Source organism: Centruroides vittatus, unplaced genomic scaffold (genome assembly GCF_030686945.1).
Source record: "Centruroides vittatus isolate TY-2023 unplaced genomic scaffold, ASM3068694v2 contig_546, whole genome shotgun sequence".
Taxonomy (NCBI): domain Eukaryota; kingdom Metazoa; phylum Arthropoda; class Arachnida; order Scorpiones; family Buthidae; genus Centruroides; species Centruroides vittatus.
Window position 1 is genome coordinate 1,534,021 of NW_027122322.1, and position 72,089 is coordinate 1,606,109.

Genomic DNA, 72,089 nt, shown 5'->3' on the forward strand with positions numbered 1-72,089 from the left:
GCGGATATCTTGGTGTTACCCCAAGTCACACTGTGGTGTCACTCTTTTTAACTCTTTTATAAAACACTATTGAATCGTATTATCTTCGCACTTGAACAACTCGAACGGTACATCGAATATGCGATGTCGCGACGTATAAGTTTGGATTTACAAAATAAATAGCGAGTTTGGAAAGTCAGTGGAATCATGCTCAACATTCCAAACGCCATTGTCAAACTTCCAGGCTTACAGGAATGCAACGCTGAACGTTCGACGTACACGTTTCCCCGTTTAAAACTTCGGCCTCAACCTCGCTAATTACAAATAAATCATAACTATACATCAGCACTGCCTCCAATAAAAATTCGCAAAACTGTAGTGATTGCATAACTGCCCCTTGTAAACATTTTATTCTGAAGTAATTATGGGTGTACTATAGATTACTCCCTATGGAATTTCAGAACTTTGATTATATATTTGAACTCAGGGGACCGAGTCGAGTTCAACGGTATCCCATTTTTGGACCGGAGACGAAAAATAAAAAAGTTATCACACTTTTTAAGTTACCATACTTTTTTAATGCTCTCATGCAGACGGCACCGTAGTTGCAAGTATTGCCATCTTGCGGTAAAGTCTGCAAACCGTGACGTCGGACTACGGTCATCTCCCGGAGCGTTAAACACACGATACGAGAGCGGAGAGAGCGACGCGACTTCCGATCATCGCGAGATCGCCATTTCGGTTAATGTTACTTATGGCAGCGAACATGGCGGCCCGACTGACCTCTCGTATGGGCGCCACCACACGCCGCCATGTGCTAAACTAGTGATCGATTCATAGTAGTTCTTGAACAAAGTAAAAAAGGGGGGAAGCGTCTACTAAAGGCAATTTTAACGGCAAGCGACGGGACTCCCGATCGCGATAGCGAGGCCGACTTAACGGAGAGCGACACGACTCCCTATCATCGCGCAATCGCCGGAAAAAAGTATGATAACTTTTTTATTTTTCGTCTCCGGTCCAAAAGTAAAGTATCGTTGAACTCGTCTCGGTCCCCTGAGTTCGCGGCCGGATAACCGAGCGGTCAAGGTGGCAGCCTACCGCTCTGGGGGACCCGGGATCGAATTTGAACGGGTCGAAAAATCCCCAGGAATTTTTCGGGGGGTGGTCCGTTCGGATATGTCGGGCCCCGTCCCTCACCACCCGGTTGCCCCATTGTGGGCCTGGCCGAACCCATAATGGGCCTACTAAAAGAGGCATTCTTAGTGCCCACAGGGCCGAAAGAGTTAAAAAAAAGGTCCCCTGAGTTCAGATATATACCCAAACACACGAAATTCCATAGGGAGTAATCTATAGTATACCGGTAATTATTTATTTCGTAGCTTACGTGCCTTTATAAATTATCACAATTAATAAATTAAGTTATTTAATATAGATAACTTGGTTAAAATAGCTTCAAGAAGTGATTTATCGTTAAAAAACATTGTGATGGTTTGTTTAAGTTTTTTTTTCTTTTACGGTCGGGTGTCACTCCTACCGTTTTTTGTACGGTCGGCAGGGGCGGCCCGCACCGGGTGTCACCGGTGACACCCGGTGCGGGCCGCCCCTGCCGACCCCGCCTAGTTACGCCACTGTTTATTTGATTATAAGAATAATATTCTAATTAATTGTAATTTATTATAACACTTTAATTTTTTTTGTTATTAAAAGAGAAAAATATTTTCAATACAAACCTCCTTCAACTCTTTAGAATCCATGCTTTAAAATGTAATGTCCTTTTCGAAAAACCGTTAAATTTGAAAATAATCCAACTTAATGTGATTGGCTGAAAAATCGATTGCGTAATATGTCGTTTAATCTGTAAACATTTCAAAATAGTTTTTTATTAAATTTAATTAGAATTTTTCAAAAACGAGCGGAATGATATTTATTTTTAACCTATAATAATAATAATATTTGTTAGAAATTTTTTTAATATAAAAATTTTTTAAATAATGCATTTGTATCTGACACCATAACTACTTGGTCATACGCCCGTCGCTTTTTTTTTACTACCGGTAGACAAACTAGACGGCCGGATGCAAGGTCCTAAGCCGGATGGCTGAGCGATCAATGTGGCAGCCTACCCCTCTGGGGGACCTGGGTTCGAATACGACCGGCCGAAAAATCTCCAAGAATTTTTCGGGGGTGGTCCGTTCGTCTCTCACCACTCGGCGGCCCCATTGTGGGCCTGGCCGAATTCATTTTGGGTTTGCTAAAAGAGGCCCTTTTAGTGCCCACAAAGCAGAAAAATTAAGAAAAAGAAAAAAAAACTAAAGATTTTGTATATGGCAATAGTGATAAAATTGATTTTCAGTAATTGCTTGATGAATTCTTAACACACAAATTATTTAAAATAACATAATACTTTAGTTAAAATCAGTTTATATTCCATTTTTTTTAAAAATATTAATTACAATATATAAAATTTTCCCTAAAAGTAACTAAAACAGAAATAAAACAATAAAATCCACGCGGATATGACGCCATCGTTTTCTGACGTCATTTCCGGGCGAATTTTGTTTACACATTGATTAATCCAGGTGGCGTAATCGCCTCATTGCCCCCAGGCACATGTGATCTTGATCTGTGCCTCTTATTTTTACATTCGATTTATTTTTTTTTTTTTGATAAGTTGATTAACTTTTATTTAGTTCTGTAGAGCTCAAAGTGTCGGAAAAGCAAAGAACGAGCCCGATTAAAAACTTTTTATCTGGTGGTGTTGGTGACATGTGTTGTGTTGCTGCTGGCCATTTTTTACATACCATTAAGGTAATTTCATGTTTTTAACATATAATTTAATGATTAATTTAAATTACTGGGATATGTTCAAATGCTTACAATGTTAGCATTATGTAAGATTAGTATTTAAAAAAAACACAATAATTTCGAAATTGAAATGATTTAAAAGGAAAAGAGGCCGTACTATAGATTACTCCCTATGGAATTTCGAAATTGAGTGTATATCTGAACTCGGGACCGACAAGAGTTCAACGATATCCTACTTTTGGACCGAAGATGAAAAATAAGAAAGTTAACATATTTACAATTTCTTGTCTTTCACAATGCATTCTATGGCATTTTAGTTTTCCACTGGGTGGTGTGTTCGATGTTCGTGCTCCCGACGGACCTCCCGGACGTTAGTGATTCATTTTTTACTGTTCATGACCTAGGTCAGGGGTGGCAAATACACAACCCGCGGGCCGGATCCGGCCCGTCTAATGAGTTTATCTGGCCCGCGGTTAATCTTTCAACATTAGCTACTTAAGTTCCAATCATTGGTCGAATGTAATCGCGATACGTCTTTATATCCTCACAATGCGAAGTGAAAGTTAAGAAATGCTGACAGTCAACAGCTCTTTGTGTGTTAGAATTAACATTCCATTACGTATTTCTTAAGCACAGCATACGCTGTTGATAATGATGTATGATAATGTGAAAAATATATCTGTAATATCTATGTACGGTTTAGTCTCTACTTGGTGACGCCACAATGAGATCTCGCACCGCCTAAAAATCTTGTTAGCGCAGCCTCTGGTTCGGCCCGTCAAAACAGTTTTCTTTCCAATTCGGCCCGGGGGCAAAAACTATTGTCCATCCTTGACCTAGGTAATGTTTCTCATATATTCCGAGGCCGAGCGATAGCACGGCCGACGCAGCCGAAGCGGCAAGCGAAGCGAGCCGCGAGGCTGCAGTTCCCCATAGGCTTAAACTTATACTTACACTCCAAGCAAATCCTGTTCGAACCAGTGATGTATCCAATCTCGTAATTCACTGTGTCCAGTTATCGATGGTTCTCAGGTAGACGTGGTAATGAGGTAGACGATTTTAAACACGCGATAGGCTTAGAAGAGAGAGCTACGCGACTCCCGATCATCGCGCGATCGCCGAAAAAGCATGATAACTTTTTTATTTTTCGTCTCCGGTCCAAAAGTTGGGTATCGTTGAACTCGTCTTGGTCCCCTGAGTTCAGATATATACTCAAAGTCATATGTGATTATACTATTGATTAATAGGGTAACTTAAAATTTATTGAATAAGTTATACTGTGTTTTCAAGTGAAATTTCTTGCAAAATGAACATATTATCAGATAAGTTTTCAGTTACATTCTTTATGAAGAAAGTTAAGAATACTTTTTACATGAAGAATATAACTGAAAATTGTTTCATATCTCGTTGGGAAAGTATAAAAACCAAAACTGGAAACACTTCAACAACTCATGAATCAATGTTTTTACTTCCTGGCAATACTTTTCAATTAAATGGATGTTTCCTTTCCGCTTGCTTGAAAATCAATAAAACGTAAAAATGAAGATGTTTGTTTCTTTGTTCATTCCCTATACATCCCTAGGCTGTTTGACCAATTGCTACGAAACTCAGCAGGTATGTTAACATACTTCTAACATAGATAATGATATTGTGAGCAGCTGGAGGTCGGGTCGATTTCCTGACAAGTTACGTGGCACGGACTGGCTAAATCCGCTCTCAAAGTTTGGGATGGCTAAAACAGGGAGATCAAGATCGTATAATCTCAATCTACGTCAGGATTCTCAACACCAGTTAAACTATTATTTCTAATCGTGGTTTTACTCACGCTCTAAATTTAATATATCACTAAAAGTAAAGGAGGGCTTAAATTCTATGAGTGGAGAGACATGTGAGTAAGTCATAGGAGTCCGATAAATAATTTGAACCAAGTCAAATTAACAATTAAATAACAAATATAATGAATAAAAGCAAAGAGTACAAATGAACCAAATCTATATTAAACAAAGAAATAACAAGATTCCAGCTATTATTCGACTAACTAATATGTCTCTAATATGAGAGATCGAGAAAGAGTTTACAATATCTATTATATTACCTCTTAATAACTTGTCTTATAACAATTCTGTTTTTTGGGCGAAAGCTTCAATCCAAGGGAATACGGCAGAAAGTAAATCAAGAGAGGATACTGAATGATGTGCTCGGATTTTGGCGTGTATCCCTTATTTATACTCTCCTTCTCCCCCAAGGGAGATGAAGACTGGGCATTCATCTGACACTCATCATCATGACATACATCTGACTGGATGTCATGATGAGTCTTTTTGTTAGTCAGCTACTTAGCCAGCTACTTAATCATGGGATGTTAAAACTTTTGCAAATCTTCGTAAGGTTAGTGAGATATATTAGTCATGGGAGATAAAAATCTTTCTCGGGAACTGACTTTTAACACAGGGTACATTTCTTCTTTGTTTTCTTTGATTTTTAACTTTTAATATAATGTTTCGATAATTTTATAAACTTTTCAAATTAACTTTGTGAATATTTCAATATAAAATATTCAAAATCTCTCATAGCTTCCCACTTTTTAAAAATCACACTATCTTAAGAAGGCGTGATTTTTCTCTAAATAGAGATGGAGGTAATTCGTGTACATTTGATAGTTTTCTTGCTCTTTCTCGAAAAGTACATTAAGTAAAACAAAATTGTTCATTTTATACGATGAAAAACAATAGTTTTTAAATGAACAAAAATTCATATAATAGTATATCTAGGTGGGTTAATTAAAGTTATAAAAATGTGTTACTGATACCAAAATATTCAATATTATATTTGTGCATTACATTTCTTTAAAATGTCTTTTCTTATTTTCATGACAATAATATAAACTTCTATTATATTAGGAACTGGATACATTCTCCTCAGGAAGTGGTTCAATCAACCTGTTGATATTTTGGATTACATCCTGGAAATTAAACCGCGAGCGCTGTTGTTTTTTTTCGGAGATAGTTACCTTTGTTCCGCGACGTAATAAAAGTGGAGTTTCAAGAACAACCTCCGACATTAAATTTTGTCAGCGTTTAGGTAAAACACCTACGGAGACTTTAAAATCGCTAAGAAAGGTGTACGGTGATTCTACCATGGCGAAGTCGAAATGTTGGAGGTTGTTCTTGAAACTCCACTTTTATTATGTCAGCGAACAAAGGTAACTATCTCCGGAAAAAACAGCAGCGTTCGAGGTTTAATCACATGACATGGGTGAAATTAACCTGAACACGTAGAGGTGGTTTGGTAGAATCCATTTCACACGCTGTAACTACAATACATGCTTTTATTTCATAGATTACTGCAGTCCCCGAACTTTTGGATCGTACCACGTATAAGGTTTTCTTCTCTTCTAATTATCGTATGGTAGAAGAGATAGTTATAATTTTTGGTGAAAAATCTTTTCTGATGAAAGGCATCGTTGTGTAATTACACTTGTAGTCTTTCTTACGGTTAATTTGCTGGACATAGTTCTTAGAGTTGATGCGATGTTGCGAGTTGATGCGATGTTGAGGACACATCGAAAAGTCTAGACGTCATTGTAATTGTTGATGTAATCCAAAATATCAACAAAAATGTACTGATTCTTAGAGTTGATGCGAGTTGATGCGATCAGAAATGGTTTATACATCCATAAACACTTCTCTTAAGTGTATATGAGGTATTAAATATACAATTTTAATTAAAATACTCTCTCTCCTAAACTATTACTATTTAATACTACTACTGTCTCTACCTACTATCATATTGTAAATCGACCAGAAAATTGGCTTTAAATAACAAATATGTTATCTTTACTCGATCCATTCTATCTGATAAATGGATAGGAGTTGAGTCAAACTTCCTTGTTAGTTAGCTAAGGAGACAACTCTTAAACTAAAATCTTATATTAATTCTAATTGTTCATGACTCAGTACTATTTCAAATTGGGAGATTATCTAATTAACTAACAAAGCAGGTGGATAGAGGCCTAAACAAAGATGTTCGTCCCTTAGAAATTCTAAAACAACAACGCGCCGGTATGCGACTGCATTGTAACTTCGGAGTCGTCTCGGGAAGAGGCTGTTATGTGGCATTTCGACGTCTAGACTTTTCGATGTGTCCTTTTTCGTCTTCTTTATGAGAGGGTCGTCGTTTTGATCTTCTCCCCTTTAGTTTTTGTTCATTTTCGTCTTGACGACATGGGAGTGCTTGTTGGATTATCCACTCTCCGAACATCGTGAACTTAATATAGGAGTATGACCCATGACCTCAATTGCATTTAATGTTGGAATCTCTTCCACTTTATTGAGACTTTTTTTCTCCGTTTTGCTTCTGGCTAGTATTGTTGTGGTTTCTGATAAAATTGGACATTGTAGATTGTCGTGTATTTTGAATTCTATCTAATACTCGAGATTTGTTTTCTTCAATGAGATCAATCTCTTTTTTTTTACTTCTCTTCTCAAATGAGGTTTCACAGATGAGCAAAAATGTACTGTTTTCCCATTTGGCAACGTAACTTGGTCATTTTAAATTCTATCTCTATTCCCATATAATTTATAAAATCGTGACTGATCACACCTTCACAAGGGAATGTGTTCTCTGACCGTACTATTTGGCAAGGAAAAGAAAATTTGTATTTTTTTAATTTAAAACTTGGTTTTACTATACCAATAGTTTGATTATTCATATAACCAACGTCATCGAACGTCTTTTAGATGAAATATGCGTGTTATAGTTTAGATACGTAAACGTTGTATAAAGTGATTTATATACCGGTATCAAATAAGCGAATTTTATCAAATTACCTGCCCCAAAGAAAATATCGTGTACGTATTCTACACCAAGGAATCAAAATGTTACAGTTGTTTTTGTATAGAAATGGAGAAAAGTGATGGGCCTACTGCTCGAAATCTTCTTTTTAAAGTCAAAAAAGCCGGCAACGAGTTTTGGCAATTTTCTCGGTTGTTGTGAGATTTTATTTAGAAAATACTTTTCTGTTTTTAACTACCATATAATAAATAGAATCGTGTGTGGCGCCATCTGTTATGTGACTGTGTTATAAAAACAATTTCTGATCTTATTAATCTAAATACTGTATATAAAATTACTTGTCCTGACTGACTCACTGACTGATTGATTCATCATCGCCCAGAGCAAACCGCTGAACCTAAAGAGATGAAATTTGGTACACGGTTAGGGTACGTCATGGAAACGCATACTAAGAAGGGAGTTTTCGAAATTCTCCGCGAGGGGAGAGGGAGAGGATTAAGGCTTAACACTTCCATCAACAATGGAAGTGTCAACAATGGAAATATTACGTAACAATGGAAGTGTTACGAGAAAGCGACGTGCAAGACGCAGATGCAGTTGTTTTCGTTTTTGCGGGAAATCGAACATATTTTTAGACCCATCTAAAAATTCTTTAATTAGTCTGGAAACAGGGGATTTCAATTCTTGCATTCTGTGAAAACGGGTAAGGTTGACTATAACGTAATAATCTTAATCTTCGCTATCGTTACTTTTGCCCGAGCAACGCCGGGCTTATCCGCTAGTATTTTATAAAGTTCAGGAAATTTCTTAAGAGATAAATTCAATAAATATATACAATAAATAAGGGCTTTTTATTTATTTATTTTTTTCGCAGTTAATTAGATTTATGTTGTGGATTAATTTAATAAAACTTATAATTTTTAATTTTAATTATTCAGAAATTATGTAAATTATGTAACTGTTAATTAGAAAAAATAACTGACTAAAGGGTCAAATAGCAATAGCATATTTGCATAGTGAGTCGTATGCTGTTTTATTTCGTCAATGTGCTGTCCTGTCGGAGAATTTGTACAGAGTTGGTCAGGAAATTTAAAACAAAAATTTCAGTAGGAACCCTGTACATAGTGAATCCTGCCCCTTTAATTATCTTAATGTTAATGAATACAGCAATAATTAATAATTTACTTATTTAAGTAAAACTAATTTTTTTTATAAAATTTCGGAAAAAGCATAATTTTGACCAGATATTTAGTTAATGTTTAATAAACTCGTACTTATTGGAACTCTTTGCAGACATATAATTTGAAATTTTGTATGAAAATAGAAATACAGTAAGATCTGCTTAAGGTGATCACACTTGGAACCAAGGTAAATGGTATGATCAATTAATACTTTGTAGCCTGATGAAATTATTTTTCGTGTTTCAGTTTTTAGAACATTTATTTAATGTGGAATGAATCTAGTTTCTCGCGGTAGCTGTTGTTGAAGCAATTTCTGATAACGGAAAATACTACAATATGTGGGATCTGCAAGTAGAATTCTTTTTCTTTTCGATGCCACTAGGACATGTTTTGGACTGTTAGCCGCCTGCGTGCTACATATATTTGACCGCCCCTACCAATGCTGATCGCCAGTAAATTCGAAACCCACGAGAGCGTACTATCGATAGTTTCATGTAGTTGACCAGGGTTAAAAAATCCATTAAAATATTTGATATTTTATTCAAATCAAACCTCCCCGTTGATAATAGGCACCTTTCTGCTCCACCACGAAATACAAGCTGCAAATTAAAGTGAAATTTTTCTTATTTAGTATATGAATATGTGTATATATAAATTTATTTAAATTAACAACCCATCTCTTTGTTTATTTAAATTGGGATGCAATTTGAAAAAAAATTGTAAACCAATAAATTCCCACTGTCGTCCGTCCGAATGTCTGACCTTCCTTAATCTGGAGAACGATGTTCGATACATGAAACTCAAGACCAAATATAGAAATCTTAGGGACGGCATGTCCCGATTAACTGTACATCATTCAAAAAGTTCTCCTTCCAAAAATTCCTATGAAAAGGAGTTAGATAACGATCGGCAGGAGCCAGTTGATTATTATATTTAGAGTATGAAAAGTAAGCGGCCGGATGGCCGGATGGCCGAGTGGTCAAGATGGCAGCCTACCGGTCTGGGGGACCCGGCTTCAAATCTTGACGGGTCGAAAAATCCTCAGAAAATTTTCGGGAGGGTGGTCCGTCCGGATATGTCGGGCCCTGTGCCTCACCACCCGGTCGTCCCATTGTGGGCTTGGCCGAAACCATAATGGGCTTGCAAAAAAAAACCCTCTTAGTGCCCACAAGGTGGAAAGAGTAACCAAAAAAAAGTATGAAAAAGTATATTTTTAGTGCACTATCGGCCGCCAGCGTGCATGCACGCACTGCATACGTACCAAAACCGGCCCTCAGTCGTTCCAAGAGAGACTTTGTCGGCCTCCCATCCATCTTTCCTATGTGTTATATGTATAACCTTTGGCTCAAGTTTGGTTGAAATCCGGTCGTGTTAGAAATAATTGGCTATTAAGAAAAGTTCGCTACAAGAATACTTCTTGAAACATGACTCCAATCATACATTTAGTGATATAAAAATTATAAATTTGAGCTTTTAAATAATTGTTTATCAAGTACTAAAAACTAAAACATCGCATGATTTGTATAGAATAAGATTACAATACAAAGTCAGTAATATGTTTTATTGAAGAGTTTCTTAATAAATGAGTAATGTAAAGTGTAATGAATATAATTTGTTCATCAATTTTAATATATTTTAAAGATTCCATTTAAAAAATTTTTTAACATCTGTTATAAATATAGTGAAAATATTCAAATTTTGAATCCATCACCTCGAAAATTATACTTATCAATTTTAGTAAAAATACTAGCAGCACTCGCCACGCGTTGCTGTGGCTCAAAATGTATCTATTATACATGTATAACACTTCCTCCGCGGGGAGAAAAGTTCGAAAAATCCCTTCTAAGTGTACATTCTCTTGGCGTACCCTATTAAAACGCAATAAAAACGCAAAAAACTGCATCTAAAATAGTATAATAGAAGGAAGTTCTTTACGGTAAGCCTTAATCCTATCTCTCTCCCTTGCGGAGGGAATTTCGACATGTATATTATATAAAAACACGCCCGTATTCGAATGCAACGTTGTGTGAAAATTTCAAAGCAATCGGCGAAGAACTTTCAGAGATTAGCTGTTAGGAACAAACGAACATTACATTTTTATTTATATAAATTTACATAATAAATAAGTAATTGATGGTTTGTTTTCTTCCTATTTCATCTGCATTTACATTTTTCTTAAAACGCTTTGCATTCATTCCAATTGGACTTCTTTTTCTTCTATAATTTTTCCAGATTATTCAGTTTAGCTCTAGTTATTAAAATTATGCTTAAAAGAAAATTATAAAAATATTTTCTTTATTTAGCTCCTTTATCTGCTAAACGACCTGCACGATATGTCTTGTAATGAAGTTTGTGAGTCACTTTTCGCAAATCTTGCATATGAGTCCTACAATCAATATAATTAATTTTAGTAATAATTTTGAAGATATTTTAATACTTGCAACAGGAACTTACATTAACATCGATTTTAATTTGGAAAGATCGCAATGTTCGGGATTTTCAATATCCACTAAACTTGGATATTCTATACCTTCAATTATAGTGCCATTCTCTTCAATTGTTTGCAAAGCTGATGAAACAGCAAATGGTGTAGCTCTCTAAAAATGTAAAAAAAAATTACTTTAAACTTCAATTTTAAAGTACATAATTTAAAATTATACGCATACTAACTTTTAATTCGTTAACTAGCTGTTTATCTTCATCTTTGTCTGAGTCACAATCCGGGAACGTATATATTCGTATGCCATTTTCTATTATCTCTTTCATCACCTTGAATAAAGTATAACATTTGTCCACTTATCTTTATAACAAATATCATTTTATTATATAAGGCCCGGTAAAACGGCTTATTTTATTGGCTTACTTATCCAGCTGTATTAAAGCCGTTTTACCAGACAGCTATTTCGTAACTTACTGTATGTTTCATCTCAGTGAGTTCTTCCTTAGTTAGACCATCTGCTTTTGTAATCAGAGGTATTATATTCACTTTATCATGAAGTTGCTTCATAAAAAGAATATCGAGAAGTTTCAGTCCATGTACAAATGGTGATATGCAGTAAAAACAACAATGAACTCGTGTATCGCACAGATTTCGTTTACGTAGAGTAAACTTACGATCATTTTTCAAGAAGCATTCAAACTGTTCTTCAATGTATTCATTAATAGGAATAAAACTGTAAAATTGATATAATGAATTAATTTTTTACTGGCAAGAATAAATTTGCCTTAGAAATGGCCTACCATTCAGTGTTATCCATGGCATCACCATAACCCGGTGTATCAACGATTGTTATTCTTAATTTCACACCTTTTTCTTCGATTTCTACAGTGGATGTATTAATCGAGACAGTTTTTCCAATCTTTTCTAAAAACACAGACGTAACATAGAATTAATTTTATTTTTTTTTTTTAAATAATATTCTGATTTAATTTTTTGAAAGCACAAACAAACCTTTTGCTTCTGGATTGAGATCATCTAAGAATAAGCTGTTAATCAAGGTAGACTTGCCTGATCCAGATTCACCTTTAAGAAACAATCAAAAATTTAGAATTAATAAAAATATTATGTAGATTAATGAAATAATTATAGTTAACGAAATATTTCGGCTACTAACCGACCACCATTAATGTGAAATCGGAACTTTTCTTTACGTCTTTCGTACGTGCTTGATTGGGAAGACTAACAGTTTCCGAGTCCTCAGATAATTCTTCTTTAGTTTTCTAGAAATAAACATTTTGTTAAAACACTTTCAGAAATAATTTAATTATGCAAATTTATTAAGTATTTTATTTCGCGAAACAATGATTTGTCTCTCATTACTGTGAAAGTACTCAAGATATAATTGGGGAGAGTAAGATTCATACTTTCTTAGGTTGTATTTGATTTTGCAGTTTTTTGGGCTGCAATTTGACAAAATCGTAGATGTATAAATTTCCACTGCTGTCCGTCTGTGTGTCTTTCCTTAGTCTCGAGGAATCAGATAGGTAAAAATCGAGACAAAATGTGGAAAGCTTAGGAGCAGCATCTTTATATTAACGCAGTTATGTTATGAATAATGGAAAGTTTCACATAAAAATACGTACCTTTCCTACGAGCAAAATTAAATCATTACGAAAATATCACGATGAATAAACCCGCTTGTCAAATAATTATGAGCATCAAGTTATTTGTATGCCTTCATCTGATCCAGTGTGACAGCGTTAGTTGTTAAAACCAAATAAATTACTGCGTCTCCATGTTCTATAGTTGGCCATATGGTTAAATCGTTGGATAAAAAATCCGTTTGTTTCATTTCGTATGGATCCCATCCAATAAAATAAGTTTTCTCTTTATATTTTATCAAATCATTACTTTTCAAATCGGCTGCAAAGCCTGATAAAATTTATTTCTTTCACGTTGACATAATAGTGATCAAGCAAGGTAACGTGAAATCAGCAACCAATATGTCATGCGCTTCTTTGCGCAGTCTCTGTATATGCGAGCAGAGTCATGTGATGTCACATGCACCCGTTCTATATATAAAACATTGTGCTACAAATAAAAATGTTTTAAAATGTGTGTTTATTTGATTATCAAAATAATATTCTAATTAATTGTAATTTATTATAACACTGATTTTTTTAAAATGTTATTAAAAGAGAAAAACATTTTCAATACAAACCTGCTTAAACTTTTTATAATCCATGCTTTAAAATGTGAGATGTCCTTTTCGAAAAACCGTTAAATTTGAAAATAATCCAACTTAATGTGATTAGATGAAAAATCGATTGCGTAATATGTCGTTTAATCTGTAAATATTTTAAAATATTTTTTATTAAATTTCTTTAGAATTTTTCAAAAACGAGCGGAATGATATTTATTTTTAACTTATAATAATAATAATAATTGTTAAAAATTTTTTAATATAAAATTTTTAAAAATAATGTATTTCTATCTGACAATAATGCTTGGTCATCCGGCCGTCGCTATTTTTTACTACCTGTAGACAAACTAGACGGCCAGATACAAGGTCCTAGGCCGGATGGCCGAGTGGTCAAGGTGGCAGCCTACCCCTCTGGAGTACCCGGGTTCGAATACGACCGGCCGAAAGATTTTGTATATTGCAATGGTGATAAAATTGATTTTCAGTAAATAGCTTGATGAATTCTTATTAAAAAATTATTTAAAATAACATAATACTTTAGTTAAAATCAGTTTATATTTCATTTTTTAAAAATATTAATTAAAATATATAAAATTTTTTCTAAAAGTAACTAAAACAAAAATATAAATACGCGGATATGACGCCATCGTTTTCTGACGTCATTTCCGCGCGAATTTTGTTTACACATTGATTAATCCAGGTGGCGTAATCGGCTGATCGCCCCCAGGCACATGTGATTTTGATCTGTGCCTCTTATTTTTACATTCGATTTTTTTTTGATAAGTTGATTAACTTTTATTTAGTTCTGTAGAGCTCAAGGTGTTGGAAAAGCAAAGAACGAGCCCGATTAAAAACTTTTTATCTGGTGGTGTTGGTGACATGTGTTGTGTTGCTGCTGGCCATTTTTTACATACCATTAAGGTAATTTCATGTTTTTAACATATAATTTAATGATTAATTAAAATTACTGGGATATGTTCAAATGCTTACAATGTTAGCATTATGTAAGATTAGTATTTAAAAAAAACACAATAATTTCGAAATTGAAATGATTTATAAGGAAAAGAGGCCGTACTATAGATTACTTTCTATGAAATTTCGAGACGGAGTATATATCTGAACTCGGGACCGACAAGAGTTCAACGATACCCTACTTTTGGACCGGACACGAAAAATAAAAAAGTTATCATATTTACAATTTCTTGTCTTTCACAATGCATTCTATGGCATTTTAGTTTTCCACTGGGTGGTGTGTTCGACTGTTCGTGCTCCTGACGGACCTTCCTGAGGTTAGTGATTCATGTTTTACTGTTCATGACCTAGGTCAGGGGTGGCAAATATACAAACCGTGGGCCCACGGCTAATCTTTCAACATTAGCTACTTAAGTTCCAATCATTGGTCGAATGTAATCGCGATACGACTTTATATCCTCACAATGCGAAGTGAAAGTTAAGAAATTCTGATTGTCAACAGCTCTTTGCGTGTTAGAATTAACGCTCCATTACGTATTTCTTAAGCACAGCATACGCTGTTGATAATGATGTATGATAATGTGAAAAATATATCTGTAATCTCTATGTACGGTTTAGTCTCTACTTGGTGACGCCACAATGAGATCTCGCACCACCTGAAAATCTTGCTAGGGCAGCCTCTGGTTCGGTCCGTGAAAAAAGTTTTCTTTCCAATTCGGCCCGGGGGCAAAATATATTGGCTACCTATGACCTAGGTGATGTTTCTCGTGTATTCCGAGGCCGAGCGATAGCGCGGCCGACGCAGCCGAAGCGGTGAGCGAATCGAGCCGCGAAGCTGCAGTTCCTCGTAGGCTTAAACTTATACTTACACTTTAAGCAAATCCTGTTCGAACCAGTGATGTATCCAATCTCGTAATTCACTGCGTTCAGTTATCGATGGTTCTGAAGTAGACATGGTAATGAGATAGACGATTTGCAAACACGCGATAGGCTTAGAAGAGAGAGCTACGCGACTCCCGATCATCGCGCGATCGCCGAAAAAGTATGATAACTTTTCTATTTTTCATCTCCGGTCCAAAAGTTGGGTATCGTTGAACTCGTCTCGGTCCCATGAGTTCGGATATATATTTAAAATCTCGAAATTCCATAGAAAGTAATCTATAGTATATCCGTACTGCTATTTTTAGAATTATCTATTTACATTATAGGTGATTATACTATTGATAAATAGAGTAACCTAAAATTTATTGAATAAGTTATACTGTGTTTTCAAGTGAACTTTCTTGCAAAATGAACATATTATCAGATAAGTTTTCAGTTACATTCTTTATGAAAAAAAGTTAAGAATACTTTTTATGTGAAGAATATAACTGAAAATTGTTTCATATCTCGTTGGGAAAGTATAAAGACCAAAACTGGAAACACTTCAACAACTCATGAATCAATGTTTTTACTTCCTGGCAATACTTTTCAATTAAATGGATGTTTCCTTTCCGCTTGCTTGAAAATCAATAAAACGTAAAAATGAAGATGTTTGTTTCTTTGTTCATTCCCTATACATCCCTAGGCTGTTTGACCAATTGCTATGAAACTCAGCAGGTATGATAACATACTTCTAACATAGATAATGATATTGTGAGCAGCTGGAGGTCGGGTCGAATTCCTGACAAGTTACTTGGCACGGACTGGCTAAATCCGCTCTCAAAGTTTAGGATGGCTAAAACATGGAGATCAAGATCATATAATCTCAATCTACCTCAGGATTCTCAACACCAGTTAAACTGTTATTTGTAATCGTGGTTTTACTCACGATCTAAATTTAATATATCACTAAAAGTAAAGGAGGGCTTAAATTCTATGAATGGAGGGATCCGTGAGTAAGTTATAGGAGTCCGATGAATAATTTGAACCAAGTCAAATTAACAATTAAATAACAAATTTAATGAATAAAAGCAAAGATTACAAATGAACCAAATCTATATTAAACAAAAAGAAATAACAAGATTCCAGCTATTATTCGACTAACTAATATGTCCCTAATATGAGAGATCGAGAGAGAGTTTGCAATATCTATTATATTACCTCTTAATAACTTGTCTTATCACAATTCTGTTTTTTGGGCGAAAGCTTCAATCCCAGGGAATACGGCACAAAGTAAATCAAGAGAGGATACTGAATGATGTGCTCGGATTTTGGCGTGTATCCCTTATTTATACTCTCCTTCTCCCCCAAGGGAGATGAAGACTGGGCATTCATCTGACACTCATTATCATGACATACATCTGACTGGATGTCATGATGAGTCTTTTTGTTAGTCAGCTACTTAGCCAGCTACTTAATCATGGGATGTTAAAACTTTTGCAAATCTTCGTAAGGTTAGTGAGATATATTAGTCATGGGAGATAAAAATCTTTCTCGGGAACTGACTTTTAACACAGGGTACATTTCTTCTTTGTTTTCTTTGATTTTTAACTTTTAATATAATGTTTCGATAATTTTATAAACTTTTCAAATTAACTTTGTGAATATTTTAATATAAAATATTCAAAATCTCTCATAGCTTCCCACTTTTTAAAAATCACACTATCTTAAGAAGGCGTGATTTTTCTCTAAATAGAGATGGAGGTAATTCGTGTACATTTGATAGTTTTCTTGCTCTCTCTCGAAAAGTACATTAAGTAAAAATTTACATTACGTAAAATAAAATTGTTACATTTCTTATGATGAAAAACGTAATAGTTTTTAAATTGACAAAAATTCATATAATAGTACAGTAGTGAATCGAAAATCGGAATCAATTGGGGACTGGGGTTGTTCAGATTAGGGATTTGTTCCGATTACCCATTATGTACGAAAAAATACATTAATCTGTCCGATGTTCAAATTTTTCTCCGTTGCGTGTCGCTTTGTGTTGAATTTTTGTCGATTTTAAGCCTAACGAAAATTTTTATAATAATAATCGAAAATATCGTATCGTTAAAAATTATTTCTGCATTTTGTACAAACAAAATAAATATATTGAAGAATATAAAAACATGAAAATTATACTTTAGAAGTAAATCTAGTATCAAAAACGTTCGATTCAGCACGACACATTCCGACTGAAAATCGTGCCGATTACCGGCGATTCCAATTACCGGGATTCCGATTTACGAGTCTCTACTGTATATCTAGGTGCATTGATTAAAATTATACAAATGTGTTACTGATACCAAAATATTCATTATTATATTTGTGCGTTAAATTTATTTAAAATGCATTTTCTTATTCTCATGACAATAATAAAGTTCTATTATATTTGGAACTGGATACATTCTCCTCAGGAAGTGGTTCAATCAACCTGTTGATATTACCGATCACATCCTGGAAGTTAGGAAGTTGTTCTTCAATTGTATTTTCTTTGTTGAGACGAGTTATAGAAGGTCATATAAGGTTTTTTCTTTTCTAATTATCGTATGGTAGAAGAGATGGTTATGGATTTCTGATGAAAGGCATCGTTGTGTAATTAGACTTGTAGTCTTTCTTACGGTTAATTTGCTGGACATTCTTAGAGTTTACAAATCTTCGAGTTTATGCGATCAGAAATCGTTTATACATCCTTAAATACTTAAGTGTATATGAGGTATTTAATATACAATTTTAATTAAAATACTCTTTCTCCTAAACTATTACTATTTAAAACTACTACTGTCTCTACCTACTATCATATTGTAAATCAACCAGAAAATTGGCTTTAAATAACAAATATGTTATCTTTACTCGATCCATTCTATCTGATAAATGGATAGGAGTTGAGTCAAACTTCCTTGTTAGTTAGCTAAGGAGTCAACTCTTAAACTAAAATCTTATATTAATTCTAATTGTTCATGACTCAGTACTGTTTCAAATTGGGAGATTATCTATTTAACTAACGGAGCAAGAGGTGGATAGAGGCCTAAACAGAGATGTTCGTCCTTTAGAAATTCTAAAACAACAACGCGCCGGTATGCGACTGCATTGTAACTTCGGAGTCGTCTCGGAAGAGGCTGTTATGTGGCATTTTGACGTCTAGACTTTTCGATGTGTGCTTTTTCGTCTTCTTTATGAGAGGGTCGTCGTTTTGATCTTCTTTCCTTTAGTTTTTGTTCATTTTTGTCTTGACGACGTGGGAGTGCTTGTTGGATTATCCACTCTCCGAACATCGTGAACTTAATATAGTAGTATGACCCATGACCTCAATTGCATTTAATGTTGGAATCTCTTTCACCTTTTTTGATCAAAGAAAACACAGTCTGTTAAAAAATATTTTTGAATCCACCATTTATTTGATATCACGTGTTCTAGAACACCCGTTGACGACCGGACCTTTTCCTTTGAGGCTGCTAGTCGCCAGGTAAAAATCGGTCGTCAACGGGTGTTCTGGAACACGTGATATCAAATAAATGGTGGATTCAAAAATATCTTTGGACAGACTGTGTCTTCTTTGATCAAATAAAAATTGCCTAAAGACGAAATTCAATTACTCTTCCACCTTATTGAGATTTTTCTTTCTTCGTTTTTCTTTCTGGCTACTGTTGTTGTGATTTCTGATAAAATTGGACATCGTAGATTGTCATGTATTTTGAATTCTATCTAATTCTCGAAATTTGTTTTCTTCAATGAGATCAATCTCTTTTCTTTTCATTCCTCTTCTCAAATGAGGTTTCACAGATGAACAAAAATGTATTTTTTCTTATTTGGCAACGTCACTTGGTCGTTTTTAAATTCTATCTTTAATCCTATATAATTTATAAAATTGCGACTGATCACACCTTCACAAGGGAATGTCTTCTCTGACATCACTATTTGGCAAGGTAAAGAAAATTTGTATCCTCTTAATTAAAACTTGGTTGTACTATACCAATAGTTTGATTGTGTGTCATAGTTTACTAACGTAAACGTTGATTAAAGTGATTTATATATTAAATAAACTAATTTTCTGAATTTACCTGCCCCAAAGAAAATATCGTGTACGTATTCCACACCAAGGAATAAAAATATTATAGTTGTTCTTGTACGGAAATGGAAAAACGTGATGGGCCTACTGCTCGAAACCAACGATTTAATTTTCTTTTTATAATCAAAAAAACCAGGAACAAGGTGCGCAACTTTCTCGGCTGTTGTGAGATTTTATTTAGAAAATAACTTTTGTGTTCTCTCCAGGGCTGTGGATTCGGTAGATTTTTACACGACTCCAACTCCGACTCCGACCAGGGGCAGACTTGTTAACACAGTAGACCCGAAAATTCTAACGTCATCACGTGACCTCAGAATATTAGCATCAATAAATATAGGCTAGTTCTAATAAAGATAGAACGTAGAAACTTTTTTATTCCAAAGCTAAAATATGCCTCTAAGTAATGAGTCGATACGATAATTTTTACTTTTCTGTTGTTATATATAACAGATTAACAGAGGAAAAGTGTAGCGATAGTTCAAAAAATGATCCCACTCTAAATTTTTGCATTTTTGGACTCAGGGCACCTCGAAATGTCGAGATTCGGTTTCTCCCCCCCCCTGTATGTACGAATGTTAGACTGTATGGGAGGCACGATTTTGAATCTGCGTCGGATGGTTTAACACAGGAGTTATTAAGCTTGAAAATGGTTGAACTAAATCGGTTGGTACACATTCTAACATCCGTGCGTACAGAAAAACCCCGAATGCTTTTGCACTTTTCTACGTTTTGAGGCTTCCCGAGTCCAAAAGCGTAAAAATCTGAGAAAATCATTTATTGACCGATTGTCATTCTTTTCCTTTGTTATAGGCCTTACTGTATAACAGCCGGGAAAGTAATAATCACGACGATTCTGATTATTTTAAAAAAAACACAAGATAAAACGATTTTAAAAAATTAATTAAACATTAAAATTTGACACATCTACCGAATATTTAAGTTCACATTTATTGGCTTGTTTGATGATGGCATTGGTATTTGGTAAGCGTATGTGTATAAAAAATAGTAAATACATTCTTATACAAATTAGTTTAATAAAAATGTTGTACAGTACATAATATACGAGTATATTGGATAATATATAAGTTACGGATACATTAAAATAAGTAGAAAATGAGAAATATAACATTTAGATTGGTAAAAAAGAGGTTGCTTATTTTGCCACGTTGATTAATTTATTATTTTTTATCTCTGTTATAAACCGAAATACTCCTTACAAAAAAACAAAATCGCTTCTATTAAGTCGACATTCGCCGAAGCTCTTAAATCGTGTTTAATAATTTTAAGAGCGGAAAATAAAGGCTCTACCGAAACTCGGTTGGTTGCAATGCCGTGACAATCGATGCCGTGTCTCGGATAATGTCTGGATAGTGCGGTATCGTCGTTTTAACATCCAAACTCGAAGAGTGGTCGATGCGAATTATTATTTCCAATGAATAGTAAATATCGTCTTCAAATTGTGTAAGATTTCCTTTTCTGTCTGTACTCGTATCAGAACTCGAGCTTAATTCTGAGGGTAGAGACGAGGTTTTTAAAAAAAACTAGCGGATGAGCCAGATGTTGCTCGCGCAAAAAGTAACGATAACGAAGATTATAGCCGATTTCACTCGTTTTCACCGGTTGCAAGAATTAGGTCCTCTCTTCCGAGACTAATTAAAGAATTTTTAGATGGGTCTAAAAGTATTTTCGATTTTTCGCAAAAACGCAAAATACCGCGTCCAAAATAGTACGGTAGAAACGGAGTTCTTCGGAGTAATCCTTAACCCTCTCCCTCTTCCCCCCTGCGAAAGGAATTTCGAAAAATCCCTTTTTAGTGTACACTCTTACGATGTATCCTGTGTACCAAATTTCGACTCTTAACCGTTTGAACTCTGAGCTTATTATTATTATTATTATTATTATGTTGGGTTAAGTGAGATATACTCGGTTAACACCGGTGGCTGTGTACTATGCCGGACCAAAGTCAAGGCATAGTAACCAAAACAGAAATTAAAGAAGTGTATCAGTGTGTGTGTCTGTATTCAGGAATTTTCTCACAATATGACATGTATTCAATATAGTGGCCTTCTGTAGTGTGATGTATGTGTTTCTATTCAATTCTAATGTGCCCAGGCTTTTGTGTAGTGTGTTGTGGTATGACACTATTATTATTATTATTATTATTATTATTATTATTATTAACCGATCTCGATTATATTATAAGATTGCGAATGCCAATAACGAGTAAAATATTCATTAAGTCCGACCACACTAAAGATACGTCACACGACCCCTTCTATGTCTCTACCCCGTCCACCTGTAATAAAGAACCAAAATTGAATAGCATTAATGCCTTTTAGGGGCTGTCCATAAATTACGTAAGGGCGATTTCGGCCATTCTTGACTTCCACCCACCCCTGTGTAGGAAACCGTAATATTTTCTTTGATCCTCCCTCCCCCTTCCCTATCTTACGTAATATTTAGACATGATTTTATAGAAAGATTTTAACAAAAATATTTTTTTATGAAACCCTAAAAACCTTATGTCCAAAATATATAATTATTAATTAGTTTACTAATATGTACTATTATTTATTAAACACTTTATGTGAACAAATTTAAAAATATAAAAATTTAATAAATTAGAATGAACAATTTATTTTAAGAATGTTATTTTTTTAATTATTAACAATCTCTTTATTATTATCATCATTAATCAACGTCATAAAATTCATTTTTATTTTTATTTTAATTTATACAATAGGACGCAAAAATCTTTGACAAATCGAGTAGCTAGTGCACATGTAAACAGAAACATCATACAAAATAATACAAGAGAGAATAGAGAGAAACCACATTCCATTGTCATATTTACATCTTGGCTAAGGCCAAGAAAATAAACTACGTTCTGCTAAAATGTGCTAGGTGCACCTGAGGACTAAATCATAAAGCTTGTAAAACTCTATATAATGGAGCGATACAACCAATGCTACTTTACGCGGCCTCTGGCTGGGATCATGTAGCTAGTAAAAATTCAGTAGCAAGTAAATTATTCTCTCTTCAAAGACAGTTTTTCCTCAGGATTTCAAAGTGTTGCAGAACTGTTTTTACTAATGCCTCTCTGATTCTAGCAGAGCTCCTTCCTTTGCCGTTACGTATTGTAGAAAAGGTTCAAAACTACTACATCAGAACTACAAACATCGAGGCTCAACAACGGTCTCTACTCCTATCTACGGCTGTTCGTATGCAATTACCATATCTCTGATCATCATTCTGTAAACAAGGTTACATTTACCCCAGGGTACATTTGGTGTCGTCTCTTTCCTCCATGGATAACCATGTAGACATTAATATCTACCCAAATGGGTCCAAAAGTCCCCTTCTTGTCAGTTGAAGTATCTGTATCTTCCTCCAAACTAACATATTTTGCCCAAAATATGTTAGAAGGTATAGATACCCCCACATATCAAGCTGAAGAAGATGCTGTCTACCAAGCTGTTCAATGGGCCACTTCAGTACCAAACAAAACTCTGTCTATCAGCATTTACAGTGATTCTTAATCCGTCCAAAAAGCTCTATTAGATCCCAATTACAATAGCAATAAAATCACATATATCCAGCACCATATTAAAAATCTTATAAATAAGCTAACTTTTATGTTTGTTCGTGGCCATACTGGCATACTAGGAAATGAAAAGTTGACTTTGAGGCTAAGTCAGCTGCAAAGGACACTGACTTTGACTACACTCACAACCCTTTCTCACGCATCAGCCTTAAAAATTATATCTATGACAACACTAGGCAAAAGTGGAATCAACAATAGTTGAGCAGTAAAACTGGTAGAATAAGACTTTTTTCCTAGTGTTGAATGCAGGTTCTCATCACCACTTAGAGATTTAACGTTTGCTACTGCTCAACTACTTACTGAGCATGTATAACCGGGCAGAAACTGCCTCTTGCTTTTGCTCTACAGAAAATCTAGACACCGTCGACCATATGATTTATCATTGTCCAATTTACGATCAATATAGACTTATTCTGAAATTAGAAATCTTTACGCTTGGTTTCAGGTGGCCATGTCCACTCGACATGCTTGTTCAGAAGCCACTGTTTTAATGCTTTTTACAATTATGTTTAAAAAATGTGGAAGAAAAGACTTTATAATTTCTAATTTCCAGTTTTACATTTTAGTTTTCACTAAAAGCTAAATACAGGTGTGGCGTGCCGTCATTGGAAGCGGTGGAAGCGCCGCTTCCACCTTCCAATGACCTTCCCTTGTAGTTTCTAAAATATAAATTTTTATATTTTAACGTACTTTGAATTAATTAAAATTAATATTTTATTATAACTGCATTATGTATCTTATTACAAATTTCTACACTACATGTGAAATAAACGACAAGATTGCTATTGTATATTCGAATATCAGTGGCGGAATGGAAGCGCTTACGAGACAGCTTCCACGGCTAGAATAACTGAATGGTGTAACGCAGCCAGAGGGCATTGGCGCATGCGCTTTACAGAGCACCAACCTCAGACGGCCGGATGGCCGAGCGGTCAAGGTGGCAGCCTACCGCTCTGGGGGACCCGGGATCGAATCCGAACGGGTCGAATAATCCCCAGGATTTTTTCGGGGGGTGGTCCGTTCGGATATGTCGGGCCCCGTCCCTCACCACCCGGTCGCCCCATTGTGGGCCTGGCCGAACCCATAATGGGCCTTCTAAAAGAGGCCCTCTTAGTGCCCACAGGGCGGAAAGAGTTAAAAAAAAAGAGCACCAACCTCACTTGGTTTAGCTGGTGGAATCTACACACGTGTAACGCTTCCAACGATTCTATCCTTTAGCCACTGGGTAGGGAGAATCTGACTAAGTGTTTAGGATTTAAAAAGTGAAGACATTCAATGTTATTTTTATTACGTTTTTTGCAAAGTTATATTTAATTATAATTTTCTTTTAATTATATTGTAATTATATTGACAGATTTTCAGACAAAATCTTTAACATTTTTATCACTTTTAGATGTTAATAATTTTAATATTATGAAAAACAATTTTTCCAAGCGTGTTTTAATTCGTTAAATTAAGTAAATTTTATGGGAAATTTTTTGATTTATCTAAATTACGTAGTGAATCGCAATATTTGTATTCGTGTCCGGACTATATTGACAAGTAGCTCTTACTTGTTAGACATAAAACATTATAATTAATGTCGATCCGAACAAAGACGTACTAAAAGAATTATATGATTTAATATCATTAATTTTTACGGTACCATCTACCGGTGGGTCTGCTGAGCGCAGTTTTTCGACCACGAAGCAAATTCATACATTGGCCAGGAACCACTCACTCAGTCAGGGGAAAAATTGTCGTCGCAAGCGTTGCTTTCGATAGAAAAAGAGCTTTCAAATACGTTGATGGAGTCGACGACCAGCGACTTTTATAACAACTTAATTAACGACTTTGCGGAAAAAATCGCCGATTAGAGTTAGTTTATAAAAAATTAAAAAAACAAGTTTTTCTATTATTGTTTGTATAGTATCAATTTGTATTATGTATGTATTATTTGTATTTTAGAACTAAAATAGTTTATTTTTGTCATTTCCAGTATTTGTTTAAAATTTTTATGGAAATGTGAGGTTCCGGACAGGTCTGACCCGTCACGAAAGACGCAAAAAAACAGTTAATTTAGAGAAAAATTTATTAGTTTAAAAAAACATAGGTAAAAGTCGTTTGTAGTCGGACACCCATTGTTTATATCAAACTGCCAGGCGGAAACCATAAATCGCGGGAGGATCGATGGAAGATCGATGGAAGATCGAATTCATTTTCGATTTTGACTTTTCTCTCGCTCCAGGTAAGAGTCTCGTTACGTTTAGTAACGAGAGACCAACCACTCGGGAATCGTGATTGAGAGAGAACGACCAATCAAAATGGATGAAAGAAAGAACGGAGATTGATATAATCTCCGACGATCAAGGACACCTGGCACTAACTGTGCCATAAACTCCATATAAACACCCTGTCCAAGGACAAGACCAGGAAATGAGAACAAGAACAAGACACCTGGCACTCGGTTAACGTTCCGAATAACCAAACGCCGTGTGTCAACGCGCAAAAAAAAAAAAAAAAAAAAAAAAATACAGTTTCTCGTCTATTGTGCCAACCTGTAACCCGTGCCACTTCGGACTTAGACCGTGTTCCCGACTCCAACGGACGAAGTCTCCCCGTGCCTTACAGACTCGTCAACGCCACTGTCCCGGGGCCACCTTCGATCGACCATCGAAGAACCACATCGACGCCCGGGACGTCCGAACGGCTGATTGTCCTAAAGCAAACTATTTTGTACATAGTGTATGTTTATTTTATGTTAAAATAAACGGTTATTGTCAGATACTTGTCGTCTTTGTCTCTACAGCCACCACTCATGTACGAATGGACCCTAGACCATTGCTGACGCGCAATTAACTGATTGCCCCTGGAAGTCGGCTTCTTACAGAAACACAGCTTCCCTATCATCAAATGTCACGGCACGCCACTGCAATTTAATAAAACGTTTCTACGTGGTCAAAATCAAAATTTAAGTCCATTGAATTTTATCAAAATACCTATATGTAAAATAATAGTCTTACTATTGTTTTTTAAATCTAGTTTTATTATCGACCCTAAACTTCGCGACACCTCAATCGTGGCGCCGTGGCACCCTAAGGTGCCGCGGCACCCCCGTTGAAAAACACTGAACTATTATGTTAAACTTTTCGTTGACTGCATTGAATAACCATAAAAAAAAACTACTCATAAAACCTTTTAGACTACAGCCGTCTTTATTACTATTCAAACGTTTTCGGTCATCTTTAATGACCTTTTTCAAGAAAGAGATCGAATGTTGACCGATTTGTGCTAACGATAATTTGTTTTGAAACGTTTTTAAAATTTTTCTAGTGCGCAATCTCATAAGAATAAATTTACAATATAAGTGATAATAAAGTAAACACAAACATAATAAATGATTAGATAAATAAATACATAAATAAAATACATAAATAAATACATAAATAAATAAAATACGTGTGTAGATTAGTAAAATTGCAAACGTAACAGGTTTCCATAGCACCTTTCTATAAGTCGTCTCTTTTGTTTGCTCTTAAATTCCTTCCTAATGAAACTTTATATTACGCTGGCTCTCCATGCTGCCCATATCTTTCTTGCTTCTCTAAAGTTGATCGCCTGTCCTTCGTGGCTGGTTTTGTATATATGCCAAGCTTCTGCATATTTGAGGTGCTTTTTGTCGTGAATTTTTTGTATTATCCTTGCTTTTTCTCATTCCGCTTTAACTTCTGAAGGGTCTGCTACGATATACGTCACTAGTGCTGTGACTGGCTGTTCGTTTCTTATGTTTCTTTTATGCTCCGTCAACCTTTCTTTAAGCGACCTCCCTACGGCTCCAATGTAATAAAGCTCTTTCTGCCGTCTTTTACTGTTACTGGAATTCTATGAACTCCAGGAATCTCACGGTCCATCTCATCTTTGTCTGATCTTAACATTTGATAAATTTCCCGGCTGCAGTCTAAAAGGTTTTATGAGTAGTTTTTTATACTGTTATGTTAATCATCATATGAAATGTAACAATTTTATTTTACTTAATGTAAATTTTTACTTAATGTACTTCTCGAGAGAGAGCAATAAAATTATCAAATGTACTGTAAACGAATTACCTCCATCTCTATTTAGAAAAAAATCATGCCTTAAGATAATGTGATTTTTAAAAAGTGGGAAGTGGAGTTTCTCAAACGGGATCCTGGGATCCCGGTTTTTTTTCTTTTTTAATTTTTGCTCGTTATGGCATGTCACAAATGGTCAATAATCAATACGTAGCATTTGTGGCGGGACTGAAAATTCTTTACTTGTCAGAACCTGTAATATCTGGAATAATTGCGCTTACGTTGTCTTAATTTTTAACTATGCCCAGTAGCTTCAATAACTGCGTAACGCCAAGTTGTGCAAATTGGGCAAGGATACAAACGAATACGAAGTCTACAAGTATGAAGTTTTTCTTCATAACCTGATTATTAAAGACAAACGAACTACCGAATTATTGGGCTATAAGGTTGATGTTTCTATTAAAGCAGTCGAGGTAGACAAATCAAGAATACTAGAGAACAAAAGAAGTACTACAATCCCGAAAACGAACTAGAAATCTTTCAGGATACGGGTGAAAAACACATTTGTCTTCTCTTAAATGCATTAAACACGATTCCAATCGCATCAATTGAATCGGAAAGGGCATTCTCGGTAGCAAGACTTTTCATTACTAAAATAAGAATTAGATTGAGTAATCGGAGTATTGACCATCTTTGCTTTTTAAAATCTTATAAAAATTTACAATATTTTGTATTATATTTTATTTAAATAAACAAAAATTACATTCTAAGTTAGAAGCTTGATCTAAGTTCATTTTTTAAAATTTTCAACTCAATTCAAAGGCATTTTATTGTTGTATGCAGTTTCCAGCAAACTTTAATAAATTTTTTTTATTTATGAAAATTTCTACGTAATTCAAAGATAATTTTTAATATATATCTTACACAGAATTATTAATATGATTTTGGAGGATGCAGAACGTATTAAATTACTTTAAAAAACAAAAATAATTATATCATTTGATTTCATGATATTTTGTATATCTTAAAAATAATTAATTTTGTCTCGGGATTTCCCGGGATCCCGGGAAACAGTTCACTTTTATCGCGGAATCCCGGGACAAGCAAAAGAACGGGAAATGAGAAACCCTAGTGGGAAGCTATGTGAGATTCTGAATATCTATACATATAATCGAGACGAGTTGATAATAATAATAATAATAATAAAAATCAGCGCAGAGCCAAAACGGTTAGAAGTTGAAAGTTGAAATTTGGTACACAGTTAGGGTACGTCACGAGAACGCACACTAAGAAGGGATTTTTCGAAATTCCTCCCCACGGGGGAGAGGGATAGCATTAAGGCTTAACACTTCCATTGTTGATGGAAGTGTTAAGTAACAATGGAAGTGCTACGTAACAATGAAATTGTTAAGAGAAAGCGACGTGCAAGACGCAGATGCAGTTGTTTTTCGTTTTTGTGGGAAATCGAACATACTTTTAGACTCATCTAAAAATTTTTTTAATTAGTCCGAAAACAAGGGAACCCAATTCTTGCATTCTGTAAAAACGGGTAAGGTTGACTATAACGTAATAATCTTAATCTTTGCTATCGTTACTTTGTCCCGAGCAACGCCGGGCCTGCCTGCTAGTTTTAATATAAAATATTTCGATAATTTTATAAAAAGTTAAAAATCAAAGAGAACAAGTAACAAATATTCCCTGTGTTGAAAGTCAATTCCCAAGAGGGATTTTTATCTTTTATGACTAATATATCTCACTAATCTTATGAAGATTTGAAAAGTTTTATCATCCCATGACTAAGTAGCTGGCTAAGAAGCTGACTAACAAAAAGACTCATCATGGATGTCCAGTCATAATTTCCCTTGGGGGAGAAGGAGAGTATAAATAAGGGATACACGCCAAAATCCGAGCACATCATTCAGTATCCTCTCTTGATTTACTTTGTGCCGTATTCCCTGGGATTGAAGCTTTCGCCCAAAAAACAGAATTGTTATAAGACAAGTTATTAAGAGGTAATATAATAGATATTGTAAACTCTCTCTCGATCTCTCATATCTGGGACATATTAGTTAGTCGAATAATAGCTGGAATCTTGTTATTTCTTTTTGTTTAATATAGATTTGGTTCATTTGTAATCTTTGCTTTTATTCATTAAATTTGTTATTTAATTGTTAATTTGACTTGGTTCAAATTATTTATCGGACTCCTATGACTTACTCACGTGTCTCTCCACTCATAGAATTTAAGCCCTCCTTTACTTTTAGTGATATATTAAATTTAGATCGTGAGTAAAACCACAATTAGAAATAATAGTTTAACTGGTGTTGAGAATCCTGACGTAGATTGAGATTATACGATCTTGATCTCCCTGTTTTAGCCATCCCAAACTTTGAGAGCGGATTTAGCCAGTCCGTGCCACGTAACTTGTCAGGAAATCGACCCGACCTCCAGCTGCTCACAATATCATTATCTATGTTAGAAGTATGTTAACATACCTGCTGAGTTTCATAGCAATTGGTCAAACAGCCTAGGGATGTATAGGGAATGAACAAAGAAACAAACATCTTCATTTTTACGTTTTATTGATTTTCAAGCAAGCGGAAAGGAAACATCCATTTAATTGAAAAGTATTGCCAGGAAGTAAAAACATTGATTCATGAGTTGTTGAAGTGTTTCCAGTTTTGGTCTTTATACTTTCCCAACGAGATATGAAACAATTTTCAGTTATATTCTTCACATAAAAAGTATTCTTAACTTTTTTTCATAAAGAATGTAACTGAAAACTTATCTGATAATATGTTCATTTTGCAAGAAAGTTCACTTGAAAACACAGTATAACTTATTCAATAAATTTTAGGTTACTCTATTTATCAATAGTATAATCACCTATAATGTAAATAGATAATTCTAAAAATAGCAGTACGGATATACTATAGATTACTTTCTATGGAATTTCGGGATTTTAAATATATATCCGAACTCATGGGACCGAGACGAGTTTAACGATACCCAACTTTTGGACCGGAGACGAAAACTAAAAAAGTTATCATACTTTATCGGCGATCGCACGATGATCGGGAGTCGCGTAGCTCTCTGTTCTAAGCCTATCGCGTGTTTGCAAATCGTCTATCTCATTACCATGTCTACTTCAAAACCATCGATAACCGAACGCAGTGAATTACGAGATTGGATACATCACTGGTTCGGACAAGATTTGCCTGGAGTGTAAGTATAAGTTTAAGCCTACGGGAAACTGCAGCCTCGAGGCTCGATTCGCTCACCGCTTCGGCTGCGTCGGCCGCGTTATCGCTCGGCCTCGGAATACACGAGAAACATCACCTAGGTCATGGGTAGCCAATATATTTTGCCCCCGGGCCGAATTGAAGAAAAAACTTTTTTCACGGACCGAACCAGAGGCTGCCCTAGCAAGATTTTCAGGTGGTGCGAGATTTCATCGTGGCGTCACCAAGTAGAGATTAAACTGTACACACAGCCGGATTTACATAGGGACATTTCGGGTCGGTGCCCAAGGCCCGCACAAAATAGGGGCCCCCACAAAACTATGTTTAAACATAACTTTTTTTCCTATTACTGCGAACGCCTAGTGTGGCCTAATCATGAGGGGCACAGGCAAAGAAAACCAAATCCGGGAAAAAACCCTATAAAACATCGAAAAATTTCGGGAAAAAATTTTACATAGGTATTTTTCAATTAAATTAAAATAATTAGTTTTACACGGTAAAATATATGTATGTTTACAATAACCTTATTTATTAATGAAATTTACAACTTCCTAGTTGAAATCTAGTTGAAAGTACAGTATTTTGTGTAAATTTTCTAAATCATCAAATTTGCCTACTTATAAAAGGGGGCCCCTACCGAATTTGTGCCCAGGGCCCCTGGATTGGTAAATCCGGCCCTGACTGTACATACAGATTACAGATATATTTTTCACATTATCATACATTATTATCAACAGTGTATGCTGCGCTTAAAAAATACGTAATGGAGCGTTAATTCTAAAACGCAAAGAGCTGTTGATCGTCAGCATTTCTTAACTTTCACTTCGCATTGTGAGGATATAAAGACGTATCGCGATTACGTTCGACCAATGATTGGAACTTAAGTAGCTAATGTTGAAAAATTAACCGCGGGCCGGATAAACTCATTAGACGGACCGGATCCGGCCCGCGGGTTGTGTATTTGCCACCCCTGACCTAGATCATGAACAGTAAAACATGAATCACTAACCTCCGGGAGGTCCGTCGGGAGCACGAACAGTCGAACACACCACCTAGTGGAAAACTAAAATGGCATAGAATGCATTGTGAAAGACAAGAAATTGTAAATATGATAACTTTCTTATTTTTCGTCTCCGGTCCAAAAGTAGGGTATCGTTGAACTCTTGTCGGTCCCGAGTTCAGATATATACTCAGTATCCAAATTCCATAGGGAGTAATCTATAGTACGGCCTCTTTTCCTTTTAAATCATTTCAATTTCGAAATTATTGTGTTTTTTTTAAATACTAATCTTACATAATGCTAACATTGTAAGCATTTGAACATATCCCAGTAATTTTAATTAATCATTAAATTATATGTTAAAAACATGAAATTACCTTAATGGTATGTAAAAAATGGCCAGCAGCAACACAACACATGCCACCAACACCACCAGATAAAAATTTTTTAATCGGGCTTGTTCTTTGCTTTTCCAACACCTTGAGCTCTACAGAACTAAATAAAAGTTAATCAACTTATCAAAAAAAAATCGAATGTAAAAATAAGAGGCACAGATCAAAATCACATGTGCCTGGGGGCGATCAGCCGATTACGCCACCTGGATTAATCAATGTGTAAACAAAATTCGCGCGGAAATGACGTCAGAAAACGATGGCGTCATATCCGCGTATTTATATTTTTGTTTTAGTTACTTTTAGAAAAAATTTTATATATTTTAATTAATATTTTTAAAAAATGAAATATAAACTGATTTTAACTAAAGTATTATGTTATTTTAAATAATTTTTTAATAAGAATTCATCAAGCTATTTACTGAAAATCAATTTTATCACCATTGCAATATACAAAATCTTTCGGCCGGTCGTATTCGAACCCGGGTACTCCAGAGGGGTAGGCTGCCACCTTGACCACTCGGCCATCCGGCCTAGGACCTTGTATCTGGCCGTCTAGTTTGTCTACAGGTAGTAAAAAATAGCGACGGCCGGATGACCAAGCATTATTGTCAGATAGAAATACATTATTTTTAAAAATTTTATATTAAAAAATTTTTAACAATTATTATTATTATTATAAGTTAAAAATAAATATCATTCCGCTCGTTTTTGAAAAATTCTAAAGAAATTTAATAAAAAATATTTTAAAATATTTACAGATTAAACGACATATTACGCAATCGATTTTTCATCTAATCACATTAAGTTGGATTATTTTCAAATTTAACGGTTTTTCGAAAAGGACATCTCACATTTTAAAGCATGGATTATAAAAAGTTTAAGCAGGTTTGTATTGAAAATGTTTTTCTCTTTTAATAACATTTTAAAAAAATCAGTGTTATAATAAATTACAATTAATTAGAATATTATTTTGATAATCAAATAAACACACATTTTAAAACATTTTTATTTGTAGCACAATGTTTTATATATAGAACGGGTGCATGTGACATCACATGACTCTGCTCGCATATACAGAGACTGCGCAAAGAAGCGCATGACATATTGGTTGCTGATTTCACGTTACCTTGCTTGATCACTATTATGTCAACGTGAAAGAAATAAATTTTATCAGGCTTTGCAGCCGATTTGAAAAGTAATGATTTGATAAAATATAAAGAGAAAACTTATTTTATTGGATGGGATCCATACGAAATGAAACAAACGGATTTTTTATCCAACGATTTAACCATATGGCCAACTATAGAACATGGAGACGCAGTAATTTATTTGGTTTTAACAACTAACGCTGTCACACTGGATCAGATGAAGGCATACAAATAACTTGATGCTCATAATTATTTGACAAGCGGGTTTATTCATCGTGATATTTTCGTAATGATTTAATTTTGCTCGTAGGAAAGGTACGTATTTTTATGTGAAACTTTCCATTATTCATAACATAACTGCGTTAATATAAAGATGCTGCTCCTAAGCTTTCCACATTTTGTCTCGATTTTTACCTATCTGATTCCTCGAGACTAAGGAAAGACACACAGACGGACAGCAGTGGAAATTTATACATCTACGATTTTGTCAAATTGCAGCCCAAAAAACTGCAAAATCAAATACAACCTAAGAAAGTATGAATCTTACTCTCCCCAATTATATCTTGAGTACTTTCACAGTAATGAGAGACAAATCATTGTTTCGCGAAATAAAATACTTAATAAATTTGCATAATTAAATTATTTCTGAAAGTGTTTTAACAAAATGTTTATTTCTAGAAAACTAAAGAAGAATTATCTGAGGACTCGGAAACTGTTAGTCTTCCCAATCAAGCACGTACGAAAGACGTAAAGAAAAGTTCCGATTTCACATTAATGGTGGTCGGTTAGTAGCCGAAATATTTCGTTAACTATAATTATTTCATTAATCTACATAATATTTTTATTAATTCTAAATTTTTGATTGTTTCTTAAAGGTGAATCTGGATCAGGCAAGTCTACCTTGATTAACAGCTTATTCTTAGATGATCTCAATCCAGAAGCAAAAGGTTTGTTTGTGCTTTCAAAAAATTAAATCAGAATATTATTTAAAAAAAAAAAATAAAATTAATTCTATGTTACGTCTGTGTTTTTAGAAAAGATTGGAAAAACTGTCTCGATTAATACATCCACTGTAGAAATCGAAGAAAAAGGTGTGAAATTAAGAATAACAATCGTTGATACACCGGGTTATGGTGATGCCATGGATAACACTGAATGGTAGGCCATTTCTAAGGCAAATTTATTCTTGCCAGTAAAAAATTAATTCATTATATCAATTTTACAGTTTTATTCCTATTAATGAATACATTGAAGAACAGTTTGAATGCTTCTTGAAAAATGATCGTAAGTTTACTCTACGTAAACGAAATCTGTGCGATACACGAGTTCATTGTTGTTTTTACTGCATATCACCATTTGTACATGGACTGAAACTTCTCGATATTCTTTTTATGAAGCAACTTCATGATAAAGTGAATATAATACCTCTGATTACAAAAGCAGATGGTCTAACTAAGGAAGAACTCACTGAGATGAAACATACAGTAAGTTACGAAATAGCTGTCTGGTAAAACGGCTTTAATACAGCTGGATAAGTAAGCCAATAAAATAAGCCGTTTTACCGGGCCTTATATAATAAAATGATATTTGTTATAAAGATAAGTGGACAAATGTTATACTTTATTCAAGGTGATGAAAGAGATAATAGAAAATGGCATACGAATATATACGTTCCCGGATTGTGACTCAGACAAAGATGAAGATAAACAGCTAGTTAACGAATTAAAAGTTAGTATGCGTATAATTTTAAATTATGTACTTTAAAATTGAAGTTTAAAGTAATTTTTTTTTACATTTTTAGAGAGCTACACCATTTGCTGTTTCATCAGCTTTGCAAACAATTGAAGAGAATGGCACTATAATTGAAGGTATAGAATATCCAAGTTTAGTGGATATTGAAAATCCCGAACATTGCGATCTTTCCAAATTAAAATCGATGTTAATGTAAGTTCCTGTTGCAAGTATTAAAATATCTTCAAAATTATTACTAAAATTAATTATATTGATTGTAGGACTCATATGCAAGATTTGCGAAAAGTGACTCACAAACTTCATTACAAGACATATCGTGCAGGTCGTTTAGCAGATAAAGGAGCTAAATAAAGAAAATATTTTTATAATTTTCTTTTAAGCATAATTTTAATAACTAGAGCTAAACTGAATAATCTGGAAAAATTATAGAAGAAAAAGAAGTCCAATTGGAATGAATGCAAAGCGTTTTAAGAAAAATGTAAATGCAGATGAAATAGGAAGAAAACAAACCATCAATTACTTATTAATTATGTAAATTTATATAAATAAAAATGTAATGTTCGTTTGTTCCTAACAGCTAATCTCTGAAAGTTCTTCGCCGATTGCTTTGAAATTTTCACACAACGTTGCATTCGAATACGGGCGTGTTTTTATATAATATACATGTCGAAATTCCCTCCGCAAGGGAGAGAGATAGGATTAAGGCTTACCGTAAAGAACTTCCTTCTATTATACTATTTTAGATGCAGTTTTTTGCGTTTTTATTGCGTTTTAATAGGGTACGCCAAGAGAATGTACACTTAGAAGGGATTTTTCGAACTTTTCTCCCCGCGGAGGAAGTGTTATACATGTATAATAGATACATTTTGAGCCACAGCAACGCGTGGCGAGTGCTGCTAGTATTTTTACTAAAATTGATAAGTATAATTTTCGAGGTGATGGATTCAAAATTTGAATATTTTCACTATATTTATAACAGATGTTAAAAAATTTTTTAAATGGAATCTTTAAAATATATTAAAATTGATGAACAAATTATATTCATTACACTTTACATTACTCATTTATTAAGAAACTCTTCAATAAAACATATTACTGACTTTGTATTGTAATCTTATTCTATACAAATCATGCGATGTTTTAGTTTTTAGTACTTGATAAACAATTATTTAAAAGCTCAAATTTATAATTTTTATATCACTAAATGTATGATTGGAGTCATGTTTCAAGAAGTATTCTTGTAGCGAACTTTTCTTAATAGCCAATTATTTCTAACACGACCGGATTTCAACCAAACTTGAGCCAAAGGTTATACATATAACACATAGGAAAGATGGATGGGAGGCCGACAAAGTCTCTCTTGGAACGACTGAGGGCCGGTTTTGGTACGTATGCAGTGCGTGCATGCACGCTGGCGGCCGATAGTGCACTAAAAATATACTTTTTCATACTTTTTTTTGGTTACTCTTTCCACCTTGTGGGCACTAAGAGGGTTTTTTTTTGCAAGCCCATTATGGTTTCGGCCAAGCCCACAATGGGACGACCGGGTGGTGAGGCACAGGGCCCGACATATCCGGACGGACCACCCTCCCGAAAATTTTCTGAGGATTTTTCGACCCGTCAAGATTTGAAGCCGGGTCCCCCAGACCGGTAGGCTGCCATCTTGACCACTCGGCCATCCGGCCATCCGGCCGCTTACTTTTCATACTCTAAATATAATAATCAACTGGCTCCTGCCGATCGTTATCTAACTCCTTTTCATAGGAATTTTTGGAAGGAGAACTTTTTGAATGATGTACAGTTAATCGGGACATGCCGTCCCTAAGATTTCTATATTTGGTCTTGAGTTTCATGTATCGAACATCGTTCTCCAGATTAAGGAAGGTCAGACATTCGGACGGACGACAGTGGGAATTTATTGGTTTACAATTTTTTTTCAAATTGCATCCCAATTTAAATAAACAAAGAGATGGGTTGTTAATTTAAATAAATTTATATATACACATATTCATATACTAAATAAGAAAAATTTCACTTTAATTTGCAGCTTGTATTTCGTGGTGGAGCAGAAAGGTGCCTATTATCAACGGGGAGGTTTGATTTGAATAAAATATCAAATATTTTAATGGATTTTTTAACCCTGGTCAACTACATGAAACTATCGATAGTACGCTCTCGTGGGTTTCGAATTTACTGGCGATCAGCATTGGTAGGGGCGGTCAAATATATGTAGCACGCAGGCGGCTAACAGTCCAAAACATGTCCTAGTGGCATCGAAAAGAAAAAGAATTCTACTTGCAGATCCCACATATTGTAGTATTTTCCGTTATCAGAAATTGCTTCAACAACAGCTACCGCGAGAAACTAGATTCATTCCACATTAAATAAATGTTCTAAAAACTGAAACACGAAAAATAATTTCATCAGGCTACAAAGTATTAATTGATCATACCATTTACCTTGGTTCCAAGTGTGATCACCTTAAGCAGATCTTACTGTATTTCTATTTTCATACAAAATTTCAAATTATATGTCTGCAAAGAGTTCCAATAAGTACGAGTTTATTAAACATTAACTAAATATCTGGTCAAAATTATGCTTTTCCCGAAATTTTATTTAAAAAAAAATTAGTTTTACTTAAATAAGTAAATTATTAATTATTGCTGTATTCATTAACATTAAGATAATTAAAGGGGCAGGATTCACTATGTACAGGGTTCCTACTGAAATTTTTGTTTTAAATTTCCTGACCAACTCTGTACAAATTCTCCGACAGGACAGCACATTGACGAAATAAAACAGCATACGACTCACTATGCAAATATGCTATTGCTATTTGACCCTTTAGTCAGTTATTTTTTCTAATTAACAGTTACATAATTTACATAATTTCTGAATAATTAAAATTAAAAATTATAAGTTTTATTAAATTAATCCACAACATAAATCTAATTAACTGCGAAAAAAATAAATAAATAAAAAGCCCTTATTTATTGTATATATTTATTGAATTTATCTCTTAAGAAATTTCCTGAACTTTATAAAATACTAGCGGATAAGCCCGGCGTTGCTCGGGCAAAAGTAACGATAGCGAAGATTAAGATTATTACGTTATAGTCAACCTTACCCGTTTTCACAGAATGCAAGAATTGAAATCCCCTGTTTCCAGACTAATTAAAGAATTTTTAGATGGGTCTAAAAATATGTTCGATTTCCCGCAAAAACGAAAACAACTGCATCTGCGTCTTGCACGTCGCTTTCTCGTAACACTTCCATTGTTACGTAATATTTCCATTGTTGACACTTCCATTGTTGATGGAAGTGTTAAGCCTTAATCCTCTCCCTCTCCCCTCGCGGAGAATTTCGAAAACTCCCTTCTTAGTATGCGTTTCCATGACGTAGCCTAACCGTGTACCAAATTTCATCTCTTTAGGTTCAGCGGTTTGCTCTGGGTGATGATGAATCAATCAGTCAGTGAGTCAGTCAGGACAAGTAATTTTATATAAGTATTTAGATTAATAAGATCAGAAATTGTTTTTATAACACAGTCACATAACAGATGGCGCCACACACGATTCTATTTATTATATGGTAGTTAAAAACAGAAAAGTATTTTCTAAATAAAATCTCACAACAACCGAGAAAATTGCCAAACTCGTTGCCGGCTTTTTTGACTTTAAAAAGAAAATTTCGAGCAGTAGGCGCATCACTTTTCTCCATTTCTATACAAAAACAACTGTAACATTTTGATTCCTTGGTGTAGAATACGTACACGATATTTTCTTTGGGGCAGGTAATTTGATAAAATTCGCTTATTTGATACCGGTATATAAATCACTTTATACAACGTTTACGTATCTAAACTATAACACGCATATTTCATCTAAAAGACGTTCGATGACGTTGGTTATATGAATAATCAAACTATTGGTATAGTAAAACCAAGTTTTAAATTAAAAAAATACAAATTTTCTTTTCCTTGCCAAATAGTACGGTCAGAGAACACATTCCCTTGTGAAGGTGTGATCAGTCACGATTTTATAAATTATATGGGAATAGAGATAGAATTTAAAATGACCAAGTTACGTTGCCAAATGGGAAAACAGTACATTTTTGCTCATCTGTGAAACCTCATTTGAGAAGAGAAGTAAAAAAAAAGAGATTGATCTCATTGAAGAAAACAAATCTCGAGTATTAGATAGAATTCAAAATACACGACAATCTACAATGTCCAATTTTATCAGAAACCACAACAATACTAGCCAGAAGCAAAACGGAGAAAAAAAGTCTCAATAAAGTGGAAGAGATTCCAACATTAAATGCAATTGAGGTCATGGGTCATACTCCTATATTAAGTTCACGATGTTCGGAGAGTGAATAATCCAACAAGCACTCCCATGTCGTCAAGACGAAAATGAAAACTAAAGGGGAGAAAATCAAAACGACGACCCTCTTATAAAGAAGACGAAAAAAGGACACATCGAAAAGTCTAGACGTCAAAATTCCACATAACAACCTCTTTCCGAGACGACTCCGAAGTTACAATGCAGTCGCATACCGGCGCGTTGTTGTTTTGGAATTTCTAAGGGACGAACATCTGTTTAGGCCTCTATCCACCTCTTGCTTTGTTAGTTAATTAGATAATCTCCCAATTTGAAATAGTACTGAGTCATGAACAATTAGAATTAATATAAGATTTTAGTTTAAGAGTTGACTCCTTAGCTAACTAACAAGGAAGTTTGACTCAACTCCTATCCATTTATCAGATAGAATGGATCGAGTAAAGATAACATATTTGTTATTTAAAGCCAATTTTCTGGTTGATTTACAATATGATAGTAGGTAGAGACAGTAGTAGTTTTAAATAGTAATAGTTTAGGAGAGAGAGTACTTTAATTGAAATTGTATATTAAATACCTCATATACACTTAAGAGAAGTGTTTATGGATGTATAAACCATTTCTGATCGCATCAACTCGAAGATTTGTAAACTCTAAGAATGTCCAGCAAATTAACCGTAAGAAAGACTACAAGTCTAATTACACAACGATGCCTTTCATCAGAAATCCATAACCATCTCTTCTACCATACGATAATTAGAAAAGAAAAAACCTTATATGAACTTCTATAACTCGTCTCAACAAAGAAAATACAATTGAAGAACAACTTCCTAACTTCCAGGATGTGATCGGTAATATCAACAGGTTGATTGATCCACTTCCTGAGAAGAATGTATTCAGTTCCTAATATAATAGAACTTTATTATTGTCATGAGAATAAGAAAAGGCATTTTAAATAAATTTAACGCACAAATATAATATTGAATATTTTGGTATCAGTAACACATTTGTATAATTTTAATTAACGCACCTAGATATACTATTATATGAATTTTTGTCAATTTAAAAACTATTATGTTTTTCATCATATGAAATGTAACAATTTTATTTTACGTAATGTAAATTTTTACTTAATGTACTTTTCGAGAGAGAGCAAGATAACAATCAAATGTACACGAATTACCTCCATCTCTATTTAGAGAAAAATCACGCCTTCTTAAGATAGTGTGATTTTTAAAAAGTGGGAAGCTATGAGAGATTTTGAATATTTCATATTAAAATATTCACAAAGTTAATTTAAAAAGTTTATAAAATTATCGAAATATTATATTAAAAGTTAAAAATCAAAAAGAACAAGAAGAAATGTTCCCTGTGTTAAAAGTCAGTTACCGAGAGAGATTTTTATCTCCCATGACTAATATATCTCACTAACCTTATGAAGATTTGCAAAAGTTTTAACATCCCATGATTAAGTAGCTGGCTAAGAAGCTGACTAACAAAAAGACTCATCATGGATGTCCAGTCATAATCTCCCTTGGGGGAGAAGGAGAGTATAAATAAGGGATACACGCCAAAATCCGAGCACATCATTCAGTATCCTCTCTTGATTTACTTTGTGCCGTATTCCCTGGGATTGAAGCTTTCGCCCAAAAAACAGAATTGTGATAAGACAAGTTATTAAGAGGTAATATAATAGATATTGCAAACTCTCTCTCGATCTCTCATATTAGGGACATATTAGTTAGTCGAATAATAGCTGGAATCTTGTTATTTCTTTTTGTTTAATATAGATTTGGTTCATTTGTAATCTTTGCTTTTATTCATTAAATTTGTTATTTAATTGTTAATTTGACTTGGTTCAAATTATTCATCGGACTCCTATAACTTACTCACGGATCCCTCCATTCATAGAATTTAAGCCCTCCTTTACTTTTAGTGATATATTAAATTTAGATCGTGAGTAAAACCACGATTACAAATAACAGTTTAACTGGTGTTGAGAATCCTGAGGTAGATTGAGATTATATGATCTTGATCTCCATGTTTTAGCCATCCTAAACTTTGAGAGCGGATTTAGCCAGTCCGTGCCAAGTAACTTGTCAGGAATTCGACCCGACCTCCAGCTGCTCACAATATCATTATCTATGTTAGAAGTATGTTAACATACCTGCTGAGTTTCATAGCAATTGGTCAAACAGCCTAGGGATGTATAGGGAATGAACAAAGAAACAAACATCTTCATTTTTACGTTTTATTGATTTTCAAGCAAGCGGAAAGGAAACATCCATTTAATTGAAAAGTATTGCCAGGAAGTAAAAACATTGATTCATGAGTTGTTGAAGTGTTTCCAGTTTTGGTCTTTATACTTTCCCAACGAGATATGAAACAATTTTCAGTTATATTCTTCACATAAAAAGTATTCTTAACTTTTTTTCATAAAGAATGTAACTGAAAACTTATCTGATAATATGTTCATTTTGCAAGAAAGTTCACTTGAAAACACAGTATAACTTATTCAATAAATTTTAGGTTACTCTATTTATCAATAGTATAATCACCTATAATGTAAATAGATAATTCTAAAAATAGCAGTACGGATATACTATAGATTACTTTCTATGGAATTTCGAGATTTTAAATATATATCCGAACTCATGGGACCGAGACGAGTTCAACGATACCCAACTTTTGGACCGGAGACGAAAAATAAAAAAGTTATCATACTTTTTCGGCGATCGCGCGATGATCGGGAGTCGCGTAGCTCTCTCTTCTAAGCCTATCGCGTGTTTGCAAATCGTCTATCTCATTACCATGTCTACTTCAGAACCATCGATAACTGAACGCAGTGAATTACGAGATTGGATACATCACTGGTTCGAACAGGATTTGCTTAAAGTGTAAGTATAAGTTTAAGCCTACGAGGAACTGCAGCTTCGCGGCTCGATTCGCTCACCGCTTCGGCTGCGTCGGCCGCGCTATCGCTCGGCCTCGGAATACACGAGAAACATCACCTAGGTCATAGGTAGCCAATATATTTTGCCCCCGGGCCGAATTGGAAAGAAAACTTTTTTCACGGACCGAACCAGAGGCTGCCCTAGCAAGATTTTCAGGTGGTGCGAGATCTCATTGTGGCGTCACCAAGTAGAGACTAAACCGTACATAGAGATTACAGATATATTTTTCACATTATCATACATCATTATCAACAGCGTATGCTGTGCTTAAGAAATACGTAATGGAGCGTTAATTCTAACACGCAAAGAGCTGTTGACAATCAGAATTTCTTAACTTTCACTTCGCATTGTGAGGATATAAAGTCGTATCGCGATTACATTCGACCAATGATTGGAACTTAAGTAGCTAATGTTGAAAGATTAGCCGTGGGCCCACGGTTTGTATATTTGCCACCCCTGACCTAGGTCATGAACAGTAAAACATGAATCACTAACCTCAGGAAGGTCCGTCAGGAGCACGAACAGTCGAACACACCACCCAGTGGAAAACTAAAATGCCATAGAATGCATTGTGAAAGACAAGAAATTGTAAATATGATAACTTTTTTATTTTTCGTGTCCGGTCCAAAAGTAGGGTATCGTTGAACTCTTGTCGGTCCCGAGTTCAGATATATACTCCGTCTCGAAATTTCATAGAAAGTAATCTATAGTACGGCCTCTTTTCCTTATAAATCATTTCAATTTCGAAATTATTGTGTTTTTTTTAAATACTAATCTTACATAATGCTAACATTGTAAGCATTTGAACATATCCCAGTAATTTTAATTAATCATTAAATTATATGTTAAAAACATGAAATTACCTTAATGGTATGTAAAAAATGGCCAGCAGCAACACAACACATGTCACCAACACCACCAGATAAAAAGTTTTTAATCGGGCTCGTTCTTTGCTTTTCCAACACCTTGAGCTCTACAGAACTAAATAAAAGTTAATCAACTTATCAAAAAAAAATCGAATGTAAAAATAAGAGGCACAGATCAAAATCACATGTGCCTGGGGGCGATCAGCCGATTACGCCACCTGGATTAATCAATGTGTAAACAAAATTCGCGCGGAAATGACGTCAGAAAACGATGGCGTCATATCCGCGTATTTATATTTTTGTTTTAGTTACTTTTAGAAAAAATTTTATATATTTTAATTAATATTTTTAAAAAATGAAATATAAACTGATTTTAACTAAAGTATTATGTTATTTTAAATAATTTTTTAATAAGAATTCATCAAGCTATTTACTGAAAATCAATTTTATCACCATTGCAATATACAAAATCTTTCGGCCGGTCGTATTCGAACCCGGGTACTCCAGAGGGGTAGGCTGCCACCTTGACCACTCGGCCATCCGGCCTAGGACCTTGTATCTGGCCGTCTAGTTTGTCTACAGGTAGTAAAAAATAGCGACGGCCGGATGACCAAGCATTATTGTCAGATAGAAATACATTATTTTTAAAAATTTTATATTAAAAAATTTTTAACAATTATTATTATTATTATAAGTTAAAAATAAATATCATTCCGCTCGTTTTTGAAAAATTCTAAAGAAATTTAATAAAAAATATTTTAAAATATTTACAGATTAAACGACATATTACGCAATCGATTTTTCATCTAATCACATTAAGTTGGATTATTTTCAAATTTAACGGTTTTTCGAAAAGGACATCTCACATTTTAAAGCATGGATTATAAAAAGTTTAAGCAGGTTTGTATTGAAAATGTTTTTCTCTTTTAATAACATTTTAAAAAAATCAGTGTTATAATAAATTACAATTAATTAGAATATTATTTTGATAATCAAATAAACACACATTTTAAAACATTTTTATTTGTAGCACAATGTTTTATATATAGAACGGGTGCATGTGACATCACATGACTCTGCTCGCATATACAGAGACTGCGCAAAGAAGCGCATGACATATTGGTTGCTGATTTCACGTTACCTTGCTTGATCACTATTATGTCAACGTGAAAGAAATAAATTTTATCAGGCTTTGCAGCCGATTTGAAAAGTAATGATTTGATAAAATATAAAGAGAAAACTTATTTTATTGGATGGGATCCATACGAAATGAAACAAACGGATTTTTTATCCAACGATTTAACCATATGGCCAACTATAGAACATGGAGACGCAGTAATTTATTTGGTTTTAACAACTAACGCTGTCACACTGGATCAGATGAAGGCATACAAATAACTTGATGCTCATAATTATTTGACAAGCGGGTTTATTCATCGTGATATTTTCGTAATGATTTAATTTTGCTCGTAGGAAAGGTACGTATTTTTATGTGAAACTTTCCATTATTCATAACATAACTGCGTTAATATAAAGATGCTGCTCCTAAGCTTTCCACATTTTGTCTCGATTTTTACCTATCTGATTCCTCGAGACTAAGGAAAGACACACAGACGGACAGCAGTGGAAATTTATACATCTACGATTTTGTCAAATTGCAGCCCAAAAAACTGCAAAATCAAATACAACCTAAGAAAGTATGAATCTTACTCTCCCCAATTATATCTTGAGTACTTTCACAGTAATGAGAGACAAATCATTGTTTCGCGAAATAAAATACTTAATAAATTTGCATAATTAAATTATTTCTGAAAGTGTTTTAACAAAATGTTTATTTCTAGAAAACTAAAGAAGAATTATCTGAGGACTCGGAAACTGTTAGTCTTCCCAATCAAGCACGTACGAAAGACGTAAAGAAAAGTTCCGATTTCACATTAATGGTGGTCGGTTAGTAGCCGAAATATTTCGTTAACTATAATTATTTCATTAATCTACATAATATTTTTATTAATTCTAAATTTTTGATTGTTTCTTAAAGGTGAATCTGGATCAGGCAAGTCTACCTTGATTAACAGCTTATTCTTAGATGATCTCAATCCAGAAGCAAAAGGTTTGTTTGTGCTTTCAAAAAATTAAATCAGAATATTATTTAAAAAAAAAAAATAAAATTAATTCTATGTTACGTCTGTGTTTTTAGAAAAGATTGGAAAAACTGTCTCGATTAATACATCCACTGTAGAAATCGAAGAAAAAGGTGTGAAATTAAGAATAACAATCGTTGATACACCGGGTTATGGTGATGCCATGGATAACACTGAATGGTAGGCCATTTCTAAGGCAAATTTATTCTTGCCAGTAAAAAATTAATTCATTATATCAATTTTACAGTTTTATTCCTATTAATGAATACATTGAAGAACAGTTTGAATGCTTCTTGAAAAATGATCGTAAGTTTACTCTACGTAAACGAAATCTGTGCGATACACGAGTTCATTGTTGTTTTTACTGCATATCACCATTTGTACATGGACTGAAACTTCTCGATATTCTTTTTATGAAGCAACTTCATGATAAAGTGAATATAATACCTCTGATTACAAAAGCAGATGGTCTAACTAAGGAAGAACTCACTGAGATGAAACATACAGTAAGTTACGAAATAGCTGTCTGGTAAAACGGCTTTAATACAGCTGGATAAGTAAGCCAATAAAATAAGCCGTTTTACCGGGCCTTATATAATAAAATGATATTTGTTATAAAGATAAGTGGACAAATGTTATACTTTATTCAAGGTGATGAAAGAGATAATAGAAAATGGCATACGAATATATACGTTCCCGGATTGTGACTCAGACAAAGATGAAGATAAACAGCTAGTTAACGAATTAAAAGTTAGTATGCGTATAATTTTAAATTATGTACTTTAAAATTGAAGTTTAAAGTAATTTTTTTTTACATTTTTAGAGAGCTACACCATTTGCTGTTTCATCAGCTTTGCAAACAATTGAAGAGAATGGCACTATAATTGAAGGTATAGAATATCCAAGTTTAGTGGATATTGAAAATCCCGAACATTGCGATCTTTCCAAATTAAAATCGATGTTAATGTAAGTTCCTGTTGCAAGTATTAAAATATCTTCAAAATTATTACTAAAATTAATTATATTGATTGTAGGACTCATATGCAAGATTTGCGAAAAGTGACTCACAAACTTCATTACAAGACATATCGTGCAGGTCGTTTAGCAGATAAAGGAGCTAAATAAAGAAAATATTTTTATAATTTTCTTTTAAGCATAATTTTAATAACTAGAGCTAAACTGAATAATCTGGAAAAATTATAGAAGAAAAAGAAGTCCAATTGGAATGAATGCAAAGCGTTTTAAGAAAAATGTAAATGCAGATGAAATAGGAAGAAAACAAACCATCAATTACTTATTTATTATGTAAATTTATATAAATAAAAATGTAATGTTCGTTTGTTCCTAACAGCTAATCTCTGAAAGTTCTTCGCCGATTGCTTTGAAATTTTCACACAACGTTGCATTCGAATACGGGCGTGTTTTTATATAATATACATGTCGAAATTCCCTCCGCAAGGGAGAGAGATAGGATTAAGGCTTACCGTAAAGAACTTCCTTCTATTATACTATTTTAGATGCAGTTTTTTGCGTTTTTATTGCGTTTTAATAGGGTACGCCAAGAGAATGTACACTTAGAAGGGATTTTTCGAACTTTTCTCCCCGCGGAGGAAGTGTTATACATGTATAATAGATACATTTTGAGCCACAGCAACGCGTGGCGAGTGCTGCTAGTATTTTTACTAAAATTGATAAGTATAATTTTCGAGGTGATGGATTCAAAATTTGAATATTTTCACTATATTTATAACAGATGTTAAAAAATTTTTTAAATGGAATCTTTAAAATATATTAAAATTGATGAACAAATTATATTCATTACACTTTACATTACTCATTTATTAAGAAACTCTTCAATAAAACATATTACTGACTTTGTATTGTAATCTTATTCTATACAAATCATGCGATGTTTTAGTTTTTAGTACTTGATAAACAATTATTTAAAAGCTCAAATTTATAATTTTTATATCACTAAATGTATGATTGGAGTCATGTTTCAAGAAGTATTCTTGTAGCGAACTTTTCTTAATAGCCAATTATTTCTAACACGACCGGATTTCAACCAAACTTGAGCCAAAGGTTATACATATAACACATAGGAAAGATGGATGGGAGGCCGACAAAGTCTCTCTTGGAACGACTGAGGGCCGGTTTTGGTACGTATGCAGTGCGTGCATGCACGCTGGCGGCCGATAGTGCACTAAAAATATACTTTTTCATACTTTTTTTTGGTTACTCTTTCCACCTTGTGGGCACTAAGAGGGTTTTTTTTTGCAAGCCCATTATGGTTTCGGCCAAGCCCACAATGGGACGACCGGGTGGTGAGGCACAGGGCCCGACATATCCGGACGGACCACCCTCCCGAAAATTTTCTGAGGATTTTTCGACCCGTCAAGATTTGAAGCCGGGTCCCCCAGACCGGTAGGCTGCCATCTTGACCACTCGGCCATCCGGCCATCCGGCCGCTTACTTTTCATACTCTAAATATAATAATCAACTGGCTCCTGCCGATCGTTATCTAACTCCTTTTCATAGGAATTTTTGGAAGGAGAACTTTTTGAATGATGTACAGTTAATCGGGACATGCCGTCCCTAAGATTTCTATATTTGGTCTTGAGTTTCATGTATCGAACATCGTTCTCCAGATTAAGGAAGGTCAGACATTCGGACGGACGACAGTGGGAATTTATTGGTTTACAATTTTTTTTCAAATTGCATCCCAATTTAAATAAACAAAGAGATGGGTTGTTAATTTAAATAAATTTATATATACACATATTCATATACTAAATAAGAAAAATTTCACTTTAATTTGCAGCTTGTATTTCGTGGTGGAGCAGAAAGGTGCCTATTATCAACGGGGAGGTTTGATTTGAATAAAATATCAAATATTTTAATGGATTTTTTAACCCTGGTCAACTACATGAAACTATCGATAGTACGCTCTCGTGGGTTTCGAATTTACTGGCGATCAGCATTGGTAGGGGCGGTCAAATATATGTAGCACGCAGGCGGCTAACAGTCCAAAACATGTCCTAGTGGCATCGAAAAGAAAAAGAATTCTACTTGCAGATCCCACATATTGTAGTATTTTCCGTTATCAGAAATTGCTTCAACAACAGCTACCGCGAGAAACTAGATTCATTCCACATTAAATAAATGTTCTAAAAACTGAAACACGAAAAATAATTTCATCAGGCTACAAAGTATTAATTGATCATACCATTTACCTTGGTTCCAAGTGTGATCACCTTAAGCAGATCTTACTGTATTTCTATTTTCATACAAAATTTCAAATTATATGTCTGCAAAGAGTTCCAATAAGTACGAGTTTATTAAACATTAACTAAATATCTGGTCAAAATTATGCTTTTTCCGAAATTTTATAAAAAAAATTAGTTTTACTTAAATAAGTAAATTATTAATTATTGCTGTATTCATTAACATTAAGATAATTAAAGGGGCAGGATTCACTATGTACAGGGTTCCTACTGAAATTTTTGTTTTAAATTTCCTGACCAACTCTGTACAAATTCTCCGACAGGACAGCACATTGACGAAATAAAACAGCATACGACTCACTATGCAAATATGCTATTGCTATTTGACCCTTTAGTCAGTTATTTTTTCTAATTAACAGTTACATAATTTACATAATTTCTGAATAATTAAAATTAAAAATTATAAGTTTTATTAAATTAATCCACAACATAAATCTAATTAACTGCGAAAAAAATAAATAAATAAAAAGCCCTTATTTATTGTATATATTTATTGAATTTATCTCTTAAGAAATTTCCTGAACTTTATAAAATACTAGCGGATAAGCCCGGCGTTGCTCGGGCAAAAGTAACGATAGCGAAGATTAAGATTATTACGTTATAGTCAACCTTACCCGTTTTCACAGAATGCAAGAATTGAAATCCCCTGTTTCCAGACTAATTAAAGAATTTTTAGATGGGTCTAAAAATATGTTCGATTTCCCGCAAAAACGAAAACAACTGCATCTGCGTCTTGCACGTCGCTTTCTCGTAACACTTCCATTGTTACGTAATATTTCCATTGTTGACACTTCCATTGTTGATGGAAGTGTTAAGCCTTAATCCTCTCCCTCTCCCCTCGCGGAGAATTTCGAAAACTCCCTTCTTAGTATGCGTTTCCATGACGTAGCCTAACCGTGTACCAAATTTCATCTCTTTAGGTTCAGCGGTTTGCTCTGGGTGATGATGAATCAATCAGTCAGTGAGTCAGTCAGGACAAGTAATTTTATATACAGTATTTAGATTAATAAGATCAGAAATTGTTTTTATAACACAGTCACATAACAGATGGCGCCACACACGATTCTATTTATTATATGGTAGTTAAAAACAGAAAAGTATTTTCTAAATAAAATCTCACAACAACCGAGAAAATTGCCAAACTCGTTGCCGGCTTTTTTGACTTTAAAAAGAAAATTTCGAGCAGTAGGCGCATCACTTTTCTCCATTTCTATACAAAAACAACTGTAACATTTTGATTCCTTGGTGTAGAATACGTACACGATATTTTCTTTGGGGCAGGTAATTTGATAAAATTCGCTTATTTGATACCGGTATATAAATCACTTTATACAACGTTTACGTATCTAAACTATAACACGCATATTTCATCTAAAAGACGTTCGATGACGTTGGTTATATGAATAATCAAACTATTGGTATAGTAAAACCAAGTTTTAAATTAAAAAAATACAAATTTTCTTTTCCTTGCCAAATAGTACGGTCAGAGAACACATTCCCTTGTGAAGGTGTGATCAGTCACGATTTTATAAATTATATGGGAATAGAGATAGAATTTAAAATGACCAAGTTACGTTGCCAAATGGGAAAACAGTACATTTTTGTTCATCTGTAAAATTTCATTTCAGAAGAGAAGTGAAAAGGAAAGAGATTGATTTCATTGAAGAAAACAAATCTCGAGAATTAGATAGAATTCAAAATACACGACAATCTACAATGTCCAATTTTATCAGAAACCGTAAATATTTTTTATTTAGTTCTCCAGGCGAACTAAATAAAAGATATTATTTTTGATCTGTAAGACTAAATATCTGCATTCATAATTTTCCAGTATAATAAGTCATGTTAATTGATAAATATAGTAGTATACAAAGATAAATTTAAGAACAAAGAAGAAAAATGTTCCCTGTGTTGAAAGTCAGTTCCCGAGATAGATTTTTATTTCCTACGACTAATATATCTCACTAACCTTATGAAGATATGCAAAGTTTTAACATCATATGACTAAGTAGCTTGCTAACAGAAAGTCCCATCATGACATTCAGTCAGATGGATGTAATGATGATGAGTGTCAGATAAATGTCCAGTCATAATCTCCCTTGGGGGAGAAGGAGAGTATAAATAAGGGATACACGCCAAAATCCGAGCACATCATCCAGTATCCTCTCTTGATTTACTTTGTGCCGTATTCCCTGGGATCGAAACAGTGCCGTAGCGTAGTGGGGGCGGCAGGGACGGCCCGCCCCGGGCGGCACTTATAGGGGGCGGCAAAATTTCAGAATAAATAATAATATCTTGTAAAAATACCTAAATAAGGGGGCGGCTGACACCCACGCTACGCCACTGGATCGAAACTTCCTCCCAAAGGACAGAATTGTTATAAGACAAGTTATTAATTTAACTACTTCTTGAGTAGAAATAAGTTGAAACCAGTTACTTTGTTCTTGAATATTTGTAGTCTTGGGGAAAAGTGGAAAGACAAATTTTTATGACAACCGATACCGAACTCGTAAATTTAAAAAAAAAAATAAATTCTAGAGCTTTTTTTGTACCTCGTGCGTCTCATTCATTAAATGTAATTGTAAATGATTCTGCCAAAGTAACAGTTAATTTTTAACACTGTACTAGAATTGTACACGTTTTTCTGCATCTCCTTACAGACGGGACATACTAAATCGTAATATCACTGGTTTAACACTGAAATCCGTGAGTAATATAAGATGAGAGAGCAGAATAAACACAGAATAAATATATCAAATATTTTAATGATTTTTTTTCTTTAACTTCTGTCAACTATACAGAACTATCATAAAAACATGCCAGTAAACTCCTATCGATTGGGTTAAGTTATAAATCTAGTCTACTCATGATGACGGCCGGATGGCCGAGCGGTAAAGGTGGCAGCCTACCGCTCTGGGGGACCCGGGATCGAATCCGAACGGGTCGAATAATCCCCAGGAATTTTTTCGGGGGGTAGTCCGTTCGGATATGTCGGGCCCCGTCCCTCACCACCCGGCAGCCCCACTGTGAGCCTGGCCGAACCCATAATGGGCCTACTAAAAGTGGCCTTCTTAGTGCCCACAGGGCGGAAAGAGTTAAAAAAAAAAGTCTACTCATGATTCACATAATGGGGCGAGGGCTGCCGAATATCTTTCAGGCAGGTGCAAGAGCGTAGCGAGACAATGGGCCAAGGGGAGCAAGATGATATAAATTGATAGAGGATATGAATTGTATATAGGTAAAATAAAAACAATTCATAAAGTTTTAATCATTTATTATGTACTGGAGAAGAAATGTCTTAATTAAAGCATTTTTTAACTTACAAGAAGCCTAAGAAGATTATTTCAATTAAAACTTAGCATTTAAATAATTTTTTTTGGAGTTTCTAGGGGGCAACTGCCCCCTCCTGCCTCCTTGGCCACGCCTTGAGCAGGCGGCTAATAGCCCAGAACAGGTCCTGGGGCCCAATTCTGGTCATCGTCTCTCGTCTTTTACAAGCCGGTCGCTGATTGGCTAATCATTTGTTTACGTCTCGAGAGATCGTCGCGTCTCTCTAAACGCGATTCTGGACAACTTTTTCTCTCTTCGCTTCTCTCTTTTATCAGAGACGAGCGGATAGCTGTCTTTCAACCGGTCTTTCGTCTTTCGCCTCGATTTCGTTATATCCAATATGGATTACTCGATGCTACTCGTGCTTATACGATCGCATTATAAAACGTTCCCTATCTCGAGAAAGAGTATTTCGAGATAGAGATAACGCTTTTGATTTAGACGATGATGAATTTCGTTCAAGATTTCGTCTAACGAAAGAAGCTACCGCGTGGCTGTGCAACGAATTGCGGGATGATTTATTCCGGAGAAAGTCACGGACCGTAATTCCACCAGAAGTTCAGTTATTGATAACGTTACAATTTTTTGCTTCTGGTGGATTTCAAAGAAATGTCGGTGATCACTGCCAACTTAAAGTTACCTAGTCGACAGTGTTCCGAATTATGCCGTCTGTAGTCAACAGTATCATCCGCCGATTGGGACATAAAATTTCTTTTCCTCGGAGTACAGAACAACAATTGGATGTGTCCTCTGGATTTTTTATGATCAGTCAAATGCCAGGAGTTGTGGGTGAGTAAATTGTTTTTATTTGTTCATTAGAATATAATATAGTATGTAATTACTTTTATTTTTTTAAATAGCTGTTACAATTTATAATTTTAAAATTAGTGTATAAAATGATAAAGTTTCTTATTTAATTATATGATGATTTTTACTATTTCTTTACTTATTGCAGGAGCTATTGATTGCACTCATATTGCAATCAAGGCACCTCCAGCCTCCAAATATAATGAAGAATCATTTATCAATAGAAAAGGATTTCATTCTATTAATGTTCAAGTTGTAAGTATTTATACAAATTAACCATCTAACTATAAATAAAATTAATGTCTATAATAAAGTGGTATCTTTAAATTTCTATGTCAAATCACTCATTTCAATATCAATATCACTTGAATACAAGATATTACAATTGAATAATAGTTGTTTATAAGATTAAAATTATGCTTTTAGGTGTGTGATTCTCAGTTGAGAATTTTGAATATTAACCCATTGTATCCGGGGCGCGCACGCATGACGCTTTTATCTGGCGAAATTCCACTCTGCGGGAAAATTTTGAAGATGGAGTAATAGGAAGAGGATTATGGTTGCTTGGTAAGCATATACTTCACAGACATATTGTCTTTTGAAGTATTTCGGTGTCGTGTAATTCCAAACTAAAACAAAAATGTAAAGACATTATTTTCTTATTAATTTAGTATGAAAAAGTAAATACCATTCTCTAAATTATGTTTACAGGAGAATAAATTCCTACTATTAGTTCACACTCTCCCTATATTGAACGATTGAAAATTTACGATTGAAATAACGATTGAAAATTTGAACAAGATGTATATCTTGTTCAAATTTTCAATCGTTAATAAAATACTTTGTATTCATCCACTCAAGTTCAAATACATTTTTTTAAACTTGTAGTGGATGACACTTGATGTTAATACCGTTTTTTTTTCAAATATTAATTCATTAATTAAATGTAATTAATTAATATTAGGATTAAGGATTTTATGTCCAACTTATGGCGCTAAGTCGGACTACCTAAGTTTGCTTCTCTGTGAGGCATCATGCTTTTCTGTGAGGATGAACTGAAGTAGATCACAATATACATATTTATATTAATTGTAATTATTTAATAAAAAGTAACTAATATAAAATTGTTCTTTGTTGACCTAAGTAAGAATTTACTTAAAATTTTTTTTTTATATATATTATTACTTGTTTCTATTAAAATGCTACTTCAAACTGTCAATTTTTAAAATTTTTCTTTCCAGAGAGGGAGTCCTCTCCCTGGAGCCCACCCAAGCGTTGAACGTAATATTTCGTTTTCGCAAAAAATTCATCTGGCCCATTAGCCCCCTTATTCAGATTCTAGATCCGCCGCTTATCAAGGGTGTTACGATTTTTTATTTTTCAATCAGGGTGCCACTCAATGAAAAAGGTTGAAAAACACTGTACAGCACGGATGTCAAACACGCGGCCCACCAACACCTGGGTTGTGGCCCGCCGAGACTTTAAAAAAAATTTTAAATATCAAGCTTTGACGCTTGAAGTTGGAAAGTTTGAACTTTTTTGAACTGTACGATTCCCGCCCTTTTTGTATTTGTCCGTTCCGTATTTCGTCCAACCAATTCAAATTAGTCGACGCTAGGAAAGACGGTTGGATAACGGCAGCGGCTTTGAATCTACGAACGATGATTGGCCGGCGAACATCGTACGAGAGCGGACGTCGTGGAAGACTGCTACGTGCTGATTTGTCCATCAGCGATTGCTACAATCCATATAAAAGGAAAGGTTTTGGCGCGAAAGTCAAGTGTTTGCTGGAACGTCAAGGTGGATGTTTGTGCGCTCTGCCGTAAGGTGTTTCGTCTACTATTGCCGTGACGAGTGACTGTATCCAAAGTATACGTCGCAAGGTGTCTTTTCGACAGATCTGTTCAGGAATAATGACTTTCGGAACTTTGACTGTTTGTGTGGGCACTTGTGCAGTTTAGGGGGTTACGGCTATTTGAGAGGTTTTCGTCCATAAAATTAATCAAATCTACACCAATTTCACGTCGAATATTTCCAAAACACGTATAATTTGTTGGAAATGATCGATATAAAATGTGCTACGAACAAAAAATTGTCGGAATAATTATCGAATGTACCCCGTTCGAAGACGCCATTGCTTAAGCTTGTTTTCGTCGCGGAGAATCACATCGGACGGGGACGCGTATGAAGCCTGTCACGTGACATTTGTCGGCGCTATTCGGTCACGTGACTACTCATCTCTGGCGTGTTTCCTGAGAACTTATTCTTTTTGCGAAGAATTCGCTGAACTTTGGAGACATCACTAATAGAAATATTAAATCATCATTCCATTCTAAATATGGATTAAAATCATATAAGAACATATGATAATGTGATATATAACTAATAATTTTGCTCTGTTTTAAATGGTCTAATCTCTTTCATGTCTTAAACAAAATTGAATTATATTTATTTACATCAAGACATTAGACATCTTATGTTGCATCTGACTAATATTGTGAGGTTGCTCGACTGGTGCCGACTATGTCAAGAAGGTCGAGCGGTCGCGAAGGGTCGTATGTGGGCGATCGGCACTGAGACAGACTCTACGGTTACAAGAAACCGTTTATTTGACACGAAAGAAGCTTACAAGATTTCCGCGATCTTGGAAGTTCTAGGTCGGCAGCAGCCTCTGGGTCTTCCTCTCCTTTCGAATATAGTCTCATTTTGAAGGAGTGTCCCTAGGTCGCGAATGGCCAGTTCCCTCGACGACTCCGCGACTCCAGGACGATGCGGTCGACTTCCGTTGATGGAAAGATGTCGATCCGAGGTCGGGAGACGGAGACGAAGATGGGCACCAGACACACACACAACAATAGATCCGTCACTTGGAACTTTCGGGAGAAGAAGCCCTCGCGTCCTTGAATTCTCAGGTTTTATCTGTTTTCCTCCGATTCCGCTTTCCGATTGGTCTCTTCTCGTCACCTGGTGACAATTCGAAACCTTTCGGGGGCGCGGGAGAGGTCAAAATCGAAGTTTAATTCGATTCCCACTCGGAGATAGACGATCTACGTTTCCCCATTGTTCTATTGTTTAAAAGTTCGCGTCGTTTTCTTTAAGAAAAACTATTTCTAACTTCTATTTTTTTTCCTCTAAAAAAATAATTTTTTTCTAAAAATAAATGATTTTAACGCGAATTTCAGTGAGGTTCGGACCTATCCAGAGCCTCACAGAGCTTCCCGCCAATTTAAAATGTCGTAACGGAATAACGACATTTTAGCTGGCAGCTCTGGAAGCTGACAGTCCTTTCTCCCTTTGTTTGCCAAGTGACGTAACAGCGATACTTGTCTGAGAATCCAGCCTTCTCTGGCGCGCGTTCGGTTTCGCGTTACACCAAAGTTTTTTTTTTCGATACATTATTGAATGGTATAGAATATCGTTTACAATTCATCGAAATGTTTGTGTAACATCACATGTCTGTTTATAAGATTGGTTACAAATAATCAAATAACAATCACGGTCATCGAATAATATTTTAACAACATAAATGATCGACAAACTATTTTCTAAAACATGTGAGTTTTTTTTTTTTCGTTTTCAGACTGAGCAATTCACATAATCTCAAAATTTTCAGAAAATGGTCTGAAACGGAGGGGGGAGGAATGGAATGTATTCGTGTTCCCTTCCTAATTTTTCGGAACATCTGATTCAGAAATCTGATAACAGGTTCAACGTTTAGTTTGATTCGCCTGTCTCAACCAGAATTGGAACTTGGGAACTTCATAGCCATTTCCGGTGCACGTGTAGCGCGGAGTTCTCTGGATCTAAGTTGAAGACACGTGCTTTTCGAAGCTATGCATCTAGTTCCGTTCCAAGTTTTCTGAAAAACTTCGTCTTTACCATGGGGGTCGAATCTTTTCCATTTTTTTTTTTTTTTTTTTTTTTTTTTTGTACTGGACCGAAAGAGGATCATGGAGCTTCTGCATTGACGGTGTGCAGTTGTGATCTTGCCAATGTCTTTACGGCCATAACTTCCGGATGTCAGTCTCTTGAACCAGTGACAGTTCTCTATCATCGGTTTTCCGACGCAGATTACCGCTAATCAAGGTCACGCAGTTCAGAGTGTTGTTCCGTAACTTCCGTTTGATCTGGTCAGAGTCTATTCGCAGTCTCGACTGTGACAGGTATGATCAATCATCATGTACGCAAAAAAGGAAAAAATTTTCTGACATTTTGACTATATAAATTACTCAATCTATAACAGAAGTTTTCATCAATGTTTTGATCACGACAAAATTGTTTTCCGATGAGCGCGAATCAAATAGAAGATCATCGTTAAGTTTTCTCGAGAGTGATCAAATCCTCATTCTCTCTAGGACGGACAAAGTGACAATTTTCTGTCATCTATCCTAAGTATGAGAAAATTTTGGAAAGGCGTTGACCAAGGAGATAAGTCGCTTCCCCGACATGACTCTCTTCCCTTGACCAGTGTAGGCTCAATCGTGAGCGCTTCGTAAGGGATGGACAGAACAGTTTACACGAAACAAAAACAATACTATGGCTCCCTTTCGAAATGCACCACGCTCACATTGACTTGAATTCCGATTCGCGACAATTTTAACATTTAAGCACGTTTTTTGCATACATTTTTTTCAGCGACAATTTTTATTTTCAGAAAACGTGAATTCAATTAAAATTAACATTCGCTTTTGTTTTTATGATGATCTCTCCTCTCCAGAATGAAAGTTCATCATTCACAGTTCGCAAAACCGGACCGATAGAAAATAGAGAGTAGGATACCGTAATCGCTTATAATCTTGACCTTAGGTTAAAGTTGCTATATTTTTTTTTTGCAATTGACAATCTGCTTGCTTTGCGTCTACCTTGGGACTGAGAAAAGCTAAGCATCTAGTTGCGGTCGCATTGGCCTGTTTCCGGGCTAATACTGTCAGAAAATCCTCTACATAAAGTGCCTGTTCTAAATTTCAATCGACTTCGGATTCGATTTGCCTATTCTGCGATTGATGAAAGAGTATCTACTGAAATAATTAGCCTATATCGCAATGAATACGATGGATTTATAATCGGAACCTGCAACGCATTGGCCTCGATCTCCACTCGACTAGAGATGGCAGAGGGACGTCCTTTTCTCCGTACCAATCGGGCGACAGTGGTTGCATGTTATGAGGTTGTGAAAAGCATTGCAGCGAATTCGGATAGGGGTGTGCGTTTCCTACTTCGCTATTCCTTCGTTCCATGGGTTGTCCTGTTTGTTTATTCTGAATATTATCTTTGCGCACCAGTTATCGGTACTGACAATGTTCGATTATCTAACAATTTTTCCTAAAGTTTTAAACTGTTTAAAATTTTGACCCATCTTTGCACCGAACGCAGATTTCTTATGGAGTTTCACTCTTCCCGAATCCATTAGGTTATTCTCTGCCATTTCAGCTTCGCGCCTGACAAAACTGTGCATTCTGCTAGTCACTCGTTTCTTCCCTAATGGCTACCTTTAGAGCTTTTGTGAATGAAGCAGTGCCAAGCATCCTGACGCTCAGTTTAATGTTTTTACTTATTTTTTGAAAAACTGACCTCGGAACATTTTGCCTAACTCCCGCTGCTGGCACTATTTTATAGTGGCGTTTTCTTGCTCGGTCAAGCATATTTATTCTATCATTGTCGCACCTGCGAGCTTGCGCTTGGTTAACTAAAGCATTTCTGCGGGATCATCCAGCTAAGCTCGATATTTTTTTAAGGGATCGAAGAAGTCATAATACGCTTACTTTCACCGAAGAAAGCAGGTATCATTCCTCCCAAGGCCAATGAAAGAGAACTGCTAACTAACTCGCGAGTTCGCGCCGAAGTGTCTGTCTCAGCATCTATCGTTCCGACCCACCTTTAACTCAATTTCGGGGCGAAATTTTGATGTCGGCATCCTCAACTATAGTGTGGGCCCGCTGAATTTGTGCAAATTCTGCATTTAAAATCCCACTTCTCTGACACCAGTGTGAGGTTTGCCGAACGACTGCGTTAGTCAGAATGTCGCGCGGTCACGATCCACGTGTGGGAGTGAAAGAAACTCTCAAGAGACAGGTTTTCATTCGTAACCCGTTTATATAACAAAAGGTGCTTACAACTACAATATACTTTTATCAGCGGCGGCGTTCGAGTCTTCTGGGCCTTCTCTCGGAATCGAAAGTCCACAAGAAAAGTCCTCCGATGTTTCGCAGGAGTATGATGGCCCCGGGGCGCACTGTTCAGCTTCTCGAGGGAAAGTTCCGGACGTAGGGACGATTCCGATTACAGGTGACAAATCCAAGGGAGTGGGTGACCTTCCAAAAGAGATGTAATCCAACTGCCGAAGATCACGGGAAAAAAACCCCGTCGTAAAATCGCGAGACAAAGCTCTAAGAGCCAAGAACCGAGAGAACTAATGACCGAGAGAACGTCACATCCCTTTTTCTCAGGGTTTTTATAACTTTCTTTTGAGTCCCAGATCGAACATTCCGATAGGTCGATGTCGATTTGCCTCCGCTCTCTAATTGGTCCCCCCCTCGTTACGCATTGTAACGAGATCGGAACCCCGGTCGTCGGATGAGTCAACATCGACTGACAATTCGATTCCTACCGAAGATGTTCGATCTAAGTACTCAAATTCATCTATTGTTTCAACCTGAGAAGAATAACTTTCTCAGAAATTTCTACAGACATGTCCTTTTATGGACATGTAATATTCACTTTTCGTTTAACTATTTTTTTTTCTTGTCTGACGGTTTCTTTTTACAACGTTAATTTATAATAACAACAATTATTATTATTTGCTTCTATACAAAAATTACAAAAAAAAATTTTCTTATTTGCACAAATAGTAGGCCCACTTCCGAAGCTTCACAATATTTATCATTATAATATATATATCATAATAGAATTATTGTTGTTAGCCAGCGGTTTTACCTTTGTTGCTTCATATAGTCAATAATAATAATAAGTCGTTTCTAATAACAAAAAAAAATTAATAGTATATTATGATCTATCACGTGATGTCTCCAAAGTTCAGCGAATTCTTCGCAAAAAGAATAAGTTCTCAGGAAACACGTCAGAGATGAGTAGTCACGTGACCGAATAGCGCCGACAAATGTCACGTGACACGCTTCGTACGCGTCCCCGTCCGATGTGATTCTCTGCGACGAAAACAAGCTTAAGCAATGGCGTCTTCGAACGGGGTACATTCGATAACTACTCCAACAATTTTTTGTTCGGAGGATATTTTATATCGATCATTTCCAACAAATTATACGTATTTTGGAAATATTCAACGTGAAATTGGTGTAGATTTGATTGAGAGGTTTTCGTCTATAAAATTAAACTGCCGTACCCCATAAACTGCACAAGTGCCTTTGTGTGAATCTACTTTACGAACGTCATAATTTTTGTGATTTGTAAATTATATTCGGGCAGGTGGATTTAATGATCTGAATTCGCTTCATTTCTGGAAGATAGAATGTGAATAGACCGATCTACCATATTATACGGAAGTTCGTTGGCTTTCGAGTCATAAAGTGCTAAACCGATTCTTCAAATTGCTGGACGAAATCATAATTTTCTTGAAAACAAAAAATTATGCATGTGCTGAATTAAAAGATGGACAAAGGATAAAGGTCCTGGCTTTCTCAGTTGATATTACAAGTCATATTAATCAACTTAACCTTAAGCTTCGAGGCAAAAATTGTGTTGTGACAACGCTATTTGATAATATTAACTCTTTCAAACAAAAATGATTACTTTGGCGAAAACAAATAGGAAAAGAAAGCTTTGAAAGCTGCCAATACCTATTGCTTCAAGCAAAATGGAAATAAATAAATACATTAAATTGTTAATTTTCGCTATGGTTTATATATGCATTATATCTCATATGAAATTCACACCGCTATACTCTAAACTTTAAAGCGCCCTCCAGCTGCTTAACTAAATTACAAAGGTAGACAAAATTGGGGTTTCTATACTTGAAGTTTATTGTTTTTCCGGTTGTAAGGGACATGATAAGATCGAAATTTCTATTCATCTTTATACGAGAATATTAGGTTTTTGCGTACATATTGACGTCAACATCAATGCACGAGTATATGCAGAGAAAATCACGCAATTTGGCCAAACTTAATATTAACTTTCGTGGCAACGCAACAATAAAACTCTGTGTATTAACAAATTGTCAGAGTTTTATTGTTGCGAGCGGTCGTTGATTGTTAATGCGAACGGTTGGATTTTTAGTTCGTGCGGTCAAAATTTTTTCGTTTCGAGTGTTTTTCTCAGTTTTGTTTCGTTTGCGTCGATTTTATCGGTAAGTACAGACTACGATGTTTCTAATTTTACGTATTTTTTGAACATTGTTAAGCCGAATATCACAACTAGTGCCAATGATTTTCCGACGAATCTCTATTTCCATAACAATTGATCGGTCTTGACAGAGACGACGGACGGGGACTTTCCACTCATTTTCACTCTTCGTTAAGCCCAAATCCAATGGAATCTAAATTAATAAATACATTACATTGGTATTAGCGCGCTATAGTTTATATACGCATATGATATTTGCACTGTTATAGTGTGAACTTTAATTAAACAGAATAATTCGAGATTATTCGTCTAAATTTTCACATATGTTTTGTGTTAGGCAATGGACAGAACTGTACAATTTGTAGAAACTGATTTCTATAGCGAACATTAAAAATCGTTTGAATGTTAAAATTACTATATTTAACAGAGATTTTATTATAATATTCATTTGTGACTTTTCGTTATAATTAAGACGATATTTTTAAAATTATTTTTTTCATTATTAGAAATCTTACAATTTACATAAAATTAAATTAACAAAACGAATACGAGTTGTATTTTCATAATAGTCGTTTCTTTCTTTTGCAGAATGGAAAATTTCAAGCAATTAAAGAAGTGGCGCACCTCGGCAGATGGTGAGGAGGAGGAGGAAGGCTCTTCGTCGTCTTCCGTTCCGTTTCCGGTGATTCGGGTGCTCCCGAAAGATGTCGAGGAGAGCGGAGAGTGCGTCAAACGGGTGGTCGTCATTACTCCCGACGATAGCGCCTCGACTGTGGTCGACTACCTGGGACTGCGATACCCGGAAGTTGCAGAATGGACGGTGGAGTGTCGAGGGGAGTCCAAAGTGGTCGTGGAAACATCCGTCGAGCAGAAGAAACCTTGGTGGAAAAGGCTCTTCTTCTGCTGCATAAAGTGAATCTTCTCTCTTCCGAGATCACTTCCACCCACGTTCCACTTTTCACCGGATACGACTCTGCCACCCAAATACGACTTTGTCACCCGGAAATGACGTTTCACCCGGCTACGACTTAATTTACTGGACTTGACATTTCATCCCTGATTGGGTTTCTTCGTTTTCAATTGACGGACAGACATTTCTGCACTGGTTGTACAACTTACTTCGATTAGATTAAAGTCTGATGATCTGCAAAGTGACAACCAAAACATAAAGCAATGTTTTTACCAGCTCAAAGACTCTGTTAATTGTCTATAAATGGACAAGGCAACTTATATTGTACGGACATTCACACTGTATTTAAACCGATGTTCGACTGTCATTGTAGTCCGAACCAGAATTATAATTACTTCAACAATTCAATTTGTAAATCGAATTGTCTGAAGTGTACATAAACTTTCATATTTAATAAATTTTAATATGAAATTTAATTTTAAAGATTGGCTATTTATCAAAATAAATATTAAAATTGCACACTTTTAGATTCATTAAAACGTTTCTACTTTAATCAATACTTATTTCCATCCCTGTCATCGTTTAGGTTTACAATAACGTGACTATTTTTAATATAGAAACGGGCGATAAAGTAATTAAAACGAGTACCATAGTTTTGCAATGAATTGGAAAATATCGGGAATTCACCAACAAAACTGCTCTCCCGCTTTTACAAGCCGAATTAGTGAATTCCGAAGCAAAAAGGCCGTTCTGCAGTATCGCAGTCACACGGCAAGTGGAAAATTCACTGTACACGAATCAAAATTGCCGATCTCTCCCTCTATTAAACGTCTGTAGTAAATGTGAATATCTCGTTCGAAAGATACTTGTTTTCTCAGGTAGGGTGCAAAATTTTTCTGTGAAGGGATTGCCGAAATATAACCAGTCGAAAAGTGCAAAGATCTCCATAAAAGCTGTAACTTTTCTCTTTCTTATTCATTTGGCGGTGCAGATGCTCCTACAGAAAGAACACCGCTGGCTTTAGAGAGGTCATATTTTAAACTTAAGCCTTTGTCGTTATCAGTGAGGTGCTGGCGAAACTTTCGGGTGGATAAATCAAACTTGGCGGGGTCCTATCTCTTGCTTTTATCACTTTTTAAAATAAAATTAATCCGAACGAATGTTGTTGTTCAGAATAACAAAAGCTCAAATTTATGCAAAGTAAACTTTTTTGTAGCGATTACACTAACAGCATATTGTGGGTGGCCGTCGTGACGCCCAGCGCCCTCGGAATTGTTGGTGAGAGGCAGAAAAATCACGAAATTCGGTCAAAAATCCAAACATTTTACATTAAATTTCGAGGCGATGAAACAATAAAACTCTGACGATTTGTCGCGAGCGGTTGTTTATTGTTGATGAGAGCGGCCGAATTTTCAGTGAGCGAGATTTAAAGTAATTGATTTCAAGCGTTTTTCTGAGTTTTGCATCATTTGCAGTTATTGTATTGGTAAGTTCAGACTACGAACTTTCTAAATTTAAATATTTTTGAACATTGTTAAGCCGAATATCACAATTATTGGCTATGATTTTCCGACAAAGATCCACTTAGATAACGATTGATCGGTTTCGTCACAGAGACGACGAATGGACCTTTTCACTTATTTTAGGGGATACTTTTCACTTTCTTTATTGTTAATATTCGTTTAGCCCAGATTTAATCGAATTGTTAGAGTTCTTAAATTACCTAAATTAAAATTTACAGAATACGCTGACCAAATTAAATTGTTAGAAACGGAATTCGATCGAAGATTTTCTAATTTTTAAAGCTGTGAATTACAATTTCGTTTTTTAGTTCACCTCTATTTATCGATATTGAAACTGTTGATGAAAACTTACAAATGGAATTAATTGAAATCCAATGTGATAATTTGCTGAAGCAAAAATATATGAAAGTTGGAATTCCAGATTTTTATACATATTTATCTGTAGATCGGTTTCCTAAAATGTTATCGTTTGTTACCCGTATACTGGCTATGTTCGGAAGCACTTATTTATGCGAGCAACTATTTTCTTTAATAAAAAATAACAAAAATTCAGAAAGGTCGAGGTTAACCGATCAACATTTATCATCAATTTTGAAAATTGCATCAGCTGAACATATTCAACCAAATTTTGATGACTCGCTTTGTGAAAAACGTTGTCAAATATCTTCTAAAAAGTAATATTAAACTGCGATTTTGTTTATTTCTTATTATAACTTTTGTTTTTTATAAAAAATATAAAATATTTTTAAGTTTAAAAAATAATATGAAATATAAAATGTCTATGTACATATAATATACAATATATTGAGTCTAATAAATACATAATATAATCATTCTAAAAATCGTATTTTATTAATTTTTTGAACATTGAAAACATGCGGCTCCCGACTTATACAAAATAGATCATGTGGCCCGTAATATCATATGAGTTTGACATGTCTACTGTACAGTAATAGTTTTAAATTGACAAGTAAACTAGCAAAGCCGTATTTGGGACAAGACTATGTCTCGCAGACTCACTAATAAGCGGGATCACTTCTACGCTCACGGCGGGTCTAGTTCTCATTCTCCAATCATCTTTTGTATCGCTGGTTTTGAGCGCGATCCTTCAAACTCCGCCGGCCACAGCCACGACCACGAGGTCATCTACGATGCATTTTCATTGAAATTGACCTATCGAATATTGAAATTTCTCTCCGTTGCATGACGCCCCAGGTTGAATTTTTGTCAATGCAAAAATTTCCCGTTTTTGAAAAAAATAATGGTGGCTATTGAATCGTTTGCGATTATTTTTTTATTTTGCACAAATGAAATATATATATATATATATATTTATTAATAAATGTGAAGAGAAAAAATAATTCTATTTCGGAAGTTAGTTTTAATATAAAATTATAACGACGCGCCATCTAGTTTCAAAAAGTTTCGATGATGAATCGAGATATCTCCGGTCAATCGGTCAGGGTTATTTTTTTTTTTTTTTTTTTTTTTTAACTCTTTCCGCCCTGTGGGCACTAAGAGGGCCTCTTTTAGTAGGCCCATTATGGGTTCGGCCAGGCCCACAATGGGGCGACCGGGTGGTGAGGGACGGGGCCCGACATATCCGAACGGACCACCCCCCGAAAAATTCCTGGGGATTATTCGACCCGTTCGGATTCGATCCCGGGTCCCCCAGAGCGGTAGGCTGCCACCTTTACCGCTCGGCCATCCGGCCGTCGAAAGAAATTCGGTCAGGGTTAGCACGTGGCGACCAGAAATATGTGAGGAATAACACGGGACAGGTAAATGGGTTTTTCAAAGATTCGTTTGTCAAAATTCGATTTCACAATATCCGTATTTCCAACTTACCAACCAGCAATTCATGCGCAAATCTCGCACTACTGCCTGTTTATGGAGAGTGTCGCCTTTTTGTATTTTATTGTGTTTCGGTTCTCGGTTCCCTGACTACCTACGAGTCTAGTTTTTTTATGCACGCATGATTTGGGCACCTAATACTCTGTGCCAAATTTCAACTCCTGACATGTACTCCTTCATATTTCTAAGCTGATAAGCTAGCAAGACGTACGATTTTATAAACAAGACGTAGTCTTGTCAAAAATTCATATAATAGTATATCTAGGTGAGTTAATTAAAATTATACAAATGTATTAATGATACCAAAATATTTAATACTATATTTGTGCGTTACATTTCTTTAAAATGCTTTTTCTTATTCTCATGACAATAACAAAGTTCTATTATATTAAGAACTGGATACATTCTCCTTAGGAAGTGGATCAATCAACCTGTTGATATTTTGGATTAAATCCTGGAAGTGAGGAAGTTGTTCTTCAATTGTAGTTTCTTTGTTGAGACGAGTTGTAGAAGTTCATATAAAGTTTTTTTTTTCTCTTCTAATTATCGTATGGTAGAAGAGATGGTTATGGATTTCTGATGAAAGGCATCGTTGTGTAATTAGACTTGTAGTCTTTCTTACGGTTAATTTGCTGGACATTCTTAGAGTTTACAAATCTTCGAGTTGATGCGATCAGAAATGGTTTATACATCCTTAAACACTTCTCTTAAGTGTATATGAGGTATTTAATATACAATTTTAATTAAAATACTCTCTCTCCTAAACTATTACTATTTAAAACTACTACTGTTTCTACCTACTATCATATTGTAAATCAACCAGAAAATTGGCATTAAATAACAAATATGTTATCTTTACTCGATCCATTCTATCTGATAAATGGATAGGAGTTGAGTCAAATTTCCTTGTTATTTAGCTAAGGAGGCAACTCTTAAACTAAAATCTTATATTAATTCTAATTGTTCATGACTCAGTACTATTTCAAATTGGGAGATTATCCAATTAACTAACGGAGCAAGAGGTGGATAGAAGCCTAAAAAGAGATTTTCGTCCCTTAGAAATTCCAAAACAACAACGCACCGGTATGCGACTGCATTGCAACTTCGGATTTATCTTAGACACGAGATTAGTTTTTGTCTTGGGAAGAGATTGTTCTATGGGATTTTGACGTCTAGACTATTCGATGTGTCGTTTTTTCATCTTCTTTATGAGAGGGTCGTCATTTTGATCTTCTCCCCTTTTGTTTTTGTTCATTTTCGTCTTGACGACATGGGGTGCTTGTTGGATTATCCATTATCCGAACATCGAGAACTTAATATAGGAGTATGACCCATGACCTCAATTGCATTTAATGTTGGAATCTCTTCCACTTTATTGAGACTTTTCTTTCTCCGTTTTGCTTCTGGCTACTATTGTTGTGGTTTCTGATAAAATTGGACATTGTAGATTGTCGTGTATTTTGAATTCTATCTAATTTTCGAGATTTGTTTTCTTCAATGAGATCAATCTCTTTCCTTTTCACTCCTCTTCTCAAATGAGGTCTCACAGATGAACAAAAATGTACTATTTTCTCATTTGGCAACGTCACTTGGTTGATTTTAAATTCTATCTTTAATTCTATATAATTTATAAATTCGCGACTGATCACACCTTCACAAGGGAATGTGTTCTCTGACCGTAATATTTGGCAAGGAAAAGAAAATTTGTATTTTTTTAATTTAAAACTTGGTTTTACTATACCAATAGTTTGATTATTCATATAACCAACGTCATCGGATGTTTGTTATATGAAATATGCGTGTTATAGTTTAGTTACGTAAACGTTAATTAAAGTGACTTATATATTAAATAAGCGAATATTATGAATTTACCTGCCACCAAAAAAATACGTATTTTACACCGAGGAATCAAAATATTATAGTTGTCCTTGTGCGGAAATGGAGAAAAGTGCTCGAAACGAACGATTTAATTTTCTTTTTAAAGTCAAAAAACCCGTCAACGAGTCGCGCAATTTTCTCGGTTGTTGTGAGATTCTATTTAGAAAATAACTTTTGTTTTTAACTACGATATAATAAATAGAATCGTGTGTGGCGTCATCTGTTATGTGATTTTGTTATAAAAATTTCTGATTATTAATCAATATATATTATAAAACTAAGTGTACAATGTGCGTGCCGCTAAAACTCAAAAACGAGTCCCGGTACGATCAAGGGAGTTATATGGTGTGGTAGCCCTCTATCCCCATCCATGAAGAAGTTTCCCGTTTTTACCTGAAAGGCGTGCTGTTGAAGATATAAGGGCTGGAAATATTAATATTATTTCCTGTCAAAAGATGGCGCTATATGTAACTGTAAATAAATTTCCGTGATTATTGATTTCTCTATAAGAATTCCAAAGATTCATTTTTAATGGCGACGATTATATATATATATATATATATAAATGGACGTGTTTGTGCCTATACTGTATCTCACTCTGCAGCCGAAACTAACACATCGCACATGAATGGTGTTTGTGTGTGGTAGTAGCCCCAAGTCTCTCATCGTGCACTGTAGTGGTTGCATTTCGGTAGCTATAAGGGTGTGGGCGATATGGGGTTGAAAGTGGTTGACTTCAAAAATCTGTGACGATTCAATGAGAATGTTCCAATTTTTTCTAGAAAGTTCAGAACCTAGAGGTGAAATTTGGTACACAGTTAGGATACGTCATGAAAATGCACACTAAGAAGGGATTTTTCGAAATTCCCCACCGCGGGAGGAGAGGGAGAGCATTAAGTATTAACGTAAAGAACGGCTTCTACTGTACTATTTTAGATGAGATTTTTAATTGCGTTTAGTCTTCATTGAGTACTTAGGGATATTAAATTGATAACATTTCAGACATTGTTATAAATATTTTTATATATTTCGATTTTTTAACCAAATGTTCGAACCGTTTTAAATTCGAATTTCTTTTTGTATATTGGTTCGATTATAGAACGATTGTAAACGTTCCAGAAAATTTATCAAATTAAAAACAGTTGGTTTGATTCTCAGCAATTCTCATCATTCTCAGCGGTAGGTGTTATATAACAATTACTATGTTTTGTTGAAATATTGAATGTAAATTCTCATATTTTTCTTACTAACAATTTACTAATTTTACAAAATTAAATATTAAAATTATTATTTTTAATTATTAGATTCATATGCCTTGACTTGAAGTCATCTGGAGGATTACAATATGTTCCAGAAAAATCAGCAAAAATAGTCATGGTTTGTGCTATTTTACATAACATTTGTGTAGCATTTAACATTCCTACAGAAGAAATCTGTGGAAATGATGATGATGATGATAGCATAAATGAAATGGAACATTCTGCAAATCAGAATGCTGTAAATGTCAGGCAACAGTTAATATTACAGAGATTCTGTTAAAATAAACATGAATGAAAAAAGTGAATTAATTTTGTTTCCAGTCTTTATTCTTTAGAGACTAAATAAATAAGTAAACACACTAGTTATTATTTAGAAATATTTATTTATTATTTATTTCATTTCTAAGTACATTATAAAATAAAAAAAAGAGACAAAATTGTTTAAATTGGCTAGCAGTACGAACACATCACGCAAACTGAAAAAAGAAGACACACATGTAAATATAAAAATATTGTTTACTCAATAAATTTTTTAAAAAGTATTAAAATGTTAAACAATTATATAAAATAAATACCCTTTGCAGAGTTTGCAAGATTTCTTTGAGAATCATATTTTTCTCTTCCATTATATTATTTTGTTGTCTTATTAGTTCATTATTTTCTGCTTGGTTTTCATCTATAGATGAAAGCCTACATAAAAAAAAAATATGTATATATATATATACACATAAATGACTAGATACTTTTAATGAAACTAGACAAAGCATTTAATCAAAGAGAAATGTTTTAATATTTTTATCTAACTATATTAATATTTTAATCAATGAAGTCAACCTCAAAGTAAAATAAATTCCAAAAAGATTATAAGGTTTATCTTGTTAATAATGAATTTTGAGTAGATACAGATTGTTCTATAAATGAAGTTACAGTATCTTCATTTGAAGATCGGTGACGACGACGACGACATCCAGAATCTGGCATTACAACGGGAAGATTAAAACATTTAATTTTAAAACTAAATAAACTTGAAGTCAAGAAATATAAGTACTTGACATAATAAATAACTTACTTGCAGATTCAAGATCTTCCCTCTCAACTATTTCACGAGGTGGTTCCACATCATTTCCTTCGGGAACTATATTCTGTATCTACGATATATAAATATAAATATATATATATATAGACTATATTTAATATATAAAAAATGAATTTATAAATAAAAAGGTATTACTTACATTATGTAAAAGTTCAACGGAACTTGTAGTGCAAGCTCCAAGCTCGAATAAATTTTCTTCCAATTCAAATTCTTCGTTCCCAATTAATGACAACACCTTTTCTTCAAGATCTGTTAATGGTGGAGTACTTCTTTTCCCTCCACCTGTTCTAAGTATATCTTTCCTTAAAGCAGCCGCTTTACTTTTTCGTTACGAACTGAACATTATAGAATGAAATCCTTTTCTATTGATAAATGATTCTTCATTATATTTGGAGGCTGGAGGTGCCTTGATTGCAATATGAGTGCAATCAATAGCTCCTGCAATAAGTAAAGAAATAGTAAAAATCATCATATAATTAAATAAGAAACTTTATCATTTTATACACTAATTTTAAAATTATAAATTGTAACAGCTATTTAAAAAAATAAAAGTAATTACATACTATATTATATTCTAATGAACAAATAAAAACAATTTACTCACCCACAACTCCTGGCATTTGACTGATGATAAAAAATCCAGAGGACACATCCAATTGTTGTTCTCTACTCCGAGGAAAAGAAATTTTATGTCCCAATCGGCGGATGATACTGTTGACTACAGACGGCATAATTCGGGACACTGTCGACTGGGCAACTTTAAGTTGGCAGTGATCACCGACATTTCTTTGAAATCCACCAGAAGCAAAAAATTGTAACGTTATCAATAACTGAACTTCTGGTGGAATTACGGTCCGTGACTTTCTCCGGACTAAATCATCCCGCAATTCGTTGCACAGCCACGCGGTAGCTTCTTTCGTTAGACGAAATCTTGAACGAAATTCATCATCGTCTAAATCAAAAGCGTTATCTCTATCTCGAAATACTCTTTCTCGAGATAGGGAACGTTTTGTGATGCGATCGTATAGCACGAGTAGCATGGAGTCGTCCATATTGGATATAACGAAATCGAGGCGAAAGACGAAAGACCGGTTGAAAGACAGCTATCCGCTCGTCTCTGATAAAAGAGAGAAGCGAAGAGAGAAAAAGTTGTCCAGAATCGCGTTTAGAGAGACGCGACGATCTCTCGAGACGTAAACAAATGATTAGCCAATCAGCGACCGGCTTGTGAAAGACGAGAGACGAGAGACGATGACCAGCAGAATGGGGCCCCAGGTGTTGAAAGTATAACGAGTAGCGACACTTCCACATAAACGGTTTTTTACTGTACGCAGGACACTTGCACATAAATTGTTTTAGTTGGTCTGCAATGTACCATATTGTAATATCTCTTACACAATATATTATTTCGGTGAGAAATTGACACCGTTTTGTTCACGACGCGTTTTAGGATCTTAATAAGATATTATATCGCATAGGTAGCTTAGGGAATTTTTAACGAATTGGGTGGTGGAGGTATCACCTAAACTGCGGAGTAAGATTTAACATTTAGGTAAGTTATTTGTGGAATATAGATGCTGTCCTATCCGAGATTACTATGAGATTGCTAAATGCTATAAATGCCAGTTGTTTGGTCACCTGGCAAAAAATTGTCGAAGCGAAACAGATATATGTTATAAATGTGGTCAGCAGGGGCACAGATCTCGGGATTGTTCGAATGATAGTGTTAGGATTTGTATTCCTTGTAAGCAAATGAATAGGTCTAGTGGGCATTACTCCAGGGGAAGGGATTGTTATTCGTATCAGATAGCTGTATCTAGATATAAAGAATCAATTGATTATGGTTAATAGGAATAAACGTATAAGTTCTATAGGAATTATACAGGTTAATGCTCAACGGAAGAAATCAGTACCTGGGGAATTGCTTCAATTGGTAGATAATGGGTGGGCAAGTGTTTTACTGCTTCAGGAACCGTACGTTGTAAAGGGTAAGGTAGTGGGATATGGCTTGAAAACGCGCGTGGTTCAATGTACCGACGGTACTCCTTGGGCCGCGATTGCTGTAGTTGATGATTCGTGGACTGTTCTTGATGTACAAAATTTATCTTCTACAACTTGTGCTGTTGCACAGGTGTTGCGAGAGGATGAAAAGTATTATATGGCTAGTTTGTACTTTCCTCCGAGCAGTGATATCAAGGCCTCTATAAGAGAATTAGATAGTCTGTTGTCATTGCTGCAAGGGAAAAATTATATTATTGGGATAGATTCAAATGCTAAATCTGTACTTTGGGGGTCATCATTTACAGATACTAGGGGTCAGAAATTGATGGACAGTATTTCGAGGTGGAATTATGAAATAGTACATAAAGATAATAGAGTTCCGACATTCTCATTGGCGATGGGGGAATCATTTGTGGATGTCATGCTAACTTCATATCATATTGATAGAAAGATATTTGATCGGATGGTAACGTATGAGTATACTACTTGCGATCATGCCCTGTTATATTGTTGTGTAGGGTTATTGTCGGTATATATAGAAAATAGGTATTTTTCATTTGGGGATAGCAAGAGGGTTAACTGGAACCGATTTAGGGGCATTTTATCAAGATTGATAGGTCCGTGTGTAACCTCTTGGGTTGGTGATCGAGAAGACATGTTTAATTATTGCTCACATATACATAGATGCTTAAATCAAGCTATTAGGAAAACCTTCCCATCGCACAGGGATAAGTCTTTGGTTCCAAGATGGTGGAGTGACGAATTGGATAAGATGAAGAAGCAGGTCTGCAAGGCGCATAGAGTATATCAACGGGAATCAGATGTGATTTTAAAGGATTTTAAATTAGCGGAATATAGGAGTCTTAATAAGCAATATAAGAAATTAATTACAATTACTAAGGCAAATAGTTGGAAAAATTTTGTAACTTCAGTTGTAGCTAGGAATGTATGGAGAACCGATTTAGGGGCCCTATAAGTTAGCTCGAGATAAAATTAAAGTTAGAGATATGCT

General features: G+C 34.8%; 3 protein-coding genes across 3 annotated transcripts; 2 read left to right on the plus strand and 1 right to left on the minus strand.

Annotated features, from left to right (window-relative positions):
- Positions 1 to 11,054: 11,054 nt before the first annotated feature.
- On the minus strand, positions 11,055 to 12,475 carry LOC136978555 (septin-1-like). The gene is made up of 7 exons (XM_067274270.1): positions 12,374 to 12,475; positions 12,211 to 12,282; positions 12,000 to 12,123; positions 11,674 to 11,932; positions 11,430 to 11,528; positions 11,214 to 11,356; positions 11,055 to 11,145 (listed from the first exon to the last, which is right to left on the minus strand). The coding sequence occupies exons 1-7, from the start codon at positions 12,381 to 12,383 to the stop codon at positions 11,055 to 11,057; spliced, it is 798 nt and encodes a 265-aa protein (XP_067130371.1). The 5' UTR covers positions 12,384 to 12,475.
- Positions 12,476 to 33,451: 20,976 nt separating this feature from the next.
- Positions 33,452 to 34,872, plus strand: LOC136978556 (septin-1-like). Its single transcript, XM_067274271.1, has 7 exons — positions 33,452 to 33,553; positions 33,645 to 33,716; positions 33,804 to 33,927; positions 33,995 to 34,253; positions 34,399 to 34,497; positions 34,571 to 34,713; positions 34,782 to 34,872. Exons 1-7 carry the CDS (start codon positions 33,544 to 33,546, stop codon positions 34,870 to 34,872), a joined length of 798 nt encoding a protein of 265 aa, XP_067130372.1. The 5' UTR covers positions 33,452 to 33,543.
- Positions 34,873 to 44,526: 9,654 nt separating this feature from the next.
- On the plus strand, positions 44,527 to 45,947 carry LOC136978557 (septin-1-like). The gene is made up of 7 exons (XM_067274272.1): positions 44,527 to 44,628; positions 44,720 to 44,791; positions 44,879 to 45,002; positions 45,070 to 45,328; positions 45,474 to 45,572; positions 45,646 to 45,788; positions 45,857 to 45,947. The coding sequence occupies exons 1-7, from the start codon at positions 44,619 to 44,621 to the stop codon at positions 45,945 to 45,947; spliced, it is 798 nt and encodes a 265-aa protein (XP_067130373.1). The 5' UTR covers positions 44,527 to 44,618.
- The last annotated feature ends 26,142 nt before the right edge of the window (positions 45,948 to 72,089 follow it).

What these genes read in the sequence shown, in the direction of transcription:
- LOC136978555 (XM_067274270.1), bottom strand. An exon ending in TCTCAATCCAGAAGCAAAAG is followed by an intron (nt 12,124 to 12,210) that starts GTTTGTTTGTGC and finishes CTGTGTTTTTAG; the next exon opens with AAAAGATTGGAAAAACTGTC. An exon ending in AAATTAAAATCGATGTTAAT is followed by an intron (nt 11,146 to 11,213) that starts GTAAGTTCCTGT and finishes TATTGATTGTAG; the next exon opens with GACTCATATGCAAGATTTGC.
- LOC136978556 (XM_067274271.1), top strand. An exon ending in TCTCAATCCAGAAGCAAAAG is followed by an intron (nt 33,717 to 33,803) that starts GTTTGTTTGTGC and finishes CTGTGTTTTTAG; the next exon opens with AAAAGATTGGAAAAACTGTC. An exon ending in TCACTGAGATGAAACATACA is followed by an intron (nt 34,254 to 34,398) that starts GTAAGTTACGAA and finishes ACTTTATTCAAG; the next exon opens with GTGATGAAAGAGATAATAGA.
- LOC136978557 (XM_067274272.1), top strand. An exon ending in GCCATGGATAACACTGAATG is followed by an intron (nt 45,003 to 45,069) that starts GTAGGCCATTTC and finishes TCAATTTTACAG; the next exon opens with TTTTATTCCTATTAATGAAT. An exon ending in AGCTAGTTAACGAATTAAAA is followed by an intron (nt 45,573 to 45,645) that starts GTTAGTATGCGT and finishes TTACATTTTTAG; the next exon opens with AGAGCTACACCATTTGCTGT.